The sequence below is a fragment of the Ornithodoros turicata genome, chromosome 2 (genome assembly GCF_037126465.1).
Source record: "Ornithodoros turicata isolate Travis chromosome 2, ASM3712646v1, whole genome shotgun sequence".
Classification (NCBI taxonomy): Eukaryota; Metazoa; Arthropoda; class Arachnida; order Ixodida; family Argasidae; genus Ornithodoros; species Ornithodoros turicata.
This window is the reverse complement of record NC_088202.1, coordinates 27,524,009-27,596,097: the sequence shown is the minus strand read 5'-3', so window position 1 is coordinate 27,596,097 and position 72,089 is coordinate 27,524,009. Positions and strand designations below refer to the sequence as shown.

General features: G+C 45.0%; 2 protein-coding genes and 1 long non-coding RNA gene across 3 annotated transcripts; all 3 read right to left on the bottom strand.

The window, feature by feature from the left end:
* Window positions 1-37,127: 37,127 nt before the first annotated feature.
* LOC135383261 (uncharacterized) lies at window positions 37,128-40,560 on the bottom strand. Its single transcript, XM_064612797.1, has one exon. The coding sequence runs from the start codon at window positions 39,409-39,411 to the stop codon at window positions 37,744-37,746; it is 1,668 nt and encodes a 555-aa protein (XP_064468867.1). The 5' UTR covers window positions 39,412-40,560; the 3' UTR covers window positions 37,128-37,743.
* LOC135384445 (uncharacterized) lies at window positions 40,151-51,825 on the bottom strand. The gene is made up of 5 exons (XM_064613646.1): window positions 51,784-51,825; window positions 51,315-51,622; window positions 50,374-50,633; window positions 41,387-41,501; window positions 40,151-40,403 (listed from the first exon to the last, which is right to left on the bottom strand). The coding sequence occupies exons 1-5, from the start codon at window positions 51,823-51,825 to the stop codon at window positions 40,151-40,153; spliced, it is 978 nt and encodes a 325-aa protein (XP_064469716.1).
* Window positions 51,826-57,889: 6,064 nt separating this feature from the next.
* Window positions 57,890-59,695, bottom strand: LOC135383260 (uncharacterized). Its single transcript, XR_010419775.1, has 3 exons — window positions 59,447-59,695; window positions 58,496-58,581; window positions 57,890-57,963 (listed from the first exon to the last, which is right to left on the bottom strand). It is a non-coding gene; the product is annotated as an uncharacterized LOC135383260 (long non-coding RNA).
* Between the last annotated feature and the right edge of the window lie 12,394 nt (window positions 59,696-72,089).

Below are 72,089 nucleotides of genomic sequence, written 5' to 3'. Positions count from 1 at the left end.
CGACGGGACTTCGATGAGTCCCGTCGAAGGCAGCGCTGACTGCCGAAACGTCGACCCCTATCCCTATATGTGTTAATAAACTCCCCTTTGTGTTTTCCTGTAAGCTCTTTGTCGTCTTCTGATTTTTCCTGCTTATTTCATTCTCGTGGTCAACCGCCCTCCTAAGCTTCTAATCTATATATAGATATATATAGAGAGAGAATATATATATAAGTATATTCAGAATATATATTCAAGCAGACATATCTCAGATCAAACTATCGAACGCCACCAACGCAACCCACGCAAGAATGATCGTAGTTCTCGTAGGCCAAATATTATTTTCTATGCGATCCCTGACATAGCCAGCGAGACCGTGACTCAGTCTCAGTCATAGGTTATTGATGTATGTAATACAAAGTAAGGCATGCAGTGTGCGCCCTCTGATTTCGAGCGTGTTCACCGCATAGGCACATCCCGTACGAATAAGACTCGGCCGATTATCGCAAAGTTCTGTTCCTTCAAGCTTAAAGATCAGGTACTAACGTGTAGTAAAGCGCTTAAGGGTACCGACTTAAGCATCTCGAACGATTTCTCTAGTGCCACGCGACTCGCCCGCCGCAAACTGGTCGACTTTGGCAAAAATCAGTCACAGCCCTTTTAAGCTCAGGTATGACAAGCTATTCATCGGTTCGAAGTGCTACCAATACAACCACGATGAATCCCATGTTAAAGAATTACCGGCGTAGCTACAAGGTGTGAGTGGTGTATCACCTGTTGTTAATAGTAGATCAGTGTCTTCGCTTTCCGTGGTTTTTATGAACATTAGGAGTGTTATTCCAAAACTTGACGCTTTATGTAGTGTTTTGTACGACTGTTCCTCGGATATCGTCATCTTAACAGAGACCTGGTTGTCACCTGATATACACGATATAGAGATGAACACTTGCTTTGGCGACTATCATGTATTTAGATGTGATAGGCAAGTAAAGAAAGGAGGTGGTGTACTGATCGCCGTTAAAAAGCACTTGTCCGCTACCTCTATTCATGTTGATACTGAAATTGAAACATGTTGGGTGTCGCTGTCCCATACCTACCCTGACTTTGTCATTGGTGTGTGTTACCGCCCACCCAATTGCTCTGCTTTGTTTGTCCAATATTTGCATGACATTTTAGCATTCGTCAGCAATAAGCATCCAAAAAGTCATGTTCTTCTGCTTGGTGATTTCAATTACCCGCATATAGATTGGACAAACCTGAGTACCCCCTCATCTCCGGATGCTAGAGCTCTTATCGACCTTTCGTTAACTTTTAATTTAGAGCAACTTGTATCTGTACCAACTAGAAGCTGTTTCAACCGAATTCATACTTGACCTTGTTTTTGCCTCGCATCCAGAGGACGTTACCTCCTGTTTACCTGTTTGCCTCGCATCCTGGACGTTACCTGTTTTTGATGGGTTAAGTGACCATAAGATTGAACATTTCATGTTACCGTCAGCCTCATCCATCCACGATAATAACATTGTCACCAAAACTATTCGAGACTATAAACGCGCCAATTTTGACGCGATTAACGCCGGTCTACGAACATTTCATAATGAGTTTGTTTTGTGTTTTCACAAGCGATCTGTTGACGAAAACTGGTGTCTTTTTCGCGACACCCTCAACCGGCTTGTCGACTTGCATGTTCCCAAGTTACACATAATAACTCACAAAAGGGCACCTTGGTTTAGGAAAGAATTAAAAGCCCTTCGTAACAAAAAGAAGCGATTATTTAAGAAGGCCAAGGCCTCAACTGCTCTTGACCACTGGAACGAATATCACGAGTGCGCTCGCTCTTACAAATGTGCACTAAAAAAAGCCAAAAACAAATACTTCCGCCAGGATTCACCATCGCTCCTTATTCACAACCCAAGGAGATTCTGGAATGAGATATCTCCTGTTAAGGACAACGCCATCGGTTTGTCCGACTCCGATGGGAATCCAATACCCCCGAACGAGTGTGCTTCACTATTTGCTGCACATTTTTCCTGTCTTCACTATAAGCCATAAGGACCATACTACGTACACACCTCAAGAAGTATGCGTGCCATTGGAATGTATCACTTCCCAAGGCATCTGCAAGCTAATCGAGTCACTCAAATCACCCACATCCTCCGGGCCAGATGATATCAATACCAAAGTACTAATCATGACCAGGCAAACCTCTAGTATGATTCTGGCATACATCTTTTCACAGTCCTTGCATAATTCAATGCTACCGTATGACTGGAAAGTAGGGAAGATCATCCCAGTGTTTAAATCTGGCGACACCCAATTAGCTAATAACTACCGGCCCATATCGCTAACAAGTATCTGCTGTAAACTACTAGAACAGATTATTTATTCACATGTTGCAAGATTTCTTGAGAAGAATGACTTCTTCTATCCACTTCAACACGGTTTCCGTAGGGACCGTTCCTGCGAAACTCAGCTTGCATCTTTTCTTCATGATCTCTTTTTCAACGCTGTCGTATCTCCACAAACTGACGTCGTATTTCTAGATTTCCGTAAGTCTTTCGACAAAGTGCCTCATAATTACCTTTTACAGAAACTTCGTGCTACTAATATTGACTGTAAAACCTATTATTGGATACAAGACTTCCTCACGAATCGCTCTTCCTTCGTAATATGCAATGATCATCGTTCGGATTTTTTTGCGGTAACATCTGGTATCCCTCAGGGATCGGTGCTTGGTGCCCTTCTCTTTCTTATTTATATTAACGACCTCCCTAATAATATTTCTTCCACCACACGGCTATTTGCCGATGACTGTGTTATCTATCGCAAGATTCCTTCCTTTTCTGATCAGGTTGCTCTACAACATGACCTCTCACTAGTTCACTCGTGGTGTTTAACCTGGCAGATGCCTCTTAAGCTTAACAAATGTAATGTTATTACTTTTGCCCGTCGCAATTACGGCCGTTTTTCTCCATATCCATACTCATTAAACGACATTGCTCTTACTAAAGTAAGCTCTTACAAGTATCTTGGCATTCATCTCTCCCAAGACCTAACTTGGAACAAGCACATTGAATTCATTGCTGGCAATGCTAGCCGGACTCTTGGCTATATTCGACGTAACCTGAAACTCGCACCCCAGGAAATTAGGAAACTAACATAGTTATCACTAGTACGTTCAAAACTGGAGTATGCTTCAGCTTTGTGGGACCCTCCTCAACAATACTTATCCTCCGCTCTTGAAGCCATCCAGAATAGAGCAGCCCGTTTCATCGTTGGTGATTACTCACGTCATTCTTCAGTCTCGGTAATTAAACAACAACTTCAACTCCCTAACCTAGAAAGACATCGATACATTGCAAGGTTGTCTCTGTTTCACAAGTTCATTCATACCATTCCGCCTAGCATTTCCCCTATCACTCGTTCTTCCACAATCTTTCCCCGCTTCGACCATTTGTACAAGGTAACTCGTTTCGTCTGCCACACTGATATCTTTGCTAAATCATTTTTTTGTAAGACTACTATTAACTGGAATGATCTTCCCTTGAATATTGCGGAGCTCATTGATCACACCACGTTTCATAGGAAGATATCATCTACCATTTAACCATTCACTAATAATCATTTGATTCCTTTCTTTTCGCACCGTTATTTGTTAAGTGCATTTATTGTTATACCTAATATCTGTACAACCCCACTCCCCCATGCAATGCTCGCAAGAGCCTTTGGGGTATTGTAAATAAATAAATAAATAAATATGAAACAGATAGGTAAAATCTTCTTTCCAGCGACCATTCGTTGCTCTCAACATACAGGCTTTGGACGTGCGGAAAGCACCAGTTACCAGACGCAGTCCCTGGTGATGCACTGGGTCTAATATATTCAGGACAGATTTCCGAGCAGACCATAGTCCATTCTAGACTCCACTGTGGACACATAAATCCTATGTAAGGTGTCACGATCGGCCCCCGAGATTTGTGGGACAGCACCTTCAATAGGTTTAGGGACTTTATGCATTTGGTTTTCAGACTCTTGACGTGTGGTAAGAAAGTGAGCTTGCTATCAAGGTGACCTCAAGAAATTTGTGTTCTCTCTTAATAGCGAGGTCCTGTCCATTCAGCTTAAGAGTAGGTAGAGGAAACAGTCCTCTGACCCTCGAGAAGTGAACACAGACGGTTTTCTCATGTGAGAACTTGAATCCATTCTCATTGGACCATTTGGTAAGCTTGTTTAAAGTTAGCTGCACGTGTCGCTCACATGTTGCTAGATGCGTGGACGAGAAAGATATCTGAATGCCATCCACGTACAATGAGTAAGACATAGAGGGGGAATTATACTAGCCACTGAATTGATTTTCACGAGGAACAGAGTGACGCTAAGAACAGATCCCTGCAGCACCCCGTTCCCTTGGATGGAAGGACGGGATAGCGTCGTTCCGAGGCGTACTCGGAATGCCCTGCTTCGAAGAAAGTTTGTTATACATCTAAGAAGGTACCCCTTATCCCGAAAGAGTACATGTCTTGTAGAATACCATACCGCCAAGCGGTGTCATATGCCCTTTCAAGATCAAAAAACACTGACAGGCAGTGTTGCCTTCGGACGAAAGCTACACGGATCATTGTTTCTACACGAACGAGGTGGTCCGTTGTGGAACGTCCAGCGTGAAAACCACAATTCAGAAAGACAATTGTTTTCCTCTAAGAAATGGACTAGCCGAGAATTGACCATACACTCAAACGTTTTGCCGATGCAGCTCGTGAGTGCGATAGGTCGATAACTGGCAGTGCTCGAAGGTTTCTTTCCAGGTTGTAACAGAGGAATTACAGTTGAAATTTTCCAGGCTGATGGTAATGTACACTGGATCCAAACGTGGTTAAAAAAATTTGAGTAAAACCTCTTTGGATGCCTCAGACAGATGACTCAACATAGAATACATCACCCTGTCTGGGTGTTCCGCTGGGTGTTCCCTGTCTGGGGCAGCCCGCGCTGTCCTCGCCAATCGCCTCCAACGCCTGGGACGCGGCTCGCTCTCACTGGCCGTGCTTCTCGGCCCCGTCGCACGCCAACAGCAGGGAGCCGTTACAAGGTCTCTCCTGCAATACCTACAGGAGCTGTAAACTGAGAACCGCGGCCCTGGGCACTCGCCCCCACTGCGAAGAAGCCGGCCGTTTTTCACTTTCGTTTTTCTTTTTTTGCTCCATCAGGGCGTAGCAAGCCGACATAGGTCTGGCTGACCTCTCCTTGCGTGGACGCCACCTCCTGTTTATTAAACTTATATATACCCCCCCCCCCCCCTCTGTCTGGGTCTTGTGAATTTGCCTTTGTACACTTTAATGAACGATGAGGTTCTACTTTGGTGAAAGGCTGATTATACATCAGACTGTCCCCACAATGCATTGGAATTTACTTCTTCTCTGCACTACACTTAACTTTAAGGAATTCATTGGTGTAGTTGGAAGACGAGGAAACGCTTTCAAAATGCTCACCGAGAGCATTGGCTTGTTCTCGTCAGCTTGGACATGGCTGACCATTAACTACTAACAGAGGGACAGCACGGCTCATGTGTACACCTCTGATCTTATGAAGGCGATCCCAAATAAGTTTACAAGGAGCATTGGAAGACAGGGAAGATACAAAAACAGCGCCAAGAGGATCGCTTTGCTTGCTTCCGCGTCCACCTGGCCATGGCTCTTGCCTTTTTAAAGAGAACAAGGTTTTCACTGGTGGGGTACCTTCGAAATCTACCCCACGCACGGTTTTGGGTTTTCCGTGTTTCTTCACACTCCTTGTTCCACCAGGGTTTTGGTCGCTTAGGCAAACGACCGGAAGTATCAGGGATACATTGTGTTGCAGCGTCAAGGATGACATTTGTAATGACACAGTTTGCTTCATCAGTCGTCATCCTATCAACAGGGATTAAAGACATGTCGCATTTTTCAGAAAAAGTATTCCAGTCGGCTTGTTAAAGTTTCCACCTAGGGGGACACGTTGTCAAGATATCTACATGAGGCAGATACATCAATACCACTGGAAAGTGATCACTTCCCAATGGATTCTCTTTTAATGACCACTCTAAAACCCCGAAAAGAGATGGACTACAGGGGGACAGATCTAATGCTGAGAAAGACAGCGTAGCGGAGTGTACATACGTGGGTGCCCCTGTATTCAAAAGACAGATGGGTGATGATAGCAAGAATTTTTCTATCATCTTTCTCCGACAGCCGGTCTTTGTACTACCACAGAGTTGATTGTGCGCGTTAAAATCGCCTAAAAGAATAAAGGGAGTTTGAAGTTGGCTGCATAGATCTTCTATGTCGTTTTGTGTGATGGATGCTGTTGGCGGCAGATAAGCGGAGCAGACAATGACTACTCTGTCCTGGCACACCTGCACTGCTACAGCCTCCAACTATGTATTGAGGTCAGGGGCGGATCCAGGGAAGATCCTCAGGGGGGGGCCCCTACTAAAAAAAAGAGAGAAGAAAGGGGGGGGGGGTCGCCATGTAAGATGGCGAGCTGCTGCGCTTCCATTTCACACCAGAACTTTATTTATGATCTACATGTTGCGAAGCTTAGCAAGCTGTAGAGGCACGCCACCTTAGTCCCTTACAAAAACATGCTCTTAGTCCGTTCAAAACAACGCATAACTGAAGGTGCTTGGTAACTGGTGCTACACCAGTATCTATTTGGCTTCCTCTATACGTATGTCTAAACAGCAGAAAAATATGTCCTACCATTTTCGTAACATGCTGTCTCTTTGTGAAGCTGAGTGAGGACGCCTTAGCGTTGTAGACTCCAGGCAGCCACTGACCCCCGCCCCCAAATGTCAAATCGCTGTCTTTATCCACTGTGCAGTGTCCGGCGCGTTCCGCGCGCTTAGAGGAGGCGAATGTGATTCCTCCTACCTGCGTCTTCGCTCCTTTTTAGGCAATGAAGTGTTCGTCGGCGAGTATATGTCGTGCTCTTCGCGCAATCTTGGGGCGAAAGGGGCACGCGGGATTGGCGGGAAAATGGAGCGTGCGGCAGGAAAATCTGCCGAAATGGGGGGGTAGAGGTATGTCTCGGTGGGGGGGGGGGGAGGGGCAGTCGTCGAACATACCGACAAAGTAGTAAGGAGAAACGAAGCGCTTCGTAAAGATCTTTATCCAGTGGTAACATCGTAGCTTTTGTTTCAGGTTGTCACCAGTCCCCCAGGTAGTGTGAAAGTCACATCCTTTTCATTGGTAAAAGAACGTTGTGGAAGTTTCGCAAAACGTAAAATGTGCCCATTGCGAGACCCCTGCAGATGGTGGCTGCTAGTATTGGATTAGTATCGTCCGAAAGCTTTACAGGACCTTTCACATGATATAAAGTGACTGGGTTCAAGCGCATTTTTCGTCCGCCTAATATCGCAAAACCACGAGTGGTACGCGAAAATTTTGCATGTTCGATCTTAATTATTTCTAAAACGCCAGAATATTTTCCACGATATATTCCACAGGGGCAGAATTATGCCTGTACTTTGCGCTGCTGGTAAGGTAGGTACATTTTCTCTTTTTGGTTGACACGCTGGGCTACCTTTCCGTGGAGCGATTTTTCCACACAAACGCGCTCCTCGTATTATTTACGAGCGCGCTTTGCTTCGTAGTCTTTGCTTTGTAATTTATTGCCCAGATGTTGCATTCTGTACTTATTTTGCACTTATGGTACGTATGTTTATTTTTTTCCTTTGGAGACGCAGGGCAATACTTTCGTGGCGCCTTGAACTTGCTATTACGCACTTTCATGGGAGTCGCATGCACAACGTGTGCGTATGCACGTGCGCATATTCACATTCTCCCGCACATGTGCTTGAGGCAATGCACATACGTACGCTAGGAGGCTGTCGTGCGAGTTAATATTAGGAAGGCAGAACTACGGCCACAGGGGACAGAAAGTTACAACACGCGAGAATACAAATTTGTGGCCGCATGGTTGCAGCCGTCTCTTAGCTTGGGCGCGATAAGTGATACTTCCGCAGCTGCCCATGCTACCTTTAAATAGTTTTATGCCCCGTAACGTTATTTCGGAACCACGACGAGTACTATATACAAAGCCCGTAAGACCGCTGTGATGACAGTATGTTGCTGCTCTCAAGTATAACACGCTCGCCCTCCACGAGCTGTGTCAGTGCCACCGTGGGAATCAAAATTTCCGACAGAACAACGCACAACTAAAATCCCTCGTTTCCGGTAGCCGTAGGTACCTTAAACCCTCGGTGTGCCCTTCAGTATTCCTTTTGGCATCCATGCGCTTGAACCCAATCACTTTATATCATGTGAAAGGTCATATCTAAACCTATCGGATGATGCTAATCCAATGGTTGCTTCCATCGCCTGCAGGGGTCTCGCAATGGACACATTTTACGTTTTGCGAAACTTCCACAACGTTCTTTTACCAATGGAAAGGATGTGACTTTCACACTGCCTGGGGGACTGGTGGCAACCTAAAACAAAAGCTACGATGTTACCAGTGGATAAAGATCTTTACGAAGCTCTTCGTTTCTTCTCACTGCTTTGTCGGTATGTTCGTCGGAGTGGGGCTCCTCGTCAAGGGCGCACAGGCAACTCATGTACTGTCCCACGGTTTGAATGAGCCTGACGGAACTGGGAGACCATTGGGTAAACGTAAAGTGATGCTATGAGGATACTACAAGAAGCTCACGCAGTGTGGTCATTGATTTCTCTGTCAGCGGGAGACCTGTAGCAAAGAAGAGGTTGAAGGTCGCGTGCTCGTGTATGGAGCGCGCAAGGCCGCAGTCTCGTGGACCCTGCCTGACAAAAAAAAAAAATCACTGCGCGTCTCTCGGGTAAAAATAAAAGATTGTCTCACTTGGGGTCTAAAGTAGAGGCATGACGCCACCTTTTAAAAAATAATCAGGGAAATCGAAGATGGCATTTTTGAGAAAATTGAGATGCAACATTGGGAATTTTCGCATACCATGTGTGATTCTCAGCCTAATAACACAAAAAGCACTGGACTGAGAAAAATAAACTTTATGCAGCACGAAAGGTCTTTCAACTTCCTATCGAATGACACTAAGCTCGATGCCCTCAGACGTTCCGTCATAAAGCAAATCGGTAACAAAATTTGGCCTTTTTGAACGTTTACGCCAAGTTTGGAATTTTTTAACAGAAAATCTGTGGCCCTCAGAGTTCTGTGGGTGGTTGTCGACAGTGTCTATGGTGCAGCCTATAATCACAAAAAAAACTCTAGTTCCTAGGCAAAAAATGAGCGGTGCTAGATCCCGTCAAAGTCGGTCCAGAAGAAAGAGCGCTCAAGCAGCCTCAGACTTTCCTCCTGCACCACGCGGAAACTACTCCACGCACGAGCGTCGCACGTGGCGCGATTTGCGTCGTTTGAGCTGTACTCTGACATATATTTTTTTTTTGGGGGGGGGCGAATTAAAAATGCGACTTTCGCACGTTGTTCGATTTAAAATGAAACTACCCTGGAGGAAGTGGTTCATAATGGCGACTATTCCAAGAAGAAACAAAAAGAAGCGCAGCACTTGGTTATGCCAACTAAGTAACACTTGTTTCATTTAGGGGGTTGGACCCTTCGCGGGGGTGGCTTCTGTGGTTCGCCCATCTTTATACCTCTTCCTCTGTCTTTTTCTCGTTTTTCTTTTGCATGAATTTGAGGGAGGCTTGATGAGACCTTTGTGACATTCTGTCGTCATTATCAACCTCCATGTTTTGAGGGCTTTTTGGAAGGGGGCTTTCACGCCTCCGTCCCAAACCGACTGCAAACCATCAGCTTTAGAAAAAGCCGTGGCTGCTTCTTTTTGGCCAGTTGTACGGCTGACCTCCATTGCAGCAGGAGACACCTGAGTGCCCCCAGCTTCCTCCTGGGGAGTGTGCGGTGGAGGCTCAATAACCTGCGAGCAGGTTTGAGTCTCCACGGATTTCCTCGGTGGTGCCACTCCCCTGCGCACCACTTCGGAGAAAGATCCTTTCGTTTGGAATTCGTATTGTGGCTTTGCAGCTCGGTAGAAAATGTTCTGCACGGTTTTGATCTTTATGATTTCTTTTTCCTCTTTCCAGAGTGGGTATGATCGAGAGTACACTGGGTGATTGCCCTGACAGTTGGCACAACGATACTCACTGCTGCAATTCTCTGGTGAATGGTCTTTGCCAGAGCACCTTGGGCAAGCCGCATGTCCGCGACAGACAACCGAACTGTGCCCAAAATGCTGGCACCTAAAGCAACGTCTTGGATTTGGAAAGCATGGGCGCACGTTACAACTGATGTAACCGGCTTTTATGTTTGAAGGCGATGTACGCAGTTGAAAGGAGAGAATGATGTGCTTGGTTGGGATTTCCTTTGCAGAGACCAGGCCGTTCACTCAGGCCATCTTCTATCTCACATTCCGTGCATCCAAGGAGTTCATCTTCAGAGATGACACCTTAAGTTATATTCAGTGTACGACGCGCGGTAATGCTCACAGGTATGTCCCCGATGTTCCAGAGTGTTTGCAGTGCCGTGCTTTGTTGTTTGTTGTGTACTTCAACCTGGATATCCCCAGCATTCAGTTTTCTTGCATTGTACGATTTTCCTATGACTTCCTCGAGCTCCTTCGCCACAACAAAAGGAGAACTTTTTGCTAGTGCCTTTCCCTCTTCCTTAGACTTCCTTCCTTGATTAGGAACTTCGGAAACCAGGGGTCTGGAGACAGATCAAGCATTTGGTTCAGGTCTCTCGGTGCGGCTCCTTTTTACGCGCCGATCAGATTTTTTAGAGTGTTGATTATCCATATAACGAGATATCAATATTCAACACAGCAGGTGTGTCGCCCACCATGGAGCCCAACTTAGGGAACGTGCCCAGCACGCTAACACCTACATCTGCACTATACCTTAGTGCAGACTTCAAGAGAAAGAAAGGACTGCACAAGGTTGAGCCTCGCTGCCAAAGAATGAGAAAAGGAAAGAGGAGAAAAGAGGAGACAGAAGAAGAAAGTGATGAAAGTGGGAGGTGGCGACTAGCTGGATAATCCTGGACGGGCCTTCCAGGACCACCCGTCTATGGGAAGCAGGGGCCAAAGTGGTGTGTTGCTTTCGCAGAGGGGCCCCGAAGGGTCCAAAGCAACCTCTGGGTCCACTCAACCACCAGGACCCCCCTTTCCCCAGACACGGGACAGCCACGCACAGCTATACGTGGGTGTCCCGCTATACCCAGCTATACTCTCCCGCGGCTACCCTACCGTAATTGCGGGAGAGGGCTACTGCGGCAACACTGCCGGGCGGCGTATTTATATTTGCTAGCCAGTACAGAACCCAGAGGGAACTCTGAGGAGAAAAGCGCTGCTGATTGGTCGGGAGACAGGAGGTTTACTACACGGAGCGGCTGTATGCCGCGCTCTCCGTCGCAAGCCAGCTGTGTACGCCGCCGTCTTGCCATTCGCGTCCCTGTAGGAGTACACACTGTGGCCTGCGTCGTACAGGGCAGTGTGATGTCTGTATAATCGCAAGCGAAAATAAATGACGCCCATTTGAGACCGTCTGTTGGGACATCATCGATGTGGTTAAAGGCGCTAAAAGTGGTTTGTCTTTTCCTCTTTTCACCATCGAAAACAAATGATAAGAAAGAAGAAGAGGTGATGCCGTCCCTCAATCATTGAGGGTTTATGGGGGCGTGGGGGAGAGGGCCTGGATATATCAACGCGCGTACGTCTCGTCCCTCGTCAGTGATTTATCCAGAATCCCGCCCCAAAAAAATCGTTCTCTCCGCGCTCGCCACACAGTGTGTGTGTGTCTGGGGGGTGGGGGCTCGTTCTTTAGCCATTTGAAGTATGTCTAGCTGTTACCAACACGCCCAAAGATGTGTTTTAAGTAGTTAAGTTCTCACGACTTTAAGGTAGCTGAACTTTCCTTGATTTCTGGCAACACCCTCGTACTTGGGGCCAATTGTTAGCAACTGTCCCTCGTTCTCACGGATTCCCCTGTGTGAGTTGCACATTTCGCGCCATTACCTTCATCTTTAGGGAAAAGCAAACGACAAAAATCACCAGCGCCAGAACCTTTTCTTTTAACCATACTTGACGCTTCCCCGAGCATTATTTTTATCCTATGACCCTTCCCCACGATGAGGATGCGCGTGTCGAACTCTTCTGGAAATAATAAAATATCCGCTCTGTGGAAGAAACAACCAAGCTGCAGTGCTCTATGCTGTCGACACAGTAGATTTTCCTCGAGCAGGTGAAAAAAAAAAGGCACCTCGAGTCTGGACACAAACACTGAGATGTACAGAAAGGACGCAAGATGCACATATACAAAATGCTACCGGCTGCGTAAGCCGCCTAATGTCACATTCCCACGCAGCGTCCGCACATGTGTCGTTTTACAGCCACTTTCCTAGCTGATCCCTCCTTTTCCCTCTTTTTTATTGCATGAACCTCCCGTTTGTTACAATGATCCTTGGATCCTTCTCTTTCAAGTTGTTGAGCTGTAACAACATCTCGTGTTGCAGTTCGCGCTTGCGTCTCATTTTTTCCGGCAAACGAAAGTCAATTTTGCAATCCCAAACGTGTACACCGACCCGATCACACCGTGTCATCAGCGCTTCTTGCGGGCCATTTCCCCAGATGTCTGAGGGCAAGACTTTCACTTGCGTTAAGGATATCCAGTCATCAACAACGGAACTAGAAGTTTTCCGCGCTACCCTCGTGAGTGCCGATGACGCCACAGAATGGTTGCGGCAATACAAGGCCAACACAAGCACTTCGTGGATTATTGACAAGACTATGGAGACATCTGAAAGGTAAAACACTCCCTGCTTCATTTATTTAAATAGTGGTAACGCTTCCAAGAGCGACACAATGAATAACTAGTAGTTTGCACATGTAATTAATAAGTTACTATAGTCAGCTATACTTTCGAGTGTAGTTAGTTAGTGCACCTAAACACATTCAAGAATAAGAAACCATCAATTATGTTTTGTCTGTACTCAAGAATCAGTTAGTTCTAATGTGCTTTAAACAATTCTGTTCGAATTTGAGTTTGCAGTATTTCCTACAGAGCACAACACATTTTCACTGAGAACAAGTTTCGGCATTCTTTTGGTAGGCGTTGCATACGAAAAGAATGTCCAAGTTTCACATTTTTAATGTATTGTTATACTATATTTGAACATAAAGGATTGCGCAAGTGAGCAGGTGTAAACTTGCCGTAGTGTATCCTTGTCTACTTAGGCTACTGGTCTTGCACCTGTTCATCGTTCATTAAATAAATAGTATACTTTAGGAAGGTTTTATCTTCTCCTTTTAACCGACATAATGCGCGGCAACTTTAAACAGACACTGCCTGAAGTAACTGGTGGGGTACTTGAGCTTGTAACTGCTGTGATTCAAATATATTTTGACTTCTGTAACTTTTCCTGCAACTTAGTCCCTTTCTGAGCCATGCAACTGTAACTTAATTAGGTTCTGCAAATAATTATTCCACTCTGGACTTGCTAGAAAATTGTGTTTTCTCATTTGCTGTTTATTCTTGTCTAGTTTAATGATGTTTAAATGACGCTCTTGCTCGCGAGAGAAACATTAGTCTGAAGCACAGTTGTCCTTGTGCTGATTTCCGTCCTGTGTAGTGTATACCGCATGCCATCAGTGCCTGTCCTAGAGACCAAGTTTCCTACTTTCTCAACAGGATGGTGTTCCATACTGTCTGGAGGTGCCGTCAACACAATCGGAACAAAACCTCCCAACGTCTTGCTACAAACTGCAAGGCAAAGATTGATATTAAAATCAAGAAGGTTAACAAGAACACGAAGAAGAATGATTCATTTCTTCGTGGAGAGCCTCCCCTGCCTGGGGTGATCAAAGTCCAAGCAATGCACAATCACAGCACGGAGTGCGATGGTGCCCTCAGGCTTCTTCGTTGTGAACCACAAACAAAAGCAAAGTTTCTTGGATACTTTGACGATGGCATGACTCCAGCAGAGGCCATTAAGCTCCATGAGAGTAAGCTGTTAATGGAAGGCGGGGTTGTGAACCTGGCAAACGGTGCTCTGAACCCTGTGCCAGTTACTGTGTACCACTGGCACAATGTATGGCGCCTGGACAACTTTGGGACTGCAGTGGAACCCATATCGAAGCTACAGGAGAAGATCCCACTGTACAAAGAGCAAGGTATGCTGGGTAGCTTTGTTCTACTTAGACATTCTTGCAGCTTGTCACTTAACTAAGTCAGTTCGTGAAAAGTGCTTCCTCCTCCCTATTCTTACTAAACCTGAACAAATGACGATATACTCATTTCGACATGCCCAACCGACACAATGTGCAGTGTTGGATTTAAGTCATTTACTAACAAATATGTGCACCCACCATTGGTATTGTTACTGAGATAACATATTTTTGGTTGCACACAGAATGTATTTTTGTCTGTAAAATTGCAATGTATTTTTCTTGTGCCGCTAAATACATACTTATAGCATGCATAAGCGTAAAACGTACACATCATGAAACGTATCCATGATTTTCAAAAGGTGTACCAAACTGACCCTGCAAATTGGAGATGTTAATTGGAAATATCAGTCCATTGTGTACTTACTTTAATGAAAATATTACTTCAGGTCAGTTGTTTCCATATGCAATTATGCTCAATGTGGTATATATTTCCTGACAGGCACACACGTGACGCTTTCAGAATCGGGTGATGGCAACATGTGGTCAGTTTTAATTGTCACACCAATCATGAAGCGAACCCAGGAACTGGCGTCAGCAAAGGAGATAATCTTCGTTGACTCTACTTCCTCATGTGACGGGATGCATACCACTGCTATGCTGCTGCTGTCTGCTACAAGTGCTGGGGCTGTTCTGCTGCACAATTTACAAACGACAGAAGGATACGAGACAGCATTCGGCCTGCTCAAAAGGACATATCCACATTGCTTTGGTGGACAGGTGGTAAACCTACTCCACAAGTCTAATTGGGGCACACAGAAATTTAGATGGATAACATTACAGAACAAAACAGTACATTTTCCACTGACTGGTGTATTCAACTGTAATTTCTGTTGACGAGGTGAAACTTTCTTCACCTGAAAATGAAGGTGCTTGTAAAGATTAAATCGACTTTATTATATCACCATGCAACTGTGGATAAAAAAGAAGTAAAGAGAAAGCATGGGGTTTCTTTGCCTCCTGCAAGGTGCACTTAAAATTTGTATGGTTGCGCTAGCCTCATTTTATGATTTTATTTACAGGTGTAAATACGACGGTAGGCTGAAAAGTAATGCCTCCACCTTCATAACTCCTCAACAGATGGCAGCACCACTGTGCAGCAGGTATAGGAGTATTCTGTAGACTCTGCTCTTCAGATCCAGTAAGCAGGAAGCCTTAGTGAACGGTTGTGTTGTGACAGCGTAAAGAGTGGAACCCTGCGCAGATGGTCAATGCGATTGAAGCAACGTGCTGTCACTGAATTCTTTACAGCAGAAGGTGTCACCCCCAAGAAAATTCATGAGAGAATGCAAGCCGTTTATGGTGATTGTTTGATATGAGCACTGTGCGTCGTTGGGCCATCAAATTTGCAGTTGGTGAGGTGGGAACATCTGACTTGCGCGACAAACAAAGAAGTGGACGTCCAGTGACAGCAACCACTGAGTTGAACGGTTGAACCTTACCGCATTCCATACAGTCCAGATTTGGCACCGTCTGACTTCCATCTGTTTCTAAAGCTCAAAGAAGACCTACGGGGACACCGATATGAATCTGATGACGAAGTTGAGAGAACTGTGAGAGGCTGGTTGCGGAGACAGAGTGTCGACTTCTATCGTGACGGCTTCGAAAAACTTTTTCACCGTTGGCGGAAATGTATCCAATTGTCTGGTGATTACGTGGAAAAGTGAATATAGGTAATTAAAGAGGAGATTCTAAACTTTATTCCTGCGTTTGATTTATTAAAATATTCCCATCCGTACCCAAATTATGAAGGTGGAGGGAGTACTTTTCACCCTACCCTCGGTACCTTTAGCAAGAACTTTGTTAGCATGTGGTAAAGGAACAAAGACACATTTAATTTTTGACCTGCATGCATAGGGCATGGGTCACCTGAAAATTGCCTGCCTTCTTTAGTTGTCTAGAGGTCTATCCAATTCCACGCAAGCTGTGATCTGAAAAAGCATAAAGGTTAATGAGAACATGGTCGTGCATCCTGTGAGACCTCGAAGAATTTTATGGAAGTACACATGCACTTCAGCAATCAAACATTTCAGTTGCTTTATCAAATAAAAAGGCATCTTCAGGCTTTTTACCAGTCATGCAAACGAAACACGATAAATGAAGTAGTAATTGAATACATGATAAAACAATGTGCCCAGCTGCACTTTAGTTGAATAATGGTACTTTTTCTTATTGGTATCTCCATTATTCATATCTTGTCATACTTTCTGCCATTCAAAGGAGAGTATGCACACTAGGAGACAAACTTGACGTTGGCACCACGTTCCCAAATTTGGGGATAAGAGAAGGATACAAACAAACAAATGCACTTTTGTTCGTCTCCTTGTCTTCTCCCCGAACTCAGGGATATGCTGCATACGTAACTCTAAAGGTTTCTTGTGAACAGACTGTATGTATTATTCCTTATTGTGCTTGATGTAGCTGGACATGTAACATCTTGTATAGCAGTATTAGTGACAGGCTTCAGCAGGTAAAGAAAGTGACGTTCCATTAGGTACCACAAGCCTTCATGACAGATAACTCGTCAGCCGAAAAGGAGGCTCTACCCAAGACGTGGCCCCAGGCTACCCAGCTGCTCTGCCACTTTCACATCTTACAGGCAGAGTGGCGGTGGCATACATATGCTAAGAATGGGGTAGCAAGGGACGACAGGCAAAGGCTTATGTCTGCTTTCAAGCAGGTTAGCAGGTCACAGTATCACACGATCACGTGTTACTGCAAATTTTTTCTGTTTGAAAGTGAAACGCTGTTCACATGAGCTGTGAACGCCTTTGCTGGAGGAACAGATCATTGCGAGGGAAAAATAAATAATTTCTGCTTTATACGCATGTTCAAAAAATAATGATTTTTGAACAAGAAAGTCTTTCAGATTTGTTATTTTAATCAGATCTTTTAATGACCCTCCTGATGACTGGCCATTTGTCATAATTAAAGAGCAATTTTTAGGCACTAGAAAACCACAAGCAAAAGAAAACACATTTTAGGCACCTCAAATGGCACAAGAAGGAATTAATTTCCTTGGAGTAGGCACTATCAATATGGCACTACCAGCACTATATACCAGCGATGCCGTCTGCACTGGTTGTTTTACGGTAACATACCATTCTATCGTGTCCACCCTCCATCCACTTTTTTGTTTTTGCTATAGTCGTGACGATGCCCACTGTTGTGTGGCCAACAACGGCGAGCCAATTCAGTCATTACCCCCCCCCCCCGTCCTTTTCTCCCCTCTCCCCATCGCGTGCACTTCTGTGACGATTGCTGCTGAGAAATAATACAGTTGTATTAACTTCGGAAGTCATTCGTCGGTTCCACTGCAAGGATTCCACACAGCCAGCGAGAGAGAGAAGTAGGAAGAACAATATTATGGAGATTTTGGCGTCCACAAAACCACTCTGATCGCATGGCAAACTCTATTTTGTAATTGAACTACAGTACATGCTCACGTCTTCTTATTGAAAGCATGAAGACAGTAGAAAACAAGCATCATTCCTATGTGTTCCTGCATGAAGTTCTGTCGCCTGTCGCTACGAATTGTCCTACGTGCAAGGACGACCTCGTGACATCGGCAGAGTTGATGGTGCATTCCAGTACAAACGGGAACAGAAGGACGTCATCACCAGAGCTGTAAAATAACTAATTACAAGTAATTGAGCTACTGTAAGTAATTACCTTTTGTGTAACTTATTACTGTAACCAACTACTTTCTAAAACGTGTATCTGTAACTGTAATTTAATTGCTGTATTTTGTATAACTTGTACTCTTGCTTAGTTACTTCTTCAATTGAGTTTCCATGCCGGTGTTAGGTACTGGAGTAGAATCTTAGAGTGATTATAATGAGACCTTAAGAAATGTTCTGCGGTTAAGAACAAATTTATCAGCATAATCAGCTTGGGTACCAAGCAGGCATGTGGGTTGTTTCACAAGTTTGTTTTCAACAAGTATTACGTTTGATACACTGTGTTCCAAAGTTTTTCATGTTGTCACCTTGAACATGAGTAACCGAAAGTCATAGAGAAGTAACACAACGATATTTCAGGACTAACTGTAGCTAAGGTACAATTCAGACTCAGTGACATTTCCTGTAACTTAGTTACTTTTAAAGTCATGCAACCGTAACTTAATTACACTTGTGAGTAACTTATACAGCTCTGGTGGCCACTAAGCACAGCTGTAAGGGCAGACACGGTCTTGCACCAGGTGCAAGGAATACGGGCGAAAAAGAATCCACTTTCTGTCACAGGGGGAGACACTTGCATTTTGTGATGCAGTGCATCTCAGGCTCTTATGATTTTTTTCTGTAGAAATTATGAAATAAACACAAAGCAGCAAGTAAAGTACCTGTATAGGAACTTATCGGTGCATATTTTCAAAACAGGCACTAATCGAGAAAAAAGGCCCAAACATTCGGTTACCAATGGGAACCGATTCGTGTTTAGAACATTGAAAGGCATACGAGAGGATAGAAAGGTAGCAAGCAAGCTGGTGGTTTAAGTTATGAATTCAAGTTTTTAAGTTATGGATTGAAAGGCAGCTTCTGTACATCTCCCGACGAAACGGCATACGCCTGGAAATCTGCTCTCTAGTCATAATATAAAGTAATACTATTTGAATAAAGTACATGGATAACTTCCCCTGCACGACGTCACTAGCTAGACGTGTGGGCCTACATGGTGCAAGTGCACAGTGTGATTCTCAACTGTAAGATACACCCTTGTTATAATAGTCGGAATGTTGTTGAATGAATGTTTGTGATCCCGTGTCACATTTTGCAGCTCCACTCTGAATTTGAAATGGATGAAATTACACGAAAGACTCTTAGACACAGACTTCTGCTTACTTTAGCACGTTTGTACTTTCAAAGGTACATCTAGCAACTGCAGAGGTACACAGACATGGCTGAATCTGTGACTGCCTCCTTTTACATCTAGTACACATCAATTGGTCTTCCACTTAATTTCTATTTTCATAATAGCCTCGTGAAACATTGTTACGTGTGGAAGTAGATAGTGGATATAGAGATACGATGTACAATAATAATAATAATAACAATAGCACACCAAGCTCAGATTGACAGTATTAAATTACTGCTGCAGGTCCTGTATGCCGACTCTGAAGTAGAGTTAGTGGCGGCAACTGCTCGCCTGAAAAAGCTTTCCCATACCAGTACAGTGCAATAGTGGAGACACTTCTGAAGAAGAAGGAAGAATGGGTGAGGCTCTTCAGGGAAGGCATAATGACACGGGGCCACCAAACAAATAATTTCGTAGAAGCGTCTATTCATGTATTGAAGGACATAATCCTCTGCCGGACCAAGGCCTTCAATGCCGTGGCACTAGCAAATTTCGTTGCGACGGTGTGGGAAAAGTATTTCCAGGCACGTATTTTAAAGCACGCTCATAACCGAGTTGCATCTCACCACCTACTGTACGACAAGCTGCTACGCCGGATGCCAAATGAGGCTGCAGAGTCAATTGTGCAACTGAGTGACAAGCTCTACAGTGTTCCAAGCAGGAATGCAGGTGGAAAGACGTAAGAGGTGTCTCCTGACCTTCGTACGTGAACCTGTTATAGTGGTCTCCAGGGAGCTTTTTGCAAGCACCAGGCTCTCGTCCACAAGGTACATGGTGGCATCTTCCCAAATGTCCCAGTGTTGACAACCAACAGAAGATCGTTATAAACTGGGAGAGCTGGCCCTTGGGGAGGAGTGTCCACCACCAACCTTTTTCGCAGCCTTTCGTAGTGCCGATGATGGCATGGCTGACAAAAGAGATGTTTGCACCATAGAAGACATGCAAACTCTCTCATGTGAATCTACAGTAGAGGAGTCCCCCTGTTATGAAGCCCAGCCATCCACCTCTGGCCAGAGCTAGGCTAAGGAGGTGAGCACTGTACTCGTAAAAAAGCTTGATGTCCATACTGACCATGCACTTTCCTTCCATTTTAGGTTTCAAATGACTGCCTGGTGGCCATCCAGAAAGAACTACTGCGTATAACCTCTCTGGCTACAGGAAATGCCACCTTTACTCAGTGCCTTCAAAGAATAAGCGAGCGGCTGAGAAATGTAAGGACGCAGGGTAGTGCGGTTGAAGTGGCCCTCAAGATTAGTCACGCTGTAGCAAGCAGCACAAGAAGGGGTGGACGCATACATGTCCAACCGACAGCAATTTCAAGGCGCTGTCCAGGTGTAACAATGGGCTCGCGACGCATACCGGCAGGACGTCCTCCAGGCGAGCTACCACAGAAGAGGTTTAAGAGGTGTCACAGAATACGTCCTTGTGTCAAAGACAATGTTCCATCAGCTAAGTAACATGGCAAAGGTCAGAAAGGTGCACTCATGTGCCTTCGGAACATCATTTTTATTCTTTTTTCATAGAGTACAGATCACAAGTGAAATGCTATTTCAAGTTCTCTCCTGCTGTTTTAGTCTAATTGGTTTGGTCTTCGTGTTTAAGGCAGGAGGGAAGGGGGGCACGAGAACATTGGAATATGTAATTCTCGACGTTGTATGAAATGTTCTTATGTTCATGGGGCTGGGCTTACCAAGGATAACCTTCGCCCAACAATATAATATTTGCCTTTACACTGTGACACAGGTATGATCATGAGCAACACCATACCACACCACAGGGGTCAGTTGTGCACTAATCTGTTTTTACCTTTTTGCATAGCACGCTGCGTTTGTGTCTCATCTATTGCATGACAGCCATATCAACCATTGCAGAACAGTGCTGTAAAGCAATCAATTATAAATAATGTGGTCACTGTAATTAATTCATGTGAATTCTGTGTAGTTAGTTAGTTCCACAATTACGACTCATATTATGTAAATGTGAATGTCATTTAATTAATTTTGCATGTACCTTCACTTCTGAAACAGATAGCTTACCAGACGACGCACTGCAACCTGCATTGAGAAACGGGGGACTACGAAGAAAAATAAGACATAATTTAATAGAATATTAATTTTCATTGTTTGTCACTACGTAATTTAAAGTTACATATGTAACCACCAGGGTTGCCAGGTCAAAATCCTGAAAAGTTGTCAGTGTGCACTGAGAAAATAGCCAAAAGTAGCCAGTTTTCTGTGTATATAGCCAATCGTGTAGCCAGCGGCGTTTAAGCATCATATCACGTGGAATGAGCTGAGCTCCGTGCAAGGTTACTGAACCAGGAATGCGGAATTGCCATTTGTACTGGAATGTACTGTAATGGATGTAATACAGATTGACGAATTAGTAACACCTTCAGGGGGAAAGAATGACCAGGACGTGGCAACATAATTTAATTTCTACGCGAAGCATGACGACAGAAGCCAACATAAACAGCCTAGGGGCCACAGCTTAGCATAAGAAAAACTCTATGATAACTCGTGCATGTAGTGATAACCAGAGTCTTTACGGTACGAGAGAACTATGGTGGGTTGGTAGATTAATTTCACCCAACCGAGGCATCTTTAGTCTGTGCTAAAACCCCAGCACACAGACAAAAGTCAGTCACAAGTACATCGCGACGACTGAAGAGAAGGCCGACAATCGGTGACCAGCCGTGTAGCGAGGGTTCCCAGCGCCCGGGCCGAAACGAGTATCACGCCCCCAAACACGTCCCTCCATATCCCTATCGTCATCCTTGAATTGAGCCCCTTACTTCCGATAATGCACATTTTAGGGTCGATTCAGATGGTGCAACTCCTTGCAGATATATATCGAACCTCGCTTCAATCGCCTCAGTCTTTGAGGCACCCAGAAGATCCTTCCAACAGCGCCCAACGTTACAAAATTGAGATTTTTTGAAGTGATAAACAGATTCACTGATTTTATTTCACCCTTTTTCCTCTCTGTCGATAATTTGCGCCCCAAAAAGTATTGCAATCGGAGCAACCGCCCCCCGCGCTACGCCTCTATTGGGGTCTGAACGCAATGTATATGTGCTTAGGTATTACACGTGTTGCTATATGAAAAAAGCTATCCCCATTGGGTCCACAAAAGTCTGAATCAGCGCCAACAAGTATCTCCAAAGTGGCCAGAAAGTAGTGAAGTCACCACCGCCCAAATTTCGGTTTCACAACAATCATCTTTCATAAAAGGAAAAAATAGCCAGAGCTCTTTGGCTGCACGTATAGCATATGTTTGTAACTCAAACGTCGCCATGCCAGTACTGGACAGCTGTTTCGGCCTTGTTGGGCCTCATCAACAGTACGCAGGCAGGCAACGTTTGAGTGGATGGCGTCAGAAGTGACCTTCTGACGCCATCCACTCAAACGTTGCCTGCCTGCGTACTGTTGATGAGGCCCAACAAGGCCGAAACAGCTGTCCAGTACTGGCATGGCGGCGCTTGAGTTACAAACATAATAATCTTTCATGATTTTTTTAGCCAATTTTATGCAAAGTGGCCAAATCTTGCAACCACCCTCATACTTTCTCGGCATTTTTTTATTCAGTTTCATTTTAACTCTACATGATATGAGCAAATCTTATCTTGCTCATTCAAGAGAGAGAAAAATAGAGTGGGCATACTCTGTGATATATTTTTAGCCTTACTTCAGGCATGTTGCTGTGTTTTTATTAAGAACAAGTTTCTAGTCATTGTACTGTGTTATTTTCACTTGTTCCTTCAATAAATGGATCTATATTTGCACTGTGACCTCCTTAGAGAGGAAGAGTAATGGTCTACATGAAAGATAAACATTGAAATAAATGTAGCGCATGTATCCCAGACTGCAATGTACACCTTTGCAGACTTGAGTGTAATTGTGTTACAAGACTTTGTGTTCTTGTGTAAACTGATCTCGCCTACTCTTTGTACCCAACACAAAGGTGGTGAATGTAAGCTCATTCTATATTTTCAGCTATGTGTAGTGGACTGAAAGAATGTATTCTCAGTGCCCACATCATCGGATATAAAAACTGTTTTCAGTACAGCACTGCAGTTACTTTTGCCGTTATTTATACCCCCCTCATGAAGACGCGTTCCGTGATGGCTATCGCGTCGTCTCCTGTATTAGATGTATGCATTTCATTGCTAAACCTATGCATTAGTGGATATTGGTCTCTCTCACTCTTTCTCTCAAGCACAATGAGCAACTACACAGCCAAACACCTCACGTGCAACGAACACATAGGTGGTTAACCTGCAGTTTCACTTGCTTTGTTGTAGAAGTGCATCCTGATGCTGCACTGCCTAAGCTACTTTTGAAGCTCCTCATTCATTGTGTGACAGCAGCTCAAACTAAAGCGTAGAAAAACAAACAACGTCGCGTAATTTGTGGAACCTCCAGCCAGCAACTCAATCCGCTCTGCTTCCTAGGCCTAAAGGAATTCTTGCATGTACCGCAGCTGCTGTCGCGTCACCAATTTTTACATTCGTGCTACACAGCACGTGCACACTGTCATTGTCGTCGTAGCCACCTCTACGTTAAGCACAGCAGCGAAACCATACCACATTACGGCACTACCACTACACTCAAGCGCCTCCGACCAGACGTGAACAATAGTACACAACACAGAAGAAGCACAACCAGAAGTTATGGGTTATACGAACGAGTTGATGCACAAGGGGCAACATTTCTTGGAGCCTGGGGAATACAACAAACAACACACGGAACAGTAGTCGAAACCACGAGACTCGCGATGTGTCGTCGACTGCGTTCTTTTCTGTGCAAAAGGTAAACAAACGATGAGCCGCGCGCCGGGTGGAAGGCGCGGCGTAGTGTAGTACAACTCCTATCTCCCGACCAATCAGCAGCGCTTTTCTCCTCTGGGTTCCCACTGGTTCTGTGCTGGCTAGCAAATATAAATACGCTGCCGGGCGATGGGGGCGCCAAGGATGAAGAGGTAAAGAGTAACAATACAATTCAGTGAAATGACGCTGACGATAACTTTCATGTAATGTTCATGTAATTAGAATGTTGATGATGATGATAATTGGGAGTTTAGTGGCGCAACGACAACAACGACCATAATGCGCCAAAACTTTGATGTGTAAAATAAATTTAATTTAAAAATATACTGATTGTTTTAAAATGATAAAAAATGTATTCAAATATTCAAAGGGTGTGTAAATCACTGCATAAAAAGAGAACTGAGACACTACAACTCATTAATGATCCCTATATCTCTAAAAAACTTAGACATTCTCAAAAGGAACGAGAGCCTCATCACCCAACAGCAATGCTGGATGGAGAGGTAAACAGAGAAAAGAAAAATGGCGTTGACGATGTACCTCGAGGAAAGGACAGCTAATAAGTAAATGCAAAATGGGCAGGTCATCTCCACACTCTATGCACACTGGTGAGTCCTCTCCTTGTAACAGATGCCCATGGGTCAAGAAAGTATGACCCAATCTGAGCCGACTAAACAAAGCTTCGTGCAGTTGGCTCTGAAAGTGTTGTACAGACGAGGGTGGTTCCATAAGTTTCCGGCCCAAGGTAGAAAATGCGCGTGAATTTGAAAATGCGATTACGGACGCGTGGCGCCATCTGTTGGATGGCCGGAGCACCACCCTCCACCCTCTCCATGCTTCTGTCGGTTGGAGAGCGGCATTTCAAACAGCCAGGGTGCACTCTTCAGTTAAAATGAAAAAAAATCGAGTACCGCGCTGTGATAAAATTCTTGACAAAAGAGGGACTTTCGCCTAGAGAAATTAAAGCGCGACTGGACAACGTGTACAGGGAAGCCTCTCCGTCGTACACAACGGTAAAAGACTGGGCTAAGCAGTTTCGACTGGGGCGAGAGTCCATTGAAGATGATCCACGCGATGGTCGTCCAGTGGAAGTGGTGACACAAGAAAATTTGTCTCTTGTCGAGGAGGAAGTGCTGAGCGACGGGCGTCTGAAGGTGAAGGAAATCTCAGAAAGGCTGGGGCTTTCCAAAACAACAACAGTTTTTCGCATCATCGGCGAGGCCCTTCACATGAAAAAGGTCAGTGCGAGATGGGTGCCACGACTTCTCTCGTCAGTTCAAAAGCAACGGCGCGTCATCTGTGCCGAAGAGTTTTTTTAGCTCTGTCAAGAGAACGAAGAAATATTGAAGTCAATTGTCACAGGGGATGAGACTGTGGTTCTCTACTATGATCCCCTTTCGAAAAAGGAGTCGATGGAATGGCGCAAACCAGGAGAAGCACCCCAAGAAAAGCCAAGGTCACACAATCCACAAAGAAGATCATGGCAACAATGTTTTGGGATTGTCACGGGATCCTCCTCATCGACTTCAAAGAGAGGAACACCACAGTGAATGCGACTTATTATGCTTCACTCCTGCACCGACTAAGAGACGCCATCAAGGAAAAGAGGCGCGGCAGGTTGAGTCGAGGTGTCCGGTTGCTCCAGGACAATGCCCCTGTCCACACGGCTTGTTGCCAAGGCTGCACTGAAGGAGTGCGGTTTCGAAGAAATCCACCACCCACCCTACAGTCCAGACTTGGCACCGAGTGACTACTTCCTGTTCTCAAACCTGAAGAGGGATCTCAGAGGACGGAGATTTCAAAACGATAGTGAGGTGCAAGAGGCAGTTTTCCAGCATTTTGCGGACAAAACTTCGGACTATTTTTACAAGGGTATAAGAATGCTGGTTGAAAGGTGTCAAAAGTGCATCGAAGTTAAGGGTGACTATGTCGAAAAGTGATACACTTGTTTCGTCTTTATGACTATTAAAAGTTGGTCGGGCGGAAACTTATGGAACCACCCTCGTACTTTCCAGTGTGCGGTTTTACTGTGTACAACTTGTTGACTGTTTGTGTTTCCCAGAAGTCCTGCCATTTTTTGTTAATGTCTCCATTTACCTGACGGTCTAGATCACATAAGGGAACTTCAAAAGGTGTGACATCGCTTCCCTGGGCAACAACAACAACAAATAAGTTAATGATAATGAATGGGGAAATTCGCCACTTAAGGTGCGGCCCACTACCCCAAGGCAAAATGGGGCAGGATGCTGCACGGTCAGCTTTCTCGTTTCCGCATATGCCGACATGGCTAGGTACCCAGCAAAGTGTTAAAGTGTAATCTCTACCCTGTACGACACTCGCTAAGTATTGTACACGCCTCACAAGAAGATTTCTGTGTGTTTTTATAGTATTAATTGCATGCACGGAACTAAGTGAGTCCGTATATATAACAGTAGATATTATGCGCATTTGTAAGACATGGTTGAGTGCTACGACAATAGCGTACATCTCTGCACTGAAGATGGACAAGACACTGCTAAGACAATGCGATTTTGTGCAGTCACCAGACACCATGGCACATGATACCGCTGAACTGGTCTTGGATGCACCGATGTAAATTTCAGTGTGAACACTGAAGCTCTCCTTGAGATGTTCAAACTCGTGCTGTATCTCAACAGCAGGTCTTTCCCGTTTGTTGAACTTCAACAGTGAAATATCGCATGCTATAGCAGGTTGCCAGGGAGGGAGCATTTTGCTACATTGCAAGGAAGGCAGGTTGTAGCTCAGAAAAGCGTAGTGTTCAACGTCGCGTTGTAACCGTAGACTGAAAGGCACAACAGCACTGGGCTTGTTAATAAACAACCGTTCAAAACGGGTGCTCTCACTTTTCTTTCAGGTGCATGTGGGCGGCATTGAATGCCTGCCATCTTGACAGAGGTACACTGCAATGGCATCCACTACACACACACAATAGACAGCCACTACACAGTGAAATACATTCTACAGACATCAAAGCTTGTAAATATTGCTTTATTGATAATTGTTTTATGAGTGAACATATGAGTGATAGCAGTAAACAAACAAGGAAGGAAGGAGAACATCCCGTACTGTGTCCATATCAATTTGCAAGTGCTTCACCTCCCACCAACCAACAACGCAATGTCTGCATGCTTTTTTTTTCTTTTCGGTGCACAGGTGTTTGTTACAAACACATTCCAGTCCATAAGCTCTAAGAGAACATAAACTATCGCCTTGCCTATCAAACATCACATGAGTTCATCACTTCATCAGTATAAGAAGGGCCTCAGGTGGTGCAAATGTCTTCAACAGAGGCTTCTCTTCAAAGGCATCCCTATCATTGACTCCGCAAGCACGTGAAGAAAAATGTTATACCTTTTCTGTGCACGTCCATCTTTGTTACCCTTTCTCAATTTCTCATTAGAAATTTTCCATGTTTTCGCTCATACCAGAGTAATTGCAGTCATTGGCGCGGGCTCAGGGTTTTTACAGACTGCTACTACTTCACTGTAGCTCACATCTTTGCAAGTTGTCGCTGTTTCACTCAGGAGATGATCTACATCCTCTGCCAAGAAAATACAGTCGACCCCCGTTTATCCGGACTTCATTTATCCGGATCCCGCGGTATCCGGACAAAAGGCACGGGAACAGATTTTCGTCCATGTATTTTGTTCTCGTTTATCCGGACTTCAGCTTCCGGACTCGGACAAGAATTCCACGGAACGAAAGCCGAAAATTCTTGTAATCCAGCTTCAGTTATCCGGACTACAGTGAGTAAGAGGAGACGCTGACCCCGCTTCGTCACCGTTTTCCCTGTGTTGGGGTTATTCCTGTCACACGTCAGGGACCTACATTCCTCCGTAGGGGAGACAACCGTGCACGATGACCCCCTTTTCTATTTGTGTGCGTTGGGTCATGTTGACCAGTCGAGCCATTTGGAAATATCTCGAGCAACTGTCCGGTTCTAGAGGGGAAAACTCCAACCTGAGGGCCTGCTGCTTACGGCCCGTTGGCCGATGAAGACATTCCCCTAGCTGAGCTGCGGTCCCTGATGCAGAGGCTCACTGCGACTGCCGTAGATGATGCTGCGGTTTCTGACTACGTTGACGTTGATGAGGATGATGACGCGTGTGCAGCTATGACTGATGACGATGTGATTGCTGCTGTTGCCTCCGATGATATGCAGCAAGACGGTGCAGATGACGCCAGTGAGAAACAAGGCTCCGACATTGACACTTTGCGTCCGCACTGACATTCTTCGAGCAGCGCAACAGCGTGCCTCAACTCTATGCAATTAGCAAAAGTTTGCAGGAATCGAGTGCCTACACTGTCATTGACGAGATTTCTGTGTTTTGATTAAACCGTGCTCTGTAGGACGTTTCTATTCGGTCGTTTCATTTATCCGGATGCCCCGGTATCCGGACGATTTCGCCGGGAACGGCACCGTCCGGATAAACGGGGGTCGACTGTAATATGGTCATGGCTATGTGTTTTCCCTATACTCATCGAAACATGGTCCCTCATGGCTGTCATGGATGTTGATAGCGTGTCGCGTCCAGCCTAGACACACTATCTCGAAGTTCGTATACACTGTTTCCTGAACGACAGCTGGTTTGTATAAGTAAGCTCATACGTCTCCACATGCATTTTTCTCAGAATTGGAACTACACCAGTAAAGATTGTTACAAATATGCTGCACCCACGGGTTTAGCTCAGCACATGGACGGGACTTGGCCGCAGCTTCAAGCTTTTTCTTAACCCTGTGTTACAGATCCCGACAAAAGTTTACGGAACACCGGAGCGACACCCTAGCAGCGAACGGGAGTGGACACACTTACTGAGAGGTGCGTGGAGTACCCTGTCACCTGTTTGTAAGTCTATCTACTCCTGTTTGCAGCAACGGTATCGCTCAGATGACTATATACACCACTCCGGTGTTCCATAAACTTTTGTCAGGACCTGTACAATATGCTCTTGTGGGCTACATTGTCCATAAGCATTTCCAAGCATGGCAACTGCATATTGCAACCGGTTATTATAAGCTACAGGTTTTCCCGTCGTATTTATTCCTTATACCGTGGAATTTAATCCTCATGCCGCCATTTTTAATCCCTGTTTCGCTGGATTTAATCATTATGTTGCCACTTTTAATCCTTATACCGTGAGATTTAATCCTCCTTCTGTGACATTTAATCCTTGTGCTACCAATTTTAATCCTTATGCCGTGTAATTTAATCCTAAATTCTCGGGTTATCTTTTCATTACTCTTTTCACCACAATGCGAGTGTGGGACTACCTGTGTGATTTATGAGCTATTTTGACTATTTCCTCGTTTACAGCCATACACTGACTTTATGTGACTATCCCTGCTCAATGCACTACTATGTGATAGTGTGGGACTACCTGCATGATTTATGACCTGCTATGAGTATTTCCTTGTTTACGGCTATAAATTGACTTCTATGACTATGCCTACTCTATGCACTACTATGGGATGGTATCGGACTATCCGCATGATTGACCTGTTTTGACTATTTCCTTGTTTACAGCTACAAATGAACTTTTTATAACTATGACTACTACATGCACTACTATGGGATAGTATGGTAGTACCTGCATGATTTATGACCTGATATGACTATTTCCTTGTTTACGGCTATAAATTGACTTTTTATGACTACGACTGCTCTATGCAATGCTATGGGATAGCTTGGGACTACCTGCACGATTTATGACCTGTTATGACTATTTCCTTGTTTATCAATATAAATTGACTTTTTGTGACAATTACTGTTCTACGCACTACAATGGGATGGTGTAGGACTACCTGCATGGTTTATGACCTGTTTTGACTACTTGCTTCCTTAGGCCTATAATTGGACTTTTTGTGACTACGACTACTCTATCCACTACTATGGGATGGTATGGACTACCTGCAGCATATGTGACATGCTATGACTATTTCCTTGTTTACATCTATAAATGAACTTTTTAAGACTATGACTACTACATGCACTACTATGGGATGGTATGGGACTGTCTGCATAATATTTCACCTGTCGACTGTTTCCTTGGTTATGGCTATAAATTGACTTTTTATGATTATGCCTCCTGCATGCAGTACTATGGGATGGTATGAACTACCTGCATGATTTTTGACTTGATATCACTATTTCATTGTTTACTGCTATATAAGATGACCTTTTATCACTAAGCCTACTCTATGCACTACTATGAGACTAGCTGCGTCATTTATGACCTGTTATCACTATTTACTTGTTTATGACTATAAATTGACTTTTTATGACTATGCGAACGTTATGCACTACTATACGATTGTATGGGACTACCTGCATGATTTATGACTTATTTTGACTATTTCCTTGTTCATAGTTATAAATTGACTTTTTGTGACTATTACTGTTCCATGCACTACTATGTGATAATATGGGACTATGTGCATGATTTATTACCTGTTCTGTCTATTTTCTTGTTTATGGCTATAGATTGATTTTTTATGACTATGCCTTCTTTATATGCACTACTATGGGATGGTGTGGGACTTCCTTCATGATTTATTACTTGTTTTGACTATTCCCTTGTTTACGGTCATAAATTGCCTTCCTTGCGACTATTACTGGTCTATGCACTACAATGGGATAGTATGGGACTACCTGCATGGTTTGACCTGATATGACTATTTCCTTGTTTACGGCTATAAATTGACTTTTTATGACTACGACTGCTCTATGCATTACAATGGGATAGTATGGAACTACCGGTGTGATTTATTACCTGTTTTGACTATTTCCTTGTTCATAGCCATAAATTGACATTTTTGTGACTATTACTGCTCTATGCACTACAATGTGATGGTATGGGACTACCTGCATGATTTATTACCTGTTTTGACTATTTCCTTGTTGACGGCTACAAAGTAATTCTTTATGACTATGACTGCTCTATGCGCTACTATTGTATACTACGGGGCTATGGGATATGTGACATAAACAGACAAACACAACACAAGGCTTAGTTGCCTGGGAACGAGAACATTTGAAATATGCATTCATCGAAAAAGCCTGATAATGGAGGCTTTTGAACCACACGTATTACTTGTCGTAAATAACGAGCTTCAAAACGAGCAGGAAAACGGGGCAATTGGTAAGTGCTTACCGTCTAACAACACCGCTAAATAAGGCATTCAAAAACAAGGGGCGACACTGTGATCAGGAAAAGATTTATTTTCTTTTACTATACAAACAGGCTGTCTGGGCATCTCACATGTCACGGCCGTTCACAGCGTCGTCTAGGTACATGAAGTGATTGCGGTCGTAGGCCGCACAGTCTGAACGTTGAATTTTCCTCATTGCTTCTTCCGCAACCTGAAGCAATATGTTGCGACGGTATTCTCTTATAGTAATACAGTCGACCCCCGTTTATCCGGACGGTGCCGTTCCCGGCGAAATCGTCCGGATACCGGGGCATCCGGATAAATGAAACGACCGAATAGAAACGTCCTACAGAGCACGGTTTAATCAAAACACAGAAATCTCGTCAACGACAGTGTAGGCACTCGATTCCTGCAAACTTTTGCTAATTGCATAGAGTTGAGGCACGCTGTTGCGCTGCTCGAAGAATGTCAGTGCGGACGCAAAGTGTCAATGTCGGAGCCTTGTTTCTCACTGGCGTCATCTGCACCGTCTTGCTGCATATCATCGGAGGCAACAGCAGCAATCACATCGTCATCAGTCATAGCTGCACACGCGTCATCATCCTCATCAACGTCAACGTAGTCAGAAACCGCAGCATCATCTACGGCAGTCGCAGTGAGCCTCTGCATCAGGGACCGCAGCTCAGCTAGGGGAATGTCTTCATCGGCCAACGGGCCGTAAGCAGCAGGCCCTCAGGTTGGAGTTTTCCCCTCTAGAACCGGACAGTTGCTCGAGATATTTCCAAATGGCTCGACTGGTCAACATGACCCAACGCACACAAATAGAAAAGGGGGTCATCGTGCACGGTTGTCTCCCCTACGGAGGAATGTAGGTCCCTGACGTGTGACAGGAATAACCCCAACACAGGGAAAACGGTGACGAAGCGGGGTCAGCGTCTCCTCTTACTCACTGTAGTCCGGATAACTGAAGCTGGATTACAAGAATTTTCGGCTTTCGTTCCGTGGAATTCTTGTCCGAGTCCGGAAGCTGAAGTCCGGGTAAACGAGAACAAAATACATGGACGAAAATCCGTTCCCGTGCCTTTTGTCCGGATACCGCGGGATCCGGATAAATGAAGTCCGGATAAACGGGGGTCGACTGTATATTGCGGCCTTGGAAGAATTTCGTCCTGCCTTTCAGTGAGGAGGGACTTTACTCCAAGTTTAAATTTAGAAAACACTTCCTTAATAGGGTTGAGAAACGGGCTCTAAGGGGGCAGATACTTTGTAGAGTGTCGTGTGCTCAAGCTCGCGTCGTGCACACGTTTGTGTGCAGGTGCGTTATCCATGAGAAAGACAGCTTCTTCATTCGGCTCGGACTCTTCCGCAAGGCGCGACGCCTCTGCTATAAATTCTTTATACGTCTGCCACGAAACTTTGTCCACAATTTGCCTGTGCAAGAGACCGCCCGATGACATACAAGCAATCAAGTTGATATTCGCACCTTTCGATCCTACTCTTCGGCCCACAGCTTTTGTTCCCCGTTGCGAGCGCCCGTAGCTTCTGCTACACCATATATTAAAGTTTGTTTCATCTACATAGTAACGGAGCAGCTGTCAACCATCCCTTTGCCAAGTTGCGTATTGTTTCCTATGTTCTTTGACGTCAGGACGGTATCCATCGACAGGTTGACACGAGAGTAGCTTTATGGTCTAACCATGACTATCTAAAAGCCTGTTCACGGACGATGTGCTGATGGTGACCGCGGGGCATTGCTGCGTTACGATGCCACGGATTTGTACCAAAGTCAAGCTTGCGTTCTCGTCTACTATTACCTTCAACTTACGCACTATCTCATCACCATACCTCGTAATGGCCCCACCTCTTGTCTTTGTTTCCTCTCTGTCCGTGATCACAATTCAACGGGCGGTCTTTATATTCACTTCGAGCATCTCGGCCAGCTGAATTAGGTCACCACCGCGCCTTGCGCAGCGAATGATCCTCCATCGATCTTGGGGGGACACGCGTTTTTTTTTTCTTCTGGTGTCTCCATGCTGCTCTCGCGGAGGCCCTCATGCATTTCTGCCTGGTGCATTCATTCCGGTTCCGGGATCCACACCGATTGATCTCAAAGTGAAATGCAGCACGACCGTGTGGTTCGCTGCATGCGCGCCTGCAGATCGTCGTCTGCTACGTTATCCTCAATCTGTCGTCTGCTTTCGTAGACGACGTCGATTACATATACTCTCAGTTTGTGGTGAATATTTTATGAGGTAAAGAGAAAATGCAGATGTCTCAGGCAAAAGTGACTGGTATTGGCCGATTGTAAGTTTTCGGCCTCCTGCAAAGACGCAGACGACGGTCAGTAACGAGGAAGCAGCCGAGAGGCAAGGTAGCAGACGGCGCTGCGATGCGAGGTAACATCTCATTACGGCCGAAGATTCATTACGGCCAAAGTCTCATTACGGCCGAAAGTCTCATTACGGCCGAAAATCCTTTAATCCCAAAGTGTCTCGTTACGGCCAAATCTCATTACGGCCGAAGGTAGTCTCATTTCGGCCGAAGATGTTTCATCACGGCCAAAAAGAAAAAAGAAGCATCCACTATATTAGCAATCGCTGTGTTTTATGCTTCCCAAAGTGTGTCCGAGGTGGTGTGTCCCCACGGCTTGTGTCACACACAATGGTTCATGCACACAATATTGGGACAGTGTTTCATGCATCCCTCATGAAAAATGTTTTTATTGTCATACTGTGTCACATGATATTTGTATGTGTTACGCCATTTTGTCTCAGTATTCGAGCAACATCCTACTCGTTGGTTCTGTGAGCAAACTGTGAGTCTGTGTGTTCTGAAAAGTTACTCCACAAGGGAACCCACTGGGAGCTCCAGGAGCCACATGACCTATGACCATGATCTTTTCCCCCACTTGCTGCCTTCTACAATTTACGTCCACCTGAAATAAAAAAAGTATATAGGATGCTGAACAAAACGACATATGCTCTTGTTTGATGATGACCACAAAACATGTGCTGTCAAGCAGACTTTTTTTTATATATTCAAAACATATTCAAGAATTATGGACAACAATGACAATTATGTCATAACTGAAATAAAAAAAAGTATATAAGGTGCTGAACAAAACGACATATGCTTTTGTTTGATGATGACCGCAAGACATATGCTGTCAAGCAGACTTTTTTTTTCCATATATTCAAAACATATTCAAGAATTATGGACAACAATGACAATTACGTCATAATGATGCAGTTGCATAGCCAGGAAAATATTTCAGGAGGTGTTTTATGAGGCTTTACATGGGGTGGAGGAGTCCCCCTCGTCAGTGCTTTATCCAGACCCCCCCTACACCCCCCAAATGTTCAGTGACACCCCCGAACTTTTTTTGACTGTGCACCCCCTACAGGGGGTGCCCTTGCAATTCCAGCTTCAGACACATCTGTAATGATATGTTGGGCTGTAATGACGCAACTATAGTGATGACCTCCATCCCCAATTTTTTCCAACACCCCTCTCGTGCTTGGGATTCTGGATAAACCGCTGACCCTCGTTCATTTTCGTGGAGCACTACATTAGTGCTTATGCCACTGCGCTGATGTCACAATGTTATAAGCGTGTGCCACTCTGGGCATTCGGAATTCCTCTAAGCTACAATATGTAAATTCAGAATCAGTAAATCCGAAGGGTAAGCATCAGATGTTACCTGCAGGCTTCATGCTGAAACGCGTGTGCGCAAACCACTTCCGCCGTGGAGGGCGACGTCGTTAGTGTAATCATACACGCAGGACAATTGCGGGCATATGGAGTAGTGGCAGCAACCTGAAAACGATACATTTTCTCGTTATATATGAGTAATCAAAAATATACCTTCCCACATGTTTCGTTTTGTCGTTTGTAAGGAGCGCTAGTAAGGGAACAACACTTGGTTGGTCACATGCAAGCCACAACGCGAGAGGTGCCGATATTTCGATTACGCGATCAAAAATTAAAAGTCTAGAACCATGCACACTTCCTATGCAACTACCTCCCTAGCATCGTGAGACACGACACGCATGTATTCAGTGTCACAGTGTAATGTGAAATGATACGCAGGAATCAAAAAGATGCCAACATACCTGTAATCCATAACTTTGCTTCGTTTCTGGCAGCTACCATGAAGTGCAATGCACAATATACAAGTTTCGTTTCGCCATGCTGCACATTTCGCAAGCGTGACGCAATCCCACGTGACCTCGTTTTGATCAGTGAAAATAACTCGCGTCATGGACATGTATGTTCATCTCAGCGCTAATCACGTTTTGCATGCTATAGAGGGAGGGGGGGGGTCAATACTCTTCCTTTCGTGTTTTGATATCTTATTATTTTGCTATACTCTCACGCTCTCAACTTCGGATGGTGTCTAGCAACGTTGGGTATCTCGTTTCTTGTGTTAGCGAGCCGTTGTAGTTTACGACGTGTTTATATCTATCGATTTGTAGTGCTGTAAAGTGCAAATGAGCGGACTTAAGCGGCTCTTTATTTTCCGTCGTTGTCTTTCGAGCAGCGCGTGTTGTTCCGGTGAAAATTGAGTTGAATGAATCGTCACAGTCCCAACTTATATCGCGCAGTGTTGACCAAGGCCGAGAAGCACAAATTCTGGTGAGTTATGCTTTCGTAGACTGTCTGGCTTAGCAGTGTGTTATCGACACATAGTTGCATTCTCATACGAGTAATTTGACTGAATCAAAACAGCCGAAGTGCCTGTAATAGATGTAGCTCGGTATGTGTTAGTAGATATGCACCGTTTGTAGTTCGTTGCGCGTTTAGGAACAACAAATTCATTCGAAGTTAAGACACCGATAATGCCGCACGGTACAGCAGATTTATCATTGTGAGCCATATTTCATTTGTTAAAATTTGTCGTCATATTTGTTCAAAAATAAAAGCACAAGTCGGCATACTTGAATTGATCTCCTCGAATTGCTTACCACGAACATCTGCAAATGTTGCGCAGGCTTTTGCACCGTACTAAGCGCAACAGCATATCTGATTAGAATAAATATTTCAAGAGGAAGTCATTTAAGTACATTGTTATTTATAGCCATTTTCCATTCCAGTCATGTTATGTGGCCACGCGAAGGATTCCCAAAAAGAAAAACAACAACAACATGGCTAATAGGATGTTGCTGCCCAGGGAGTCTTGGCTGAAGAGGTGAGCTGTTAAGATTACCAATGTATCATACGGTTCTGTTGTGAAGTGAAAAATTCTGTAATAGTGCACGAGTGTTAATTCGTGCACTACTTTTAGAAGAAGAAATTAAAAAAGGAAAGTCATGCATGCATCATTTCATGAATTGTAATGTATCACTGTTTCATATTCACATGTTTCCATTAAGTGAATGAACTAATGCAACTAAATTCATCTCATGGTCATGCATTGTGTTTACCTGGAAGTCACATTCTTAAGGCTTGTCATTTTTTTGTCTAGATGAAGATTTGTTAGCCTTGTATGAAATAACAGACGCATATCAACATGTATGCAGCTTGTGCACATTAAAACCAGCCATGTAGAGTCAAATGCCTTCTTTTTTAAATATTCTAGCCTATTCACGGTTGCTCTTGGCTTCTTGCAGGTCTACTCATTCCAGAAGCAAGAATTGTACCATTGTAAAGCGAATGGAAATAAACTGACGTCGACTGAGATATGTGTTCCTTCTTGGCCAGTGACTGTAGGACGAATCCAAAAAACGTCACAACAAAGCAGATGTTCATCTAGCTCTCCACAAGTAGCTAACTCCACATTAGTAGCCTGCTGCTTCACAGCAACATCAACACTACCTTTGGGGTGTACACATTACACAATATGCTGCATTGAGCTGTGGTATGATAACATACTGGCACACCGCGTGGTTTATACACTCTGGAATGTATATCCATACCTGGCTGCAACATTGCATGTCAATGCACGTTACAATACACATTTTGACTTTTGGCCGTTATGAGACATCTTTGGCCGTAATGAGACACTTGGGGATTAAAGGATTATCGGCCGTATTGAGGCTTTCAGCCGACATCGGCAGTTAAATCTCTCCCGGACCTACAACCAGACAACAACGTGAGAGTGTTCAGGGTTTATTCTCCTCGTTCCGAGTCCAGGCTCGAACTGCCAGTCCGTTCCTCAGTTCTCTTCCTCGTCACCTCGCCACGAGCAGTCCGTCGATGCCAATGCCTCGTCGTCGTTGCTGTTTCCCGGAGCCGACAACATGACACCTCCCTCCTTTCGAGTATGAAACCGTGTCCACGTTTCATGCGTGCTGATGAAGGCTGGCGAATACACATGAGGCGCACGAGACACTGCGGACTTAGAGACGACATGACCCTGAACCGGTTAGCACCTCAACTGATACGTTCCACGAACGACCAGTATATAATGTACATAAAGTTAAACCCCAAGAAGCAAAAGCAAAACACAGTTGACATTAACGTTATACTAAAATCCCGCAACCGTCCCGAGCAGGGAGCACGCGTTATTTCCTACAATTGAACCCTCGACCACTGCATACATTTCTCCAACCCTCGGCCCAATCAAGTGCACGACCTCGACAAGAAATCTGCAGCTACATTGTCCTTTCCCCGAATACCCAAGTGTCCAGCCGCCCGGGTGCCCGCACGACTGCGCACGCCTCGCGCTCGATCGTCGCCCACCTGAAACTGCCTAAGCCTGGTAATGGAGTATTTCTATCCTTCCAGACCTATTCCCTCTCTAAAATCTGACTGCTTGTGGACATGAAATATCTCCGAACTCAAATGTACTGACATGCTTCCGTCCAACCACCTCACGATCCTGGCATTACCCCGCGGCCTTCGATTTTCCATCTTGCAGTCGTCACAACGCCACCGTACCGTATTTTCAAGCTTGAGCCTAGCTCGTTCTGTGTCCAGTACTTCGTACCCTTCAGCTGCTTTGACGTACCGCCATGGGTCGTACGCTTTTGCTGTTAAGGCTCTAAGAGGAATCACTTCGGCCCAACGTGTGCAGAGGTCTACTAGGCACAAGGCGTAACGATGACCTCTCGCGGATGCCGGTTCCAGCGGGCCTATGCAGTCTATATACACGATTTGAAACGGTTGTTCCGGTCTGGTGAGCGGGGTGATTGGAACACGATCCGATACGCGGGGGTGGGCAAACGTCTGACACATATGACAGCTCGCGCAATATTTGTTCACATCTGCTACTAGCGTTGGCCAATAGAAGGAACTCCTTATTCGGGCTCGCGTTTTCTTTCCTGATAAATGGCCTCCAATCGGCCTGTCATGCGCTAACTCTAAGACTGTCTCCCTCCGAGACTGTGGTCTTTTACCATTGACATCTTCCATATGAAAGAGCACTCCATTCTCAATGAGCATGCCGTGGATCTTGCTTCGGGCCTGCTCCCACGCGTCCGAAAGGGACGTGTCTTCCCGTTGCTCCCTGGCAAACTGTAAATCTGAGGGTTCTGCACATTCGCCCGTTACCCCTACACTGTTTGCTCCTACAACTGCGCCGGCTTCCCTTGACTCCTCCGCTACGCTGTCTTCCAATTCTACGTGCTCACCCATCGTGGTCATCCCTGCACCTGCATCCACCTGGCGTTCTATAGCGAACATCTCTTCCGCTTCAGATTTGGCCCTTCGGACAGCCCTGGTGAGCTCCTCGTAATCTTGAGGCGTGATCAGGGCACCGACGTCATCCGACAACTCACTAGTAATCGCACATAAGATCCTACACTGAGGAGAAACTCCCACTCCCCTATTCTCCCCTTTCAGCGCGATATCCAAATATCGCAGTTCTGCCTCAACCGGAGCTCCGAAAGCACCCTTTAACTGTACAACACCCCCCGCTTGTGCCCAACACTTCGCTGGTAGATCTCTCGGGTGCACCACCGTTACATCCGCGCCGGAGTCTACTCTGGCTGTGACCGCTCTACCTTCTATGGCAATGTCCACCCAGTCCGCACGATCCCGCACTGTTCCGTCTGTACCCTGGAACCCGACCTTTGCGACTAACCTCCGTGGACCATCCGCTCGGGATAGAGACCGTTGCCCCTCCGATCCCCGCTGAAGCTCTGGGCAAGCCCTACGCATGTGGCCGGACCTCCCGCAATGGAAACAGCGTCTCGGGTTCCCATCGTCACTGTCCCCTGTCCTACGTGGTCGTGCGGTATCCCTGTCCGCCCTAACATGGCCGTTCTGATAACCTCGCGTGACCCCACCGCGTCTTCTCGCATCAGCTACATCCTGCCACGACTCCTCGAAATTTTCTGCGGCTGAAACCAGTTCCCTAGGACGTAACCACTGATTTACTTCACCCTGCAAAACACTTTGCATTTCCTCAGACATTTCCTCCTTCAGTCTGTCTGATATCATCAGTTTCCTGAGGTCATCCAGCGTCTGAACGCCTCGACTGTCCAAGTAATACCTCAACAACGTCTCTACTCTAGTGGCAAACTGATTCCAAGACTCGTCCGTAGTCTTCGTAGCGCTGTTAAATAACCGCTTGTACGTGTTCGCCGTTAGCCTTAACTCTAAGAATTAACGTCTTCAACTGCCCATAGGTTAGGATTTCTGTGACCGTCTGGGAAGCCACGAAAGCTCGCATCCGCTCATTCAAGAAAGGGAGGATCACAGCGCCCTGCACAGACTCAGGAATTTCCAGGGAATTACATAACGCGTCAGCACTCCGAAACCATGCTGGCACCAAGGCATCCAGATCGGGCATCGGGGGCAAGGTAGCCCGTAGTTCTGCTGCGTACTCGCCCATGCGCCTTCGCGTACCTCCAGCCGCGCTTTCCCCACGAGCCTGCACCTCTGTCTGCACTGTCGCCAACCTTAACCTTTGCAACTCAATCTGCAACCTAAGCGCCTCCAAGTCCCTTCGATCCGCCCCCAGATCAGCGGTCGCGTTCACCATCTCACCACTACTCTGCCTCACAGGGTCTCCGCGCATGCTGTCCTGCTCAGAGTCGGTCACCCCTTCCATATGTCCAGGAGACAATGGAGTCTGCTGTGCCCCATCCGGCGCGAGATCTCTACCCTGTTCTGCCCTTTCCATCCCCCTCGTCCTCACCATTGACCTGGTCCTTCGGGAGAAAATCAATTGAGGTTCTCACCCGTCCCTGGACTCGCCACCTGTCCTCCACTGCAAGAATTCTGCTGCAGCAGCCGATGCCACGCAGCCCACGGTGGTTGCCGTTGCCTTAGCTCGGTAGGCCAGGAGTCCGATCCGCCGAGCTGCCGCTCCTTCGGAGTGGTCCGAGTAGTGACGTAGGATGGCCGGAACACTCTGTCCTGCCAGGAGCGTGACGCTGGGTGATCCTGTCGGGATCCTGTCGACCGCGCCAGTTAAATCTCTCCCGGACCTACAACCAGACAACAACGTGAGAGTGTTCAGGGTTTATTCTCCTCGTTCCGAGTCCAGGCTCGAACTGCCAGTCCGTTCCTCAGTTCTCTTCCTCGTCACCTCGCCACGAGCAGTCCGTCGATGCCAATGCCTCGTCGTCGTTGCTGTTTCCCGGAGCCGACAACATGACATCGGCCGTAATGAGATACAATCGCGATGCGATACGTCTGCGCGTACGTGGACCTTGTTTCCTGCTTCGGTGCTTCGGAATTCTCGCATTTTTTCTTTGACAGCAATAGCTGTGAAGTGGCGGTATCAAGCGCGGCACACCCTCAAGTCGGCGGAAGAGCGTCTGAAGTACTCAAGTTCAGTATGTTGAACCAAGAGCAGAGGAGACTCCGCCTCTTGGATGCCGGCCAGTAGGAGGAGGAGGAAGGCGGACACTTCGCAAGCCTCTGTTCTCTCCTGAGAGATGGCGCAGCGTTAGCGTCGGGATGTGTAACCAGCAGTCGGCTGCTTCTTGCGGCTTCTAGACCTACAGGTTGACCCGCAGCCCAACGTTGGCGCTTGGTAGTGACACGGGTATGTGACCAGCAGTGGATGGCTTTTTGTGGCAACTGGACCTTGAGGCTGACCGGCGTGACCGTAATTTCGATGTGCTTTTCAATGCTAGGAAACGGCATAATATGTCTTTTTTTCTCTATTTAGCACGGTATATCGACAAGGGATTAGACCAACTGAAAACACTGATACAAACTTTTAGCGAATATTACATCTTTCAGCGTATAGTTGAGCCCTCAAGCTTCGGTGATATTAATCCCATGTGCATTTTAGACCGGGGTAACCCCTCAAGCAGGCACTGGCCATGGCTATAGATTGGCAATCGTATGTCGAAGGTGTGGCCAGCACGTCGCTTGGCCAACAAAGCAACTTTTTAATTATATCAACAATTGGCCAGCCAATGACAGGTGAAAGCTTATCGACCATGCATGGTACACACACTTAGTCGTGACGCTGCCCACTTCCAGCGTGGCCAACTTCGACGAGCAGTTTTTCATCTTCACAACCACCACCAGCACACACACGTTTGCCAAAATATAGCCAAACTCATACTGATCTACAAAACATATCTCATGGAGATAAAAAGCCTGGTGAGCAGTTGTCAAGATTCATTTGAGAGCGTTAGGTGTTTCCATCGTTCGCATGCCGCTGGCTGCGCTAAGCGCACGCCTACTTTTCAAGCAACAGAGTAAACAGACTGGTTTTGCATCCCGCTCCGGTAATCACATTAGGCACGACAGCATGAATTAATAACACATTATTTGACTGGAAAATATGTCATTAAATTTGTTTAGTATACGTGACTGTTTGTAGATGCACGGATTAATTGCACATAAGCATCCTCGTCATCGTTACAAGTGTTGTACGTCCCGCTATACGCTTGATGAACGTGCTCCAACAGTCTGTTCATAGAGGCCAACGTTGCACGCCGATGTGCCCGATGCCTATGTGAGAATGGTGGTGTATATGGCACTCACGCTAGCCAAGCTAAAGCGAGGAGGCAGTGGCGCTGAAGTGCTAAGAGTCAGCCATTCATCTGCTTCCCAAGCTGAAGGAAAGGAAACAGTGTGTGATCAAAAGCAACAAGGAGACCCATATTTTACATGCGAATACAAACATGGCGAATATATTTGAGCAGTTGGCCATCCAAATGAAATCCGATCTTTGGTAATTTTCGCGAAATGAACCAAATCCAAACCGGAAATGTGCTATACAGCCCAACTTGTTCCATGTATGGCAACTTTGGCCTGCCAAATTTTGCGCAACTTTGAACTACATTTGGCATGTCACTTGGGCTAGATGTTCCAATGTTCCAAAACTATAACATTCCATTTTGCAGTGAACAAAATATCCACCACGTTATTCCTTGCGTACGCAGGCGAGGTCGTACGATATTCCATAGCTCAGTAATTAAGAAAATCCAACGTTCGGACTGTGAACGGCCGTTACATGTGAGATATCAGGACAGTCTTCTTGTATACTGAAAGATAACAGTCTCCTGGTCAGTGTCGCTCCTTGTTATTGAATGCCTTGTCATCTTGCAAGGTTATTAGTCGGCGATCACTTACCTAGTGGTCCACTTTAAGACTTGTACGTATTTGGAGTATTGTATTTAAAATACCATATTTTAAATACAATTTGCGGTATTTTGGTGCTCTACTCAATACTTTTTGTTTTGTGTATTTGTACTCTATTTAAAATACATTTTATGGTATTTTCTACTCAATACTCTAATTACATATTTTGGATCTCCGTCTCAAACTTTCTGTGTCTCGTCTTTCCATTATCTTGCTTGTCCAGTGGAAATTACCTGAGTCCCTCACACTTGACCTGGACATTGGCCCTTCTTGGAAGTATCCATTTAGAGATTCTGCCCCGGCTGTCCTAATCCTTGGCCAGTGAGGGTTCTATTATGTGTGCCCTGACGCCGTGACGCCGAATTCTGACCTCGCTGAGCGGGGACCTGCTAGAATTTTGCTTTGTTCGGGGTCACATATACTTAGTGCAGTTATGTGGTATCGCTTTGTCATCTTTTTGGGACTTCTGTTTAGATGACTCCGGTCACACAGCGGCGGCTTGCGCTAGTGCGCGGGGTTTTGATGATTCATGCCACATAGCGACGACTTGCCGCATTGACCAGTGACTTTTTGCGTTCAAGGATAAATACTATCTTAACTGTATTTCAAGTACTTTTCGAAGTATTTTGTACTCTATCTTAATTACTTTAATTTTCATGTATCTATACTCTATCTTAATTACATTCTAACGTTAGTATTTATTATCTTATCTTAAATACATTTTTGAGTATCTTGTACATGTCTGTCCACTTTTCAACCCTATTAATTTCATTGTTTCATTTCACTACAGTGTACTATGCTGCACGTAGTTCATAATTTTCCCCTTCCTAATATGCTCTCAGGCATCCGTATTCGGATAAGACCCGCGTTTTCGAATGTAGCAATGCCATTCGGGAAATACTCTGACGGAGGTCATTTCATCGCCTCCTTTGTCAGGAAGCCCTTGGAGAAAGCACCAGAGGTGTATGCGTCTGTAACTGTCTCTTCTGCTTGAGGTAGACGTATTTGTGTCATTTTTGTCTTGAAGGGTTGAAAAGTTAAAAGGATCAAAACGGTCGCTCTGGGGAAGATGACCTCTGCACTGTTGGAGTTTCCTTGAGAATATATTTTGCTAAGCCGTTGCTTCTTCGTAGTTTGTGAAGCGTCCGCTAATGGAGCTGTATTATCGTTTTGTGAACTTTAATTGCTAAGAGTTTTAGTGATGTTAATGAGGGGAAGTGAAATGTTATGGATGGAATTGTCTGGGCTGTACTAATGTTCGAATGATCATATCAGGGTTTGGGGAATCGAGTCTTCCGTTTGGTATTCCGATCTTGAGAGATCTGGAGATTCAAGAAAGTCCAGGAAGAGATGGTCAGTCTCGACCTTCGGTAATGTACTTACGCAGACCTGCCAAGTCTCCCGTATTGTCCGGGAGACTCCCGAATTTCTTTCAATCTTCCGATTTTACGAGCGCTATGTGAAATCGCCCGGAAAACGGTCCCGTTATCAGTGCTTTTTCTTTTTCAATCAGCCCGCGTCTGTAGCAACATCGTAATCCTGGACATTTACAAATATTGCAAAGAGCAATAAAGAGACATCGGCTGTTAAAGGAATAGTCGCATCCGGAAGCGTGTTCCGGAACTGTTATGGTCACGTTCCCTGTCGTTCATAATGTACGCCGGCAAATTTTCTCCGCAGAAATCCACTTGGTTGACTAAGAAACGATTTTTAAATGTTCGCGCTTCCGGCGCGCACGGCAATCCCCGCAAGGCGCCGACACTGGATGACGTCACCCGGATAAACCAACCATCAGGAGGCGCTCCTTCCCGCCGGAGTTCGGTGTTGTGTCTGAGCGTGCGTCTGACCCTTTTCCTTGTTGTCTTGTCGCGTTTGCTTTGAAGTACTTTGAACCACAGCGTGTGCCCTAGGATTTCACGCCGTTGACGTGCGATGTCACAGTCAGGAAATCGGTGCTACGTGCCCGGGTGCACAAAGACTTATAACGTGAATCCCGAGCTTACATTTCACCGACCTCGCAATGGCGAGACGAAACGAAAGTGGGAGGCAGCGATCGCCAGCCACTACTGTGGTGTGGCCCAAGGATTGAATGTTTCACGCGTCGGTTCCTGTCATTTCGCCGACGACGCCTATTTTGATGAAGATGTATTGCAAGTTCGGCTCGGGCTACGGCAGAAACGGAAGCGGCTGAAGATTGACGCCGTGCCTACCATATTCGATCAGGAACAAGGGCAGGAACCAGTAACGGAGGTAAGTGACAATCCTGCGTGGTCACAGTTACGCTGCGATGAAAAATATCAGTTGTCACAGTAAACATCATCGCGAACACCTCGCCTCGCCGCCGACTGTAACGTCACACCGGCTACTAATGTACACAAATTATTACAATGATTGCAGCATCCTGACGCAATAGTACGCGTACTCTCGAGAAAAAAGATTGGTGTGTTGTTGCTGTGCTAATGGTCGCCTGTATTATGCAGGAGTAATAACGTAACACTCCCACATGACAGCGTTATTCTAACGTTATTGCAGCTAGTGGATGTTTCTGCAGTTCATAGTGTAAGCCTGATGGCAGCATTCAGGGATGTGAAAACATCGCAATCTGTGTTTGGCTACGTCCGAGACACTTCACGTTGCATCAGTATTCGACTGCAGCCTTGTTGCTAATTTCTGGCTCTATTTCAGGCGGCAGCAAGCACATCAACGGAATCAACTGGATTTGGTATGTTTTGTCAAGCCACGAAAATATTGGAATTCTTTTTGCACGTCCCACAAAATAATGGATATGTACGAGCCCTGAAAATTGTCGAGTTCTGTGAAAGGAATCTTGTGTGATGCGGCTGCCAGTGTTTATAACGTAATGTGGACAGGCAAATAACTGTGCCAGTGAAACAGGGACAGCAAAGGGGAAGATTTATTTGCATAGTCATTTTTATGTTTGTTATTGTACCCGCTAGGCCCTCAACGTATTCTTTTGAGTGTTAACACTCAAGGCCATATTTCAGATGCGGAGGTCATGGCTGAAGCAAGTGCTGGGGACCCACTTCCCACTTCACGGCGCATCTCACAAGGGGGTTGTTATGCCCTGATTCTAGGAAGAGGAAAACAAAGGACACAGACTTGCATAGCGTATTAGTACACCAGATATGGATCTGATAACATAAACTCTCCTAACATTCCTGTGGCAGCATACCTGTAACCACCCAGACTTCACACCACATTGATTTAGAACCACAGCACAACATAATAAACCTAAGCAATTTTGTTATCCCCACTCCGTCATACTCCACTGTACAATAAATCCATACAATTATAGGGTCATTCTTTATTCCCGTCACTACACCACATTGACAATCTGCACAGAGTTCAAAATATTCCCACCTCGGCACTAACTTACTGCAGTACAGTCTGGATTTGATGCCAGAGCTAATACCGCCACGTGTAGTAGTTTTTGCTGTACAGACGGGTAGACAGTCTGTTGACTGCAACTGGAGATACAGAGTGACAAGACAAAACATCCCCGACACTGCAATGACGAAAAGACGAAAATTTTGCTGACATAGGCACACTACATGTAAATGAGCCCTTGGTCATCCGCCTTGCCTCCCATCAGAGGTTTTCCAGTATACTATAGGTGTGTGGTGTACGGATAAACCTATCCGTACACCACACACCTATAGTACGGATAAACCCATCCGTACACCACACACCTACAGTATCCTCGAAAACCTCTGATGGGAGGCAAGGGGGATGACCAAGGGCTCATTTACACGTAGTGTGCTTGTGTCAGCAAAATTTTCGTCTTGCCACTACAAGTCTCCAGTTCCAGCCACCAGTATGCACCAGCTTGTCTCTCTTGTCAAGACACCCAGCCTTGATAAGACGTACATGGGAACTCCCTCCTGATTGCTCGGACAACGCATCCAGGAATCTGTCGTCTGTTCCTTGGACCAAGGTATCCCCAGACCCATCTTGTGAATGACGAGTATGCCGTGAACCTCAGGCAACTGGAAAAGACAACTCCACATGACATTTCTTTTTGTTTAGCATCATATCTTGTGGGCATTTGCATACCTGCCAAATCTCCCGCAGTGTTGGGAAGACAATGGCCAGAACAGAAGAACAGACACTATCCCAACCTTGGAGTTCAAAGCCTGTGCATTCCTTCCTTAGTTCCAGGGTCTCCCGCAATTTGAATGTGGAAGATTGGCAGGTGTGCAACGTAGTACAACAGAAAAATGTCCGCCTTTCAGGATGAGCCCGATTCCAACTGCTAACTCCCTCCCAAACCAGCTTCCCTCCAATTTCGGCAAAATCCAATTTCTCCCAAAATGTGTTGCTCTTACATTCTTCAGTAACATGCTTCCCCACTTCATTGGCACCTCAAATGCTTCTGTTTTCAGACTTGTAAGACTTTCCTTCGGAGTTTAAAATTCCCACTGGATATCTGTCAATCAATCAGGGTTTTGTGTTGCCAATCAGGCCATGGCACTGGCATAATTGAGAGCATGTCGAGACTAGCTGAGGCGGCTGTGTTGCTTCATTTTTCCTAATGGAATTGTTGGACCAGGATTCTCTGGATCGTTCCACGGCTGTCGTCCACGCTTATGATTTATGGGGGGAAAACTTGTGTAGGCCAAAAAGCTGCTGAGAATAGTCGCCCTTTTGTATACAGCCCTTGTCCACTTTAGGTGCGACAATTTGCATAACCAACAACACCCGACTAGCACCCGAGTTTACCCTTCCGAATCTTGATGGGGGGTCATTTAAACCGAAAAAGTCATTACGGTCGTAATCATAAACGGGAGAGCACTGCAGCAGGCTTACCTGTGGTCCTGGGGATTGAGTCGCCTAAAATGTTGATCATAGCGGCAGAATTGAGGCGCGTACGCCATTAGAAGCTCTCTACGGAGGCAGATGTCCCTGAGTAATGGGTGTTGTGTTATGCACTGCACGGCGGCACTGTTGCACATTTCTACCCCCCTGGCAACAGAATGGCAACAGAGGCGCTCGTCGGGCTCCTGTGGGTCGCAGACTCTACACAGACACCTGCCGATTTCAACATTCTAAACTGTTTCACACATCCGACGGCAACCATGCGAAGAGATACGTCACCTAAAAATGTCATCCCGCGGGTTAGCCGCATAGACATCTCGTGGATGGTCGGCGGGTTCCAGAGGCATTGGGTCCGTAGAGTATGGGTCATCATCCAGCATTAACTCGTCGCCGCTACCGCTAACATGGTCGTCAGAATCTCCCCCAGACAGAGAAACATCACTCTCGTTTTCCGACTCCATGTTTGCTCCCTTCGCTTCGCGATCGCCAGACAGGCGCGCGGCTCGCATTTGCCCAGGGCGCACGCTGATTGGCCTTATCTGTGTGACCTTTGCTCCCACTTTTAGAGAGCGAGGGCGCAAGCATTCCGGTTTCTTTTTCATCGGATTGCGCGAAAAGTACGCCGCGGATCGAAATGGTATTTTCGGGCCCACTTAAGTGGTCGGCAAGGAATTAGAATTCGCATTAGTTTCGAAATTGACCTCGGAGAATGCGACTGTCCCTTTAAAGGGCAACCTCCATGGAGCGAATGTACAGCGAATAAGCAGCGAACTTCGCTCAGCGTCGGACGCCCTAAACGCGGCGTCAAAAATGTGAGCGTCCGCCGCCGATCTGCCCATGCCAGATATTTTCGCCCAGCGTCGGCGAATTCCGGAAGCGTCGGCTGCTGCAGAATGTGAGAGGGCCAATCAAAGCGCACTTCCGCAACGATTTTGCGCCACCTACGTCTCGCTGTTGTGTCGTCTGCTATGTCGTCTGCTATGTTCAAGTGTTTGCCTAAGTTTTGGTAAATGGAATCGCGGGCGGGTAGTTCGATGCCTAGGGTTGTAAGGCTAGAGTACAACGACAGACTGATTACTGCTGTTGAAATCAGGCCAATTTTGTGGGACTGCAGCAATGCACATTATAAAGACCACCGGAAAAAGGTCCTTGTGTGGGAGGAAGTTCTTTCCGAAGTCGGGGGTGACCCAGACGGTAAGCTAATGGACTTTTAAGGTGGAATTCTGTTGACATAGATAACCTCACTGAGGAACACTTTGACTTCAGTGGACATTATTTTCGTTTCATTCGTAGGATCGACCGTGCAGGCACGATGGAAGAGCCTGCGCGACACCTTCCTTAAGAAATATAAAAGTTGGAAGGCCGGTGTACCCAGTGGGTCGGGAGCGGGTGCCACGAAGGAGGTTCGATGGCCGTATTTTTGGTCCCTGATGTTTTTAAGGGACCAAGCAGATGTGGGCAAGTAAGTACAGTTTTCAGTAAGCATTCTTGACTAAACGTTTGTCCCATGTCTGGTTCTGGCAATTATTACTTAGTACTTAATTGTATGACATAACAACAGAGCTTAAAATAATGAGGCGAATGAATGAGCGCGTCCTCAGTGTCGTGTTGACCTGTCTTCGTTGCACTTTATCATGTGTTGTACAGCAAAACCTGGATGTGATGTTGTTGGTACATTAAATGTCAATAGATTTTCTCCCAGCAGAGGTCAATCTTCTATGTCTGACACCTACATTGGCAGACTCCCACAATGTAGTATTACACTACCAGGATATGATTCCTTTACCTTGCTTTGTTGTTGTAGTGCAGCCCTGGGCACTGCTCTTCTCTGTATATGTATATAAACATGATTTTTGTTGAGAGTCTGCAGCCATATGTATTATTTCTTTAGTGTGCAAATGTACATCACCATGCAAAAGTATGAGGTTGCTCTCTCCACACCAACACAAACAGAGCACCACTTTATTGGCTATGACCATGTTGTACAGTGGTCTAATAGTATCACATTCAAAGGCACGTGTGCTGTGCACGGAAATAGCTTGATTACACCACGCTTGTGTTGTTTCCGATCAGCACGACAAGCAACATGACGACAGTGCAGGCTCCCAGCTCTGAAGGAGTGTGTGTAGAGTCACTCCTCATGACTGCCTATGATGAGCAGGAAGGTAAGAAACTATTTCACTGCAACCAAAAAACATAAAAGCCAGTGACTTGCAAGTCTGTGCATCTTAAAATTAATTTAGTAGTACCCTTCGCACAAAACATTAAGCTACACACACACATGTTGTACATTATTCAAACTGATTGGCAACAGTTACTTCAACGTGCAGTGATATCAGAGTACATGAGACACTGCTATGAAGACCACTCTGCACCTATAGTACATTAAGGGGGTGCATTAATTACAGCTATAACAATGATTACCTGCACGCAATCGTTACATTCAGCCAAAACCAGTTAAATATGTATTTATAACATACTGCCAATTAAATTGCGTACTACAGTTCCTGTTTTACCACTGATTCTTCACCCCTATAGACACACAAGATAGACAGACGTGTATGGACGAATCAGTGACACCACAGTGCTCAGGGATCCCCCAAATAACCCACCAACCAAGTCAAGACACCACTGCATGTGCCACTGCAACATCACGACATCCCATGACACAATCCATTCAAAGGCGGCGAGGCACAAAGAGAAAGAGTCCATTAGATGCCGAAATTGAGAAGGTGGACGATCTCCTAAAAATAGATGATGAGCCCTTTATGTTTGGGCAACTTATCGCGCACAGAATGCGAGACTGTCCAAAAGATACATGGCCGGACATTGAGATTGAGATGCTGCAAGTACTCAAACGATACAAAGGGGGGGGCACACAATAAAATGTTTGTTAATAGCGCATTTGTGGCTGAACACCTGCGTGGGCCCACTGCCACTGTACAACACCTTCATTCATAAAATGTTGCACAAAAACATTCCTTGTGTCTGAGGCATTTCTGCTGAAGTTTCTACTTGATGTTGTTTCCAGGTTGAGGAGATCACTGGTTTGGGTTTCGGTTCTCCATGTGCCGGGTAAAATGTTTCCGTGACTGTCATCATAATCTGTATAGCCTGGTGGAATGTAGGCAATGTCTTGCGCGGCACAGAGAAAGTTATGGAGCACACAGCACGCGAGGACAACAACTTCTGCATTTTGTGGTAGCAAGTTCATACGGCAAAGAAGGATCCTCCATCTTGCAGCAAGGATCCCAAATGCATTTTCAACGATGCGCCTGAAATATATATGGATGTGCTGAATACTGTTCTGAATACATAAAATGTACAGGGTGTCTAGCACTTTCTCAGACTTTTTTTACTGACTATTCAAGCTAATTTCCTGACCTAACCAAAAGGCAAGTTAGAGTCTGCTACTAATTTTTGTAACAAGTCCCCATAAAACGGATCATTTATTGGGTAGTTGTGATGCTGCCCTCATTTTGTGCCTCTGAGATTGTCACACCGGTGAACGGCTCCCACAGCAACATTGCTGTAGCATGACAGTCAACCGGCTCACCGGATTCACTGGGCGTTGTGACAGCACTTTCTTGTGAATTCCCCTGACTTCAGCAGCATTTTTTTGCAAATGCCATGACAATCCCCTGGCTTTTCTAGTTTCACCAAAATTTCCTGGTGATTCCAGGTTTTCTGGATTGGTAGACACTCTGATGTATGATCTGAATACTCATGGAAAAATACTCATGATGAATAATAATTCCAGTGCTGCAAGGACTGTTACTGGGATGGGTCAAAGTAGAGATACCAGCACTGGATAAACTGAGTACTATGCAACAACACCTTCATGGATACACTACTTTTCTGTACAAGCACAGCACGGTCACTACTATTGACTATATCGCTATGAAAGCCCCCTTCAGCTGTTGCTGTACTGTAAGGCATCATTAGTAGTTTCATACCTGGCCCTGCTTAGCCTGTAGTTAAAGACTGCCTGGCTTGGTCCCAGGGCCTTGCCAGGAAAGGGGCGCATGAAGTCCGGGCGAAGCTGAAATGCTTCATCGCCCACGAATACATGCGGTGCGACCCTGTTGCTGTTGGGGAGCTTAGCAAGACCCGGAATGTCTAGCGTCCCATTCACCAGTTGCCGTCCAAACTCGCAAGCCTTGAAGATGCCTCCGCCACTGTGCCTTCCTGACGCGCCAACGTCAACCATAGAAAATTTGTAGTTGGCATCAACCACCGCCATCAAAACGATGGAGAACGTCTTCTGCAAACGTACAGGGGAATATAACAATCACGTGTTAATATTACATGCTTAGCTAATGCCCATCAAAGTATGAAACCCCATAATTTTAGAAATATAATGTTTTGCAGATGGTGAGGCTCAAGGACTTAGCACATGTTTTACCTTGTAGTTGAAGTAGTTGCTGCCGCTCTTTGGTGGGGCCTGGATTTGAACGTGCTTACCATCCACAGCACCCAGACAATTCGGGAAGTTCCACCGTGCATGAAACCTTTGAGCAATGTCCAGCCATTGCTGCTTTGATGGTATCTGAAAATAAGTTACACGCTTTCCTCAGATGGACAACTGATTGAGTGGCAACCCTGCACAACAACTACTCATTAAAACCAGATGCCTCAAACCATTTAAATTATATGCAGAAGGACAACAGTAAGATTTGTTAATGGGCTTTTCTCACTCCAGGTTTCAACGGTAGAACTTCACAAATACTCTTTCTAATCTACCCCCTCCCTCCCCAAGAACGTGAATTGTACTCACTGGCAGGTACAGTGGCTTCAAGCGTTTCCAAAGAACCCCACATGTGTGGTGGATTATACGCCTGCACGTTTCGGGTGACACCCTGAACGACAGTGCGACTTCTTTGATGGCGTTTCCCGAAGAAAGATACCTGTATGCAAAAGTAAGTCTTGTGTTCATGTGTGAATAACATAAGATATGATTGTACCTGAGAGTGATGGCAAGTCTCTGCTGTGAAGATATTGGTTCGCGACAGAGGTATGCCTTTGTGAGGTCCCTGCGCACAATATGATGCAGCTCGTCAAACCTACTTGGTGGCATTCGGTAGTACTTGAAGAAAAGAGGAGGGTCACCCCTCATCAGCTGCATCTGAAAGACCAATAATATAAAATGTTACCAAAAAACTATCACCCGTCCAACTTATTTCCATACAATAGTATACGACTGCTTGTGAACTATAACTGGAACTGGTCTGGAACGCACTGAACTTGCTTACCGCAGTGTGGAACTCTCCTTCAGATTTCCTCGTCAACCACAAGGGATGTATCCAGAACCTCCGCTTCTTTCTTTCTTGCTCTTTCTTTTTCTGAAGCAGTAGTTTCTTCTTCAAAAGAAGAAGCGAGCGGTAGCTAGCACCCATGACCCCTATCCAGCGAAGGTCGCTGCCAACGACAGGTGTTTACGCTGTCGTTCGCTGTTTCAACAACCACGGATAGCAATATAGGAAACGACACGAAGAATGAGAAGCAAAACGTCAAAGATGTTGGCTGATAAAGCTCGCTGCACCACGAGAAAGACGATAACAGACGACCACTGCCACCGCTGCACAGTGTTTGGGAGCGAGCGCATTCTCCGGTAGAACGCAAGGCGTCCTTTACCGAGAAAATCCTTTTCCCTAAGCGGTACAGAATATGCTTCTCGGTACATTACTACGTACCGTTTTTTTTGGAAGTTGATGCATTTAGTTGCAAACTTTGTGATATTAAGCGCATTTTTTCGATGAACTAATGTAACTAAGCTTCACTTTGTGCTCTGACAACACTGACATCAGCGCAAGACTTCCCGACGCCGGCCGCTGGTTTTTCGCCTCATGGAGGTGGTATCAGCGAACAACTGGCGTCGGAACGCACGTGACAGTCTGCCGCGCGAACTTCGTTGCAAAAATTCGCTCCATGGAGGTTGCCCTTAAGGCGGCTTACTTTCTCAACGAAATGACCACATGTTTCGTCAAACGCGATGCGAATCGCGCTTCCTCCTGGGTGGCGACATGGTGCGTCTCTTCACCGGCGTTCGTGTGAAAAAGATGCGAAACGCTGCAGACGCTTTTGTGCCACACGTAGTTTCTGCAAGCGTCGACTTTTAGTTTGGACGATGGCGCTTCCGAAGCAGAAGAAGAAATACCTGCAGGTGTTCTTGAGGTCCTACACGTGTGAGTTTCCGTGCTTCGTCTTATCAAGGCAAGGTGACAAGTTCGGATTTTGCACTGGTTGCGCTTGTGATGTCAGCGTTGCTCACGGTGGCAAAAATGACATCAGGGTGCACATTGCTTCCGCGAAGCACCAGGACTATGTCCGTGCACAGAGAAGCAGGGTAATATGAACAGCTTTCTGCAAGACAACTGTGAGGACTGCCTGATACGCGCCGAGTGCCTTTTCACGGCTTCCCTTGTTGAGCACAATTTGCCGCTGAGCAGTCAGCGATCACGTGGGACTATTGATACGAAAAATGTTCCCGAAATCTGACGACGCCAAGCGCCACAAATACGAACGGACGAAGACGACAGCTATTATCGCGGAAATGGCTACAGAGGCACGGAACGCAATGTCGGACACCTTGAAACGACGTTCCTTCGCCATCCCAGTCGACGGGAGCAACGACAGTGCGTCGCAACTCTACCCGATAGTGGTAACGTACTTTGTAGAAGGATCATAGAGGGTCGAAAGCAGACTGCTTTGTTTGGAAGCGTTGCAAGGAGAGGCAACCGGAAAGAAGATCGGAAATCTTGCCCTGCATGCGCTTACTTCGCGTCATATACCGATGCGTAATTGCCTCGCATTTCGTGCTGATAATGCAAACGTCATGGTTGGGGAAAAAAAAACGGTATGGCTGCCGTGGTGAACGAGGCTCAGGAAAACCTTGTAGTAGTTGGGTGCCCGTGCCACCTCATTAATCTTGCGGCTCAAAAAGCCGCTGCCTGCAAACCTGCGAAATTTGATGAGATACTTGTGGACATTTTCTATTACCTTGAGAAGAGTACCAAGCGATAGGACAGGCTTGTAACATTTCAGGATATGCACAATATTGAGGTACGGAAGATTCTGAAGCATGTACCGACACGGTGACTGTCTTTGGGAAAGTGGCTGGGCAGGTTACTTGAACAGTGGCGGCCTTTGGTTACCTTCTTCCTGAATGTAAACCAGCCCAAAAAATGTCCAGTATCCATCTTTTCTGGAGACATATACAATTCCTAAGCGAGGTACAGCTTCGAAAGAAGAGAAACCCGATGCGACTGGGCAAAAGCGAAAGCATCCAAAAAACAAAGCGTGTAGCCCACCATCAAAAAGAGCGAAGCCTTCGTCTGAGTGTACCAGGGAAGTCAGCCTTACACGTGAGCAACGGTTGTTATACTTCCTCACCAGTGATGTAAACCTGGTCTACGGCAACTTTCTGAAAGGTGTGATACCTCTCTTTGAAAAGCGAACTGTCAGCTTCAGTCGCTGGCACCTCAAGTGCACGTGCTACAGTCGGTGCCGTTGGAGCTCCTGCGAGACCTTATGGCAAGGTTTGTGCTGCCTACTGTGATGATGTCATCTTGCTCACCCCTGGCAGTTTGCTACCAAGATGTGAAGAACCAGAAGGCTGACCAAGACATTGTGCTGGGGAGCTCCACATTTTCTACTGTGCAAGGACTGAAACCCAGTGAAAAGGGGCAGTTTTTTTTTTCTGCTGTTCGCAGCAACTTCACAGCAGCATGTAATTACATTCGACATAAATTTCCTCTTGAGGACGCCACTCTGAAGAACGCTGAAGTTGCTCAGTTGAGCTTGGTCAGCATGGCATCCTTTCAAAGCCTCCGCTGGTTCGTTGATCACTTCCTACAATTATTGCTGTCCCAAGGCACTAGCGAGACCAGAGAATAGGCATTGGATGCCTTGGAAGTAGAGTTTGCTGAAATGCAAGCATATGACATTCCTAATGCTATTCTGAAAGAAGAAAGGTGCGACACCCAATGGACGGAAGTGGGCAAGATAAACGGCGTCGACGGAAAGTTGAAGTTTAGCAGAGTCTCGCAGCTGATGCTGGACATCCTGGTAATACCGCATAGCAATGCGGAATGTGAACGCATCTTCAGCACTGTAAGGAAGACACGAACACAGTTCCGTTCAACAATGTCGAACAAGACGCTAGGCGATCTACTGATGGTGAAGACCCGCCAATCGGGACACTGCTTCGACCAGAACTACTCCGATAAGTTCGTGAGGCGCGCAAAGTCTGCAACAGCAAGATCTCAGCAAAAAGTTGATCATCAATAGAACAGCAATGTGTCGAACAGAATGCAGAATATAGAACACTGTATGGAAAACTGTACTGTACAGAACCAAGCTTTGTAGCCCCCCTTCCCCCCCCCCCTCCCTGTCGCGTTTTTCGGGATCTCCCTAATTTTGAGCGTCACAAGTTGGCACGTATGAGACTTAGTATCATGTACATAGTGTAATTAAACCTCTAGTTGCTGTTACTCCTGAGCTATCTTTCCTTCATTTCAAGTACGGACTCGCGTCATCTCGCCACAATTCCACCAGGACAACTTACCTTGGGACTTCGATCTTCAACGGTGGGACGACGAGGGCAGCAGTTGAGTAACCCGTATGGCGCTCATTAGCTAACTCAAGGTATACTCTTGAAAACACAACCTTGTAGCTTAATGTAATGTAGCTTAAAATTATAATAGTAATGGGGCCGTGATGCCACATATGTAAGATGTGTCTGCCCAGTGTGACAACATTGTAAGTCAAATCATGCAAGTAGCTATCCCATTGTAGTGCATAGAGCAGTCGTAGTCATAAAAAGTCAGTTTATAGCCGTAAACAAGGAAATAGTCATATCAGGTAATAAGTCATGCAGGTAGTCCCATACTATCCCACTCTAGTGCATATATCAGTAATAGTCGCATAGAACTCAATTTATGGCTGTAAACAAAGAAATAGTCAAAAGAGGTAATAAATCATGTCAGTAGTCCCATATCCCATAGGAGTGTAAGTGCAGGCATAGTGTAGTAATAAAAAGTCAGTTTATAGTCATAAACGAGTAAATAGCCATAACAGGTCATAAATCATGAAGGTAGTCCCATACTATGCCACAGTTGTGCATAGATCAGTAATACTCGCAAAGAAGGCAATTTACGACAGTAAACAAGAAGAAAATAGTCAAAACAGGTAATCAATCATGCAGGTAGTTCAATACAAGCGCAGAGTAGTGCACAGCGTAGGCATAGCCATAAAAACTCAATTTATAACCGTAAACAAGTAAATAGTCATAACATATCATAAATCATGCAGGTAGTCCCATACTATCCCATTGTAGTGCATAGAGCAGTAATAGTCACAAAAATGTCAATTTATGGCTGTGATCAAGGAAATAATCAAAACAGGTAATAAAACATGCAGGTAGTTTCATACCATCACATAGTAGTCCGTAGCGTAGGCATAGTCATAAAAAGTCAATCTGTAGCCATAAACAAGGAAACAGTGAAAACAGGTCATAAATCATGCAGGTAGTCTCATACTACCCCATTGCAGTGCATACATCAGTAATAGTTGCAAAGTGAATTTATGACCGTAAACAAGGAAGTAGTCAAAACAGGTAATAAATCATGAAGGTAGTCCCTCACCATCCCATAGTAGTGCACAGAGACCCAAGTAACACGAAATGTTGCATCAACGTTGGACTGACGTTGTCTTTTCCATTCTTCAGTGTTGGAGTAACGAGAGATTCCAACATTGGAACAGTGTGGGAATGTCGCCTCCTTTAATGTTACATCTACATTGGTAAGTAATGTTTCTTCTGACGTAACAACCACATCCTTACAACGTATGCGACTCGACGCTGGAATCACGACAATATTTTAGGGTTCCAACATTGGTCCCACGTCTGCCCTAACATTGTTCCGACATGTGGGCAACATCTGCCCCTATGATGCTCCCAATTTTGCGCTGACTCTGCTCCGACGTTACAGCAACATCTGTTCCAACAGTGTTCCAACGTTAGTGCAATATATGCTTAAACACTGTTCTGATATGATCTGCCCAGCAGTATGCCGACATCTGAGCAACATCTGCCCCGATATGCTGGTCCCACGTTTAAGCTGACACTGCTCCAACGTTAGATCACATCTGCTCCAACAATGTCCCAACGTTAGTACGATGTATGCCCACACACTGTTCCCATATTATCTGCCCAGCAGTGTTCAGATATTTGAGCAACGTCTGCCCCTATATGTTGGTCCCATGTTTGCACTGACACTGCTCCGACATTACAGCAACATCTGATCCCACAATGTTCCAACGTTAGTGCCATGTATGCCCACACATTGTTCCAATATAATGTGGCCAGCAGTGTTCCGACATTTGAGCAACATTGACACATGCTGTTCCTACGCCTGTTCTAAAGTTGTTCTGGCGTTACACCAACGTCTTCCCCGTGGCATTCCGACGTTGCAACGACATGTCTGCTTGAGCATAGCTAGTGTCGTAGAATGCAGCATGCAAGCCAACGAAATGTTGTGAATATAATGGTTTATTCACATATGAGGATGTTCATGCCTTCTGTGTGTTGCCTACTGATGTTCAGGCCTGAAAAAGACAAAAGATACAATTTTCTTCTTGCTCATGTGCAGTCAAATTTAAATATTTCAATGTTGACATCATCGCACTGATGGAGACATCAAATTGACTTCAATGTTCAATGGCGCCACATCAAAATAAGGGGACTGAAAATGGCAAACATACAAAGGCGGAGAGGACTTCTGTTGATTGATTCATTGATTTGTTTTTTTTACGGCTCAAAAGAAACTGAAGCTATGCTGCGCCTTCAAAGCATTTATGAGCAAAGCATTTATGTTCAAAAGTGCAGCAATTACAGCTTACTGACAACGTTTATTTAACGTACCGGGAAGATACTAATTAAACGCAACTACATTTTTAATTGTTATTAAATATGTGTTGCTTCTGCTGTTTTTGTTGCACAAATAAGAATAATTCCCTCAAAATATTCATAAATAAGAACACAAGAACATAATTGCCGAAAAACTTCGTAAGACTTCTTTAGTATACTGTTGCATTTTTCCATGCTCTCTATCATGAACAACGGGGAAAATTAACTGACCGCCCTACTTGTTGAAAGGCACTCCAACCTTACAGGAAGCCGCGTCGTTCCGACGTCCATTTTGTCTTCTTTCTTTGCGACTACGTCTGCATAAAAGTGAACAAACGCAAAAGATAAATTTGAAGAGATAATTATGAAAGAAAAGAAGTGTAAATATAGTGTGTACAGGCTGGACCTTTGCTCAACATCTGTCTTTCATTCATGCATCACACTCGGTGCTGAAATACAGGGTGTGTGCAGAAAAACATGACCCGCATTTTTACATGTAACTCGTTGTCTACTTAGCCGAGGAACTTCCGGTGGCGCACGACGGCGTATTTATGCGTGCGAAAGCTACAAAAAAATCCTGGAAGCCATACTCAGTGTAAAAAAATTAACTGAGCGCGAAAACATGGGCTTCCATGCATTAGAATAGGGCGGTCATGACAGTGCACGGTAGTGCATTTCGGTCTCATGAGAGTTATTTGCAGGCACCGCTAGGGGTACGATGAGCATCCATGTGGGACATCGTTTCGATTTATGCACTGATAGCTCCCCTAGCGGTACTTGAACACAACTCTCCTACGTGCACCACGTTGCCCTTTCACATACACCCTATTGTCCACCATGTTGCCCTATTCTGATGCACGGAAGCCGACGTTTTCGTTGTTCCGTTTATTTTTTAAGCTGGGTGTGGCTTCCACAATTTTTCTACAGATTTCGCACGCATAAATGCGCCGTCATGCGCCACCGGAAGTTCCTCGGCTAAGTAGACAACGAGTTACATGTAAAAATGCGGGTCATGTTTTTCTGCACACACCCTGTACAAATGACAACACTTGCCCCACGAACAAATTTGAAACTGCCAACAACGCTGAATAACAATTTGGAAGCACACCATGAATCAATGTTCTATTTGCATACTCTACAAATGTAAATATAAAGATGGACTCAAGTTCAACGCGTACATACCTGCTGTTTCTACAAATCACTCCTAAATCGCACACGATGGGCTTGCTAGCAGCGCCGGTATTCTCCGTCGTAACAACCTCCTATATATCCCAGCAGTGTGAGGAAGACCTGTGCTTAGCGACATCACAGACGTTATCCTACCAGCATAACTCGATTCAATTCCAAACCAAGCCAAGAAAAAGCAAAATTAACTTCAACTGACGATTATAATCTGAGGAGAATGCGGAGAATGGCGTCCGGTTTGGCCGGCGGTCCCCTACGGCTTCCCCACAAGACGCTAGATCCTGAGGGGTATCATTGCCGCGTCACTCACTCTTCCAGGTGCTTCCGCGCAAAAATGTAGCTCCTACTTCTCATTGGCTGCTGTGTGGGACGCCTTGCATTCTAGTTGCCTCCGCGGGAAAAATGAAACCATTATTTCAATTTCATCTATTTTTGTTGTACTGTTTATTAATAGGCCTGTTCTTTCACACGAATGTTGCACGGACGATCTTTTTCGCGTTGTTGAAATGCTGGGAACTTTTTGCCTGCTTTGTAGTGTGTTGGGTTTGTGTGTTGAAGGTTGAAGCGGTTGAAGCCGTCATGGCTTAGAAGCCCGCTCCTATTTGAAACGTTGAAAGTGTATCTGAAGCATGCGAAGCACTTTGTAATTTGTCAGTTTGCACTGCGTATCACCGCTATGTTTATCATGGGTCATCATGAGGCACCTCACGCCAGTGATATGGATTTGATGGAACAAATCGGATTCAAGTCAAGTCTTTATTTTCGAGAACCAGATGAAGTCATTATGTATCCAGAATTATAGCTTTTTTATTCTGTATTTATTTATTTCTGCTACGCAACAACGTCTTACGACATTACTGTGGCGGGGATACATACAAATAAAAGTAAGCAATAAGTACAGCATACAAAAAGAAAAATTAAAAAGCACACATTTATAAGACAACAGGTACTCAGGTCCCGAAAACATAAGCTCTATACATCCATGATAGGCAAGCCTGAGCGATGGGCAAGACACGTAAACAAACACAAACACGAAACGTGTTTACGTGTCTTGCCCATCGCTCAGGCTTGCCTATCATGGAATTTATCCAGCAGCTAGCCTGCATTTACGCCATTCTGTCAATAAGCTCTATACATCCGTTAGGCTTAATTTTCCTCTAATGATCAATCTCGATATGTACGATGGAGGTTCCTTTGAATTTTATCATGAATAATATTATCTGAAAATTGCAAACGTAACTGTTGTCTCCTTGTCGACAAACTATCTCAACCTAATCTTGACTTTATCTCGCTTATATTAACGTCCATGCAACTCATCTGGCCGCAATATTCTGAACCCTCTCCTGAATTAAAAGCATTTCGTGCGGATCCCATACTGATAATGTACAGGCACGCAACGCTTCGGAACCGGTTCTGCAGTAAAAAGTTAAAGGTATCAAGAATATATATGAGGAATACTTCAGTACTCCAGATTTCGAAGAATACAAGTTGACAAGGGTGTGGAAACAGTCCGGGTGCAATATGTCACGAGGAGGTTTTACAATTTCGCTGCAATACCACACTACTATATTGAAAACAATGATTATGTATGAGCAAATTAATATAGTGCAAGAGAACTGATGTACTTTATAACATTTTTTTAGTTCGTATTTGAGTCTTGTGTCGTCCTCGTCGTCTTCTGTGTTCTTCAAACTCAAGGAAATGTTACATCTTTCAATAGCCTTGTGTCCAGCTAGACACAATTGCCGAAAATCTGCCGGAGATCGGTATTTGGTTGGCACAAGTCGCTGCAACTTGGGCTGACGTCGTCATAATGTCACCTGCGAAGGCAGTTCGAAAACTGCGTTGGGCTCAAAGCAGTGGCCTAGCCCAAAAATATTTATGGAGGAGTTCTATGGGGACTTTACATGGGTGAGGAGGATTTCATTATCATCTCCCTCTTCCAAATGCATGAACCAAACTTACAATTTGGGGGGGGGGGGAGTTAAACCCCCAAACCCCGGCATATAAATGCGGGCCAATATTGGCCCAGCGTTGAGAGGAGACTCCAAAACAGCAGCTGCTGCTCGAAACAACAAAGCAACGATGCTAGTCTATGTAGTTCAATTCGATGTATACAAGTCCATTTCTACATTTTTTTCTTCAGCTTGCAAAATTATTTTCAGACAAGGTGAAAACCAGCTTCATACATTGAGCCATAGTGACACGGACAGCATTACTTAAACGAGTAGGAATTTCCATTTCCTACTCGTTTGTAATGTGTATAACCTTTGACAATAACAGCTGTCGAGCAGGTTGGTACGTATACATATCTGTTCCAATATCGGCAAAACGATTGTAAGACAGGCCACACACGACCAGCAGCAGCACTTTCAACCTTTGCATTTTATTTTTGCAATATATACACACCTGCCAGATACAGTTGTAGGGCACACTGGTGTTATAGAATAGAATATCGCGTAGAAGGGTGCAGAAGATGCATGGGATACCTCATAACCATGGTTGGTTGAGAATCTTATTAGATTTGGACCATACTTGGCCCATCATTGCTGGTGCCTCATGGGACGCTATCTAGCCATCTAATGCCCGACTAGAAACCAAGCTTGGTTCTACAATGGCCCCAACGGCAATGCATGCTGGTCCCCGTGTTTGTTAGGACGATCTGTCACATACTGGCCCAAAGTTGGCGGTATTCAGTTGGCCCGAGTAAGGCCAATGTCAATCAAAGCTTGGGCCGAACCTTCTTTTTCGCAAGCTCGGCCCAACTAGGCCGAACAACGTTTAGGTATAGGAATGTCGTTTTTCTCCATGGGAAGCACATTGCTCTGCACATTGCAAGCACATTCTTCGTCCCGCTCTGGTTCATAAATTTGGTGCCCGTGTGTTTCTTTTCTTTCATTTTTGTTTTCTTTTAAATACAGACAGGCAAGCTTTGTGCTGATGGCATGTATATAGTTTCCCTTCAGTTGAAAATTGAACCCCTGTATGCAAGAAGGAGGGGATAAGTCGAAAAATCCCAAACCGAGAAAACTTTAAGTGGGTAGTATTTGGTAAAGTGATTGCAGCCGGGTTACCTCGACAAATGCAATGGAAAATGTGTAACATATATGTTTGTGTTTTTTGGGTCTGTGACTTAGCAAAAATTGTCCGTGAGCATGATATATTATTTTTTAATGTAACACCGCATGCACACAGAGTTATCGCGCAAATACAAGCAGCTTTCACAAGTCGTACTTGGATTGCTGAAGAACTAGGTAGGGTGAAGCAGGGGCGGATTTAGGGGGGTCCGGATGTCCTGAACCCCCTGAATGAGTTATGGTTAGTTCAGTGATCTTCTATCACCATCAGGGTTTGTTCTATCAGCAGAACGCTAGCCATTGTGGCAGACATATGGTGGCCCTGACAAGGGCCGTTTGTTTACTTCGTCCAGGTCTGCTGTTTCTTCTGCCGTGCACCATGAAGCTACTGAAGAATTCCTTAGCATATCCACAGTCCATCTTCTAGTGTCCATAGTTCCCTATGGGAGCACGCTGTTGACATAAGACAATCCGTGGGGTGGGGCATCGTCACGCAGCTGGTGCCTGGGGGATGCCCTGGACAGCATTCAGGCATGAATGCAAAAGGCCAATGCAATAATCCCGTGGGAGTGGCGCACTTAATTACAGTATGCCACCAGAGGCCTTCTGCTGGGTCAGCTCTGTTTGAAGACCTTGAACTGAAAGTAAAACATAATTGTGAGTAGTGTGAAATTACTGAGAAGTATAAGTAAACAGTGTCAGTTACAAACCTGTCAGCTCAGTACGAGAACAATTGTGTGCCTGCTTTGGTTGGCCTAGTGAGGACTAGCATAAGCAGGGGTATGCAAATTCTCCAATAGAATCCCAATACTTCTTTTCCTATCCCATACCCAATTCATGTATGGCATCTGACAGTCCTGGCCTTTCTGGTCAGCTACAGGGGCTCCACCTGGAAACAACACGGTGAAATGTATTTAGGCAACAAAAAGCTTCAAGTTTGCAGGTTTTAAATGCTGGATAGCATTTCACTCTCCGTAATCATCATTTGCAAGCCTTAAATTTTGGCAGTGTCATTTATAAAATCCTCTACAATTTTTGAAAAGAAAATGATCGGATCACTCACTGTGGCATTTCTAAGCTATCAAAGGCCATATGAGGACAGGAAAACGTTGTTTGGTTGTTCAAATCAGGTGTGAGCTTAAAACCTGAGCGGTATCACTCGACACCGCTGCTTGATTGCGGATTTCTCAGCCTTAAATTCTGACTGTATCACATGTTACATCACTCACTGTGGCTTTTATAAGCCATCGAAGGCTATATGAGGACAGGAAAGCTGTGTTCTGTTGTTGATACTGTATCAGAGCTTAAAACTTGAGGGGTATCATTCGTAACTGCTGCTTGACCGCAGGGTTTCGAGGCCCAAAATTCTAACTGTATCACATGCTGAATCATTCACCGAGGCTTGTATAAGCTATCAAAAGCTGCACAAGAACAGGAAAACGTCGTTCGGTTGTTGTAATTTGGTCGGCGTTTAAAACCTGAGGGGTATCATTCGTAACTGCTGCTTCACTGCAGGGTTTTGAGCGCTAAATTCTAAGTGTATCACACGTTAAATCACTCACTGAGGCTTTCATAAGCTATCGAAAGCTGCACGAGAACTGGAAAACGTCGTTCGGTTGTTGCAACTTGATCGGAGCTTAAAACCTGAGGGGTATCATTCGTAACTGCTGCTTGACTGCAGGGTTTTGAGCGCTAAATTCTAACTGTATCACACGTTAAATCACTCACTGAGGCTTGTATAAGCTATCGAAGCTGCACGAGAACTGGAAAACGTCGTTCGGTTGTTGCAACTTGATCGGAGCTTAAAACCTGAGGGGTATCATTCGTAACTGCTGCTTGACTGCAGGGTTTTGAGCGCTAAATTCTAACTGTATCACACGTTAAATCACTCACTGAGGCTTGTATAAGCTATCGAAAGCTGCACGAGAACTGGAAAACGTCGTTCGGTTGTTGCAACTTGATCGGAGCTTAAAACCTGAGGGGTATCATTCGTAACTGCTGCTTGACTGCAGGGTTTTGAGCGCTAAATTCTAACTGTATCACACGTTAAATCACTCACTGAGGCTTGTATAAGCTATCGAAACTTGCACGAGAACAGGAAAACGTCGTTCGGCTGTTGTAATTTGGTCGGCGCTTAAAACCTGAGGGGTATCATTCGTAACTGCTGCTTCACTGCAGGCGTTTGAGCCCTAAATGCTAACTGTATCACACGTTAAATCACTCACAGAGGCTATTTATAAGCTATCGAAGACTATATGAGAACAGATATACGTTTTTTGATTGTCCAAATTTGATCGGAGTATCATTCGGCACTGTTGCCTGTAAATCTTCCGAAATTGAACTTATTTAAAGGATTTCACCACAGTTGAAACCGGGCGCGAATGTTTCACTAAAAATTCGGGAGTACAAACATCAAGGAACTAAAATTACTTACTTACCTCCATGTGGTAATCAGCATGAAACAAGAAGCACAACACACACACATCCACCTACGACAGCGTGAAACCGACGACTGAGAACAATTGATGTCTTCATGCGCTGACCAGGGCACTACATTCATAGCCACCGCCGCCGAGGCGTACGAACACAACGAATGATACCCCTCAGGATCTAGCGCCTCCCGGCTTCCCCGACCCCCGCTCCATGGTTACTAGATGCGAGACCCTGATTCCGCCAAAGTGGGAGAAAAAGTAGCCCGAAATACCCAAATAGCCAAATAATATTTCGCGGTGGAAAAGGAGATTTATTGCTTTGTTCATGTGTAATTTTGCATTTAGTGCATTACTGCTGCATACTGCCGTTTTTAAACTTTCCAAAATGTATATCTAGGGGCACCAAATCTGTGGAACATATCTGTGCAACCCTTTGTAAACCTCCGAATTTACCTGCAACCTGTTTTTGAGTGTGTCATGGAACATCCTGTTCCGGAGATCTGTCTTGCTCGCGGCTGATAAATCAGGTGTCCCATTCACGCATAAGACACTCTACTGTATGAGAGAGGCCGCAACGGCAGAACAACGAATGTACAAGTATACAAGCACACGGCAACAACGTTATGCCAGAGTGAATCTTGCTCTATTCTCAAATCAGCTGGCCTTCTGCGATGTTACCAGAGAGTCCTCGATGCATTCTTTCCCCTTGTGAAAATGTGTCGTTGCTGGTCTTCTGGTAGGAAACTAGGAATTCGGAATCCTCTCTGTGCGTGGCAGAATGATAATGACCTGGAGGAAATGACTGTGACTCGTTTGTTGTTTTGTGAACATCTAAAGTGTCCCATAGGCTGAGAAGCACGTCAGGACAGGTACAGGCGAATCGGAAACGGCATTTTGATCTCCATATGTTGTAGGCAGTTTACTACACTTGAGCTTTGTTGAACTTTGTTTGAGTTTTCATCGGGGAACTGTTCGTGATCGACATTTAGTTTCACTCATAGAAATCACGCTAAAACAACTGTGAAAAACTCAGTTTTTTTACGTGTAGTAAATCACCGCGATTTCGGTGTGTACACTTTGCATACGAAATCCTGAAGAAGAACTTGTGCAGAAGCAACGTTGTTCATTCTACGTTTGGAACCGCTGTTTCAAGTGTATATCCTGACAATGTTGGATCGGTGGCGACCGCCTGATATTGAAAAAAAAAAGCGCCAGAGCTACGTTGCAAAATTGCACTCAACGTTTCTCCGACATTTTTCCAGTGCTGTGAATTCCACGTCGACGTAGCTATTTCGTATCCATATTCTGTAACATAGGTTGGATGTTACCTCTGCACCACTGCGAAAAGGGCACCGTACCAATGCTGGAGGAGCGGTGGCCACTGCCCCACATTGGAGGAAAAGCACGTTGAGATAACATCATAAGATGCCTATTCCAGCAACATTTCCAAAGTTTATGTTCGTAATCAAATGTTGCATAAATATTGCGGCAATGGCTGTGAATTAACGTTGGTATTCCAATATGAATGGAACATCGCAGCGACATTGCCAACATTGGCCAACGTAACCAATGTTGCACCAACATTATTCCTACACTTTGTGTTGCTTGGGGAAGGCATAGTCATAAAAAGTTAATCTATAGCCATAAACAACGAAATCGTCATAACAAGTCATAAATCATGCACGTAGTCCCATAGTATCACATAATAGTGCATTGAACAGTGAGTCACAAAAAGTCAATTTATAGCCATAAACAAGGAAACAGTCAAAATAGGTCATAAATGATGCAGGTACTCCCATAGTAGTGCATAGAGTAAGCATAGTCATAAAAGGTGATCTTATATAGCAGTAAACAATGAAATAGCGGTATCGGGTCAAAAATCATGCAGGTAGTCCATACATCCGATAGTAGTGCATAGTCACACAAAGCCAATTTATAGCCATAAACAAGGAAATAGTCAAAATAGGTCAAATCATAATAAATCATATAAATCATAATAAATAATAAAAATAATAAATCATGCAGGTAGGTCACCTTATATAGCAGTAAACGATGAAATAGTGATATCAGGTCAAAAATCATGCAGGTAGTTCCAAGTAGTGCATTGAGCAGGGATAGTCACAAAAAGTCAGTGTATGGCTGTAAACGAGGAAATAGTCAAAATAGGTCATAAATCACACAGGTAGTCCCACACTGTCGCATTGTAGTGAAAAGAGTAATCCAAGGATAACCCGAGAATTTAGGATTAAATTCCACGGCGTAAGGATTAAAATTGGTAGCACAAGGATTAAATGTAACAGAAGAAGGATTAAATCCCACGGTATAACGATTAAAAGTGGCGGCATAAGGATTAAATCCAGCGAAACAAGGATTACAAATGGCGGCATGAGGATTAAATTCCACGGTATATGTGGATTAAATACGACGGGAAGACCTGTAGTTCTTTTTACCTTTTACGACATATGCCTTTTACGTCATTGCTGCAGATAGAATTATTGTAACAGAAAATTCAAGTACGCAAAGCTTGTGTGCATTCTTTTGTATTATCTTTTTCGTGCCCTCAATACTCTCTAACAAGAATTTGTATTTCCTCCTCACCACCTTCTTTGTCCCCTTTCTTTCATGTACATCAGTATAAATGTCTGTACCAAGTGTGTGTGTGTGTGTGTCTGCGCGTGTGTCTGTATCGTAGCTGATGAAGGACGGACTCCGTCCGAAGGCTTGTTTTCGTAAAATAAATTATTTGAATGTTTCAATCTCTTCAAATACTTATCTAATTCACTTGTGAGTGCTAGACTTTTTCCATTTTTGCCTGTTGGCTTCCACTCTATGCTCTGCAACACGGCCATGAGTTCTGATAATCCTACCTGTGTCCCGAGAGGGAGCCTGCAACCTTTCTGGTAGGTGTTGTAAGTGAGATCACTTGAATGTTAATCGGCTCGAGTAACCAGAGAAGCTGATCAACAGCAAATACGACAAGGTATCATTTGAACTCGTGCAAACATAACAGGCTATGAATTCACACCTCGGCTGCTCTGGTCCCACTGAAAAGGATTGCGCCAGACAGCAAGATGTTCCCTGCAGCTATCTTGTTCACCTCTGGCTAACGTTTCGAAAATAGATTGTGTTCCCTTGGGCACTCAGCTTTTGCGGTGAGAAGCGTGACGCGAACATCTGTGCCCACTTTGTGTGATGCACTGTAAGACCTACAGTTCTCAAACATTTCTAACACTAGAGTTCTGAATTTGATGTACTTCTTCTGGTCTGGTGAAGCAGAGGGCACAAGACTACAAATTAGAAGAGTATTTAGTATCTGAGAACTTGTATCAGCAGGCTATGTACCATTCAAAAGTGTTGTCTTCAGATTCCCGGAATGACTCAACAGCTGGTTCCACCAGTGGTGAAGATACTGTGATATCATAAACCTGCAAGGAATGTAGAAGTTAAAATTTTAACAAAACAAGCGCTTGTCCCACCTGTGAGCATGAGGGTGGATGGACACTAGGTGTTGAAATCATCACTGGAGAAAGGTTGAGAGGTGTTGATAGTAAATCATCCGTTTGCATGCTTTTACTTCCGATTTTCACTTTCTTGTCAGTGATGATGGAAGTCTGTGTCGCTGATATACATGAAGAATACGGTCAGTATCTAGCACGCAGTTTATCTCATGCTTACATTCTCCTGCGAGAGCTAAGGGCTCCGCAGGGGAAGGGGGATGTTCCGTTTGGTACACTACGTAGCGTAGGCATCACAAGAATCAATCTTAATTTAAAATGAACCATCACTATATACAGGGTGATCCACCAACCATGATAGCAGTATTCATAGTAAAAATATATTCATTCATAGTAAAAAAACGTAGGCCCCGGAGAGACATGCGGTCAAGGAATTTTTTTCTGCCAAAAACTTTTGCCATATATTGGTAACATTTTTATTTCATTGCAATTGACGGAAAGTTAATTTCTTGCAACCTAACGTTTTCTTTGCGGAAATGGTATCCCCGTGGACAGTTTACTCAGTATCCGCTCCTTGCACCACGCAGGTGGAGCCAGCGTCGTATGTCCCCTACCGGCGCTGCGCAAAATGTTGGGTAGTAGAGGGTCCGTATCCTCGCTTGCTTTGACTACACGATTTGACTGCGTTGCGGCTGTTCCTGCTCTACTTGGCCTTAGAAATACTGTAGCTAAAGTTGTTGGTTGTTGTTACGACACGGTTTCTGGCCCATGAACTGCATGGACATTTTTTTGGACAAAGTAGCGCTGTCAAAGGGTCAAGGATCTGTGAATGCACATCACTCCGCTGAAGATTTCCCGGGGATTGTCGTAACGTGTGCTGGCTTGGACTCGTGCCAAAATTCCTGACATTTGTGAAATTCTATTTCCGCACGCATGTAATCTCAGAAGTTGTCGATTTGCCTAATTGTTATGTTGCGGTTGAACGGTTATGGTGTTCTTATGGTTTTTGTTAGATATGTAGAGTTAAAACACGCGGAGGGGTAGGTCACGGCTATGTTGGTCCCTGAGTTTGTATAAACTATTCACAAACGGTACAGGTGACAATGAATTTCGATTAAAATTGCCGCGGATACTGAGCTGGCGTTTCCTTGGCCTGGTGGCTCTCTGGTATCAACGAGATTATGTCTGTGAGAGCGCATTGCACAACTGTAATAGTATATTCTGCAGAAACTTTCGAAATGAAAATGAAATTTCGAAAATGCAGAAGTACACAGCAAGTTTTAGACATTCCTTCATTGAACAGTAGACATGACGGCACCTTTAGCTTAGTAATTACGTAAGGTCTGTTTAGGTTCATGATTAAAAGCGTTACCACCCCAGTGCCGGGGAGCTAAAAAGTCAGACACAGACACATGCACTGACGCCGTTTTGCGTTGTTGTCGTTTAGAGAGCCCTGTAATGAGAGGTGTGGATTTCCGCGTACTTTGCAGCACACTTAATAGTGATCGAGTTTCAGTATAACCGTGGTATGACGTACGCTGTCGCCTTTGCGCACGTAAGGCAAAGCGTTGGTGGTTCGCACGCGCAAGACATAAGCAGCGCATTGCGCAGAACCAAGACGCAAAAGCGACAGCGTATGGTATGCTAAAACTCACTGTTATCTATTACGGGCCTCTCCTATCAGGATGATCGTGTAGTACCGCAATTTGACCTCTCCCCCGAATTCCACAAGGAATGTATCAAAAGAGAACGCCAACTCATCCGCCAGAAACGTGAAAAAGTAAAACCGACCGAAAAGAAAAAAAGCATAAGAAGAAAAGAAACCCGTAATAACCAGCAACCGTAAAAATGTCAAACCAACGGAAGAAATTGGGAGTATTCGACTCCTTTTTCATTTCGGCGAGATTTGCCTGGCTAGAGTCATGCATAGCATCTCGTCGCGTCTTATACATGTTTCATTACAAAAAATTACAAACGTGCAGTGTAACTTTGTCTAACCTAGAGCCACTAAATAAAAGTGCGCTGTACTGAGCGATTGGTATAAGCTTCGCTTGAGTGCATGGACACCATTTAGCGAGACATGTCAAACCGAAGGAAAGGACCCGCCCGAAGCTACTACTCAAATGTTAGCACGTGGCCGGTAGAGGGCGCTCCAGCTGCTGGAGAAAATCTACTGCAAGGAGCGGATAGCACATAATCCCACTCGTAATGCAATGGCAATTGTCGCAAGAAATTCGCCGAAAATCCGTGGAAATGAGACTTTGGCTCCGCCTCGGAAACACCAGTTGAGAACAAAACAGGAGGTCATTTCGGGGGAACGAGCAGTCTGTTCAAGGCCGGACCGAGGATTACGGAAAGTTTGCTGACACAGTTCCCACAAGAAGTTATGAAAAGGGTCTCTCTCAAAAGCCTTCTGTGAGGGTCCACTTCGGATGCCTTTACAATTGTTTCATCCCATATAGAGGGAAGCAATCTGAGCATTCTTCCAAATGTTTTGCAATTTCAGAGTTTGAAGCTTTATTTTTTACTTTTAATGAATGCTCTCTCAAACGATCATTTAAGCAACGTTTTGTCTGGCCAATATAACAGAAACCACAAGCTAAGGGGATCTGGTAAACAACGTTTGAAGAACAGTGGACAAATTTATTCCGGTGAATCTTGCAAAAAACTTCAGGCTTGGCGAAAGGCGTGAGGCGGTCAAGGCGGAAGTTGTTCTTGAAAACGATGTTGATTTCAAACTTCTACGCAACGGCTAACAAGTTGTGAGACACTTTGTGAAAGAAAGGTAAAACCACCCGTTTGGGGACAGAGGGCTTAGTTTCAGGTGAACCAGGAAGCAAGGTGTTTAACAAAATATTTAAAGCACCAAGTAACAATGTGATGGGGGTAACCAGCATCATTCAAACGGAGAAGCTGACTTTCCACAGAGGGAAAGATATGATGACAACAAGATTTTTTTACGGCATTTGATAGGATACCTGTGATCAAACCCCGTTTTACAGTTTTAGAATGACAACTTGAAGCGGGCAAAATGGGTTTAGCTTGAGATTTGCCGTAAGACCAACAAAGAGCGGGTTGTAACAAGAGCCTGATATCCAGAAACTGAAGCACGCCAACAGTGGGGAACTCACTGGTAAATACAAGCTCTGGGGCCGTGGACACAACTACATTCTTACACTGATCAATAACACTCTCATTGGTGGAAACGAAAACCAGATCTACAAACCTTTTTACAACGACATCATTTGAAGATAGAGAGGATATAAAGGATAACGCAGCGTTGTCAATTACAGTCAGGTAAATCTCGGAAAGAACAGGCGCGATGCTCGAGCCAATACAGATACCAGTTTTTTGGGTGTACAGATGACCGTCAACACTTATGGCAGTTGATCTCAGATAAAGTTCTAGTAAGCGCAAAAATTCAGTCACAGATATACCAAATTTCGATTGAAAGCGCACCAAGTTATCTTCAAGAAATCTGCGTACTCTATTCAACAACACATTCTCTTGCAGTGAATAGTATAAACCCTTGATGTCTAAGGAAAAAGCAAAGCATTTCTTTCCAAGAAACAACTGTAAATTCGAAATAAGTTGTTCAGAATTTTTCAAAGTTAAACCGCTAGGGACAAAAATAGAGGAAAATCCATTTTGCAAAAAGATCTAAACAATTTTTTGC

Bases quoted from the DNA above. Each gene is read 5' to 3' on its own strand.
- LOC135383261 (XM_064612797.1), bottom strand. From the start codon at position 39,411: ATGATATCAGACAGACTGAAGGAGGAAATGTCTGAGGAAATGCAAAGT.
- LOC135384445 (XM_064613646.1), bottom strand. From the start codon at position 51,825: ATGGTAAGCACGTTCAAATCCAGGCCCCACCAAAGAGCGGCA. The intron at 51,623-51,783 runs GCAACTACTTCA...GTACGTTTGCAG, and splicing joins GGCCCCACCAAAGAGCGGCA to AAGACGTTCTCCATCGTTTT. The intron at 40,404-41,386 runs GTGTGTGTACCA...GTCTGGTTGTAG, and splicing joins GTGGGCAGCGTCACGACTAA to GTCCGGGAGAGATTTAACTG.